This window comes from Epinephelus moara, chromosome 24 (genome assembly GCF_006386435.1).
Source record: "Epinephelus moara isolate mb chromosome 24, YSFRI_EMoa_1.0, whole genome shotgun sequence".
In the NCBI taxonomy this organism is placed as follows: Eukaryota; Metazoa; Chordata; class Actinopteri; order Perciformes; family Serranidae; genus Epinephelus; species Epinephelus moara.
Window position 1 is genome coordinate 16,864,072 of NC_065529.1, and position 72,089 is coordinate 16,936,160.

At 41.5% G+C, this 72,089-nt stretch overlaps 1 protein-coding gene across 3 annotated transcripts; it reads left to right on the top strand.

Annotated features, from left to right (window-relative positions):
- The first annotated feature begins 5,624 nt into the window (after positions 1-5,624).
- On the top strand, positions 5,625-44,272 carry mdfi (MyoD family inhibitor). Of its 3 annotated transcripts, none has more exons than XM_050039112.1 (5): positions 5,625-6,076; positions 8,658-8,859; positions 24,887-25,024; positions 36,679-37,050; positions 38,582-44,272. In XM_050039112.1, the coding sequence occupies exons 2-5, from the start codon at positions 8,709-8,711 to the stop codon at positions 38,833-38,835; spliced, it is 915 nt and encodes a 304-aa protein (XP_049895069.1). In that variant the 5' UTR covers positions 5,625-6,076; positions 8,658-8,708; the 3' UTR covers positions 38,836-44,272. The 3 variants fall into 3 exon arrangements, with proteins under 3 accessions (XP_049895069.1, XP_049895071.1, XP_049895070.1); XM_050039114.1 differs by lacking the exon at positions 5,625-6,076 and adding an exon at positions 6,093-6,243; XM_050039113.1 differs by lacking the exon at positions 5,625-6,076 and adding an exon at positions 6,583-6,808.
- The last annotated feature ends 27,817 nt before the right edge of the window (positions 44,273-72,089 follow it).

A 72,089-nucleotide genomic window follows, 5' to 3' on the forward strand; every position in this document is an offset into this window, starting at 1 on the left:
CATGAGCCTCAAAAGCAGAGTGACCGTCTGCTACTGACCAACCAATGGACTGCATTGTTTGGGAACTCTACGCAGTGGTTCCACTGGTACCATCTTCATCTTTTCGCATTGGGAACGGAATAAAAGCGCACCAAACTGAACTGTGCCGTACCGTACTGCTCGATGGAAACGGGGCTCCATGCTTATTCTGACAGCTTGACATATCATCACAAAGGGGCGGGGCTTAGCAAAGGGTCAATTAGCTAGCCAGTGGAACGCACACACATGTACTCGCATGCACTAACATGCACGCACGGCTGGACCGTCTATCACAACAAACCACAGAGAAGCTCAGATTACAACACACACAGAGGGAGCGTGACTACATTCGCTGCTCAGGACGCCATTACTCTACTATGTCTCTACAAAGCAATTAATGGTTTGCTGCTATATTAATAAATGCTCTGAATTTCACATACAGTGCCTTAAAATAACTATCCTTGAATTGTTGGTGTCTTTCAGGCTTGCCATTTCATCCCAAGAACCCTCCTCAGAGACGTCTGATGGGAAAGCGGATGAAACTCCTCGACTCCATGTGTGGCAGAGAGAAAGAGAGAGAGAGAGAGGAGGGTGAAAATGTGGTTCCAATCACTCACAAAGATGCTTTTGTTCTGTAGCTGGGGCCCTCTCTCTCTCTCTCTCTCTCTCTCTCTCTCTCTCTCTCTCTCTCTCTCGCTCGCTCTCCCAGTCACACCAGACTGTTCAAAACCACCGAAACAATCAACGTCAAAAGTTTAGAATAATACTCGTAGACGGTCTCAGTAGATACTCTCTGTGTGCGTGTGGCTCCAGTTTCACTTTTCTGTGAACACCTACACACACACACACACTGTACGCACACACACTCTCTCTCTGCCTCTGTCTGGACTCTCTCTCTCTCAATCTCCACATTTCCTCCGTCTGCCCCTCCCACCCTGCCTGTCTGCTGATCTGATGCGGGGTATAGGAGTCTACATGTGGCATCTCATGCAGTCTGGTCAGAAGTCCTGGAGCAGCGGAGCAGCTCTCACCTTAGTCCTCCAGCGCTGGCGGGCTCGAGAAGGCAACCTGCTCTTTCTCTGCTGGATCTCAGCGGACTGGAAAGCCTCTAAAGCCTCAGAGGCCTAAGCCAAACAAAGAACAGGTCTACGTGCTGTTAGAAAGGTAGAACTGCTTTCACTATAGTGAAGCATGACATGATTGCCTTTGTAAGGACAAGTTGCCCTTGGTACAGTATGTAGCAGAACTTTCCTTTATGCATCAGTACTTCAGTTTAGCCTTTCAGCTACAGTTGTGAATCAGTTGCTGTAAGAAACCTGAACCAGGCAGGGGAATGAAAGGAAGTGCTTTATTGTGATACAGCATGGTGGTACTTGGTGGTACTTGGTAATGCAATATTTGCAACTGTTTAGTGTGGGTTTTTTAAATATATTACTAGCCCTTTCTTTTTCATATTCACTGTAAACAATGGTTGAACTAGGCTATGGACTAGGCTTAATAGCTTTCTTGCAGAGAGTTACATGAAAAGATCAATACAGCCATTTACTTAGCATGAGACTTGAAACAGGGGAAACAGCTACCCTGGGTATATCAAAAGGTTACAAAATACGACTACCAGCACTGCTGCCAGTAACTCTCTGGAGTTGCAGCCAAGTGGCAAGCTTCAGAGCTAAAATACAAAGCCATCACAGAGGTGCCAAAAACTGCAGTTCCTCGAATGGCCACTTGAGGGTGGCTCCAAAAGTGAGTCAATCCCCATAGACCCCTATGTTAAAATGCCCAACTTTATAGCAGAAATAAACATGTTTACAGCCTGGAACAAAAAACAGTTTTGGTCTCTATAGCTGATTTTTCTGTTCATGACAACTGTACCAGGAGATGAACTTTTGTACTTCTCACATATTATTAATTTTTAGAGTTATGCATAATAAAGGGCGGGGCCACTTGTGTGGCAGGCTGTCTGCAGGGTGTCAACACAGTCTATGAGTCAGATCCACCCTTCACTCCTGCACAGCTCCACCCTCTCGTCCAAATATGGTCACCTCTGGCTCGAAAAATTTAAGATAGCGGCAGCCAAAATGCCAAACAGGAGTCAAAAAAACAATGGGTGACATCACAGTAACTTCATCCTTTATTTCTATGCAGTCTATGGTCACGCAGTTGGTTGCCCAGCAACTGGTACCGGCCAAGAAATAGTCTGGTACATAACCTCACATAAAACATTGAATTCTAATATTTACACTTAATTTTTCTGTATGAATTAAACAAATGAGATGTTATTACAGTTCAGGATCAGGGACAAAATATAACCTGCTGTTGCGGTTATCTCTGTCCCTCTGCACACGATAAAATACTCATGTGAATGTGCCTGTGTGTGCATCAACAGCTGCTCCTGTTTCATTATTGGAAGCTGATTTGATAGCGCTGTGGGAGGTGAGGAATGTGGAAGGACACTGCCATATTCATCTGCTTGATGCACTAGACCCTGGACGGTCCAAAGAGCCCCTGTTCACCTCTACAGGAAGCTGCCAATTACTGTGGAACCAGAACAAAGGCAACCAGCAAATCTGCTCTGACAAATGTGTTTAAAAATGATCATAACCGTTAAATAAGTTTTGATTAAATTAACATTGAGTACCTCTGATTCATTAGCATTTTGATAATTATATAACTACCAAGTAAGCAGTAGAAATTAAAGCTATCGGACTGTACTGCAGAGAGCCTTGTGGGTGCGGTGAACTGGTGAACTGGTGTGTGAGTCACGAACGGAAGTAAGAGGATAGAGAGCATAAGCTTTTCAGGAAGCCAGTGACAAGAAAATTTCTTCACTCTCATTGTTCAGTGTGGGAATAGGTGGGGGGACTGAATCTTGTACAAACACACAAGACTTTAATGTAGTCACAATGTAATGTCAACAGTCTTCAGGGGCTTTTGAAGATTGTATTAGGTTTATTTATGTGGGACGTCTGTTTTTATTACACCATAATTGTACGGCATCATTTTTGGCTGATGTGATGATATCAGATAAAAGAGGAAAATTTCCTCATTAACACATCGTGATCCTGTGAATTAGTCGAAATGAGGATGAATTTTAATTTGATGCAATTTGGGAGTGCTCTTGTCCCAGCCTGTTAATAAAAATCCCCTGCAGTAGATGACAAATTGGTAAGTATGCATGTAAAGCAGCAGGGAAGGCAGCTATTTGAAATGTGCTGATATGAATTAGCTTAAAGAGACTTTGAAATGCTGCTGTTGATTAACATAACATCTATCAGTGGTAGTTTTTGTTAAAATCCTCCAGTGGTGACATTTATACTGGAACAGCCTCTCTAAATGATCTGTCTTTATACATCTATAAGAATCATGTGTGTCTGCTCAGCTCAGCAGTACCCAGCTGTCTGAAGTTACATACAGTACGTCTGAATTTCTTTCACAAGCCAAAAAACAAACGGACAAAAAACAATCCTACATCTCTCTAACAATACCACTGCCCACACAAACTCTGACCCTTGTGCCCAGACAGACACTGAGCCCCCACAGCGCATAAGAATCCTACAAATAGTTCAGTGTCAAAGCCCGACTGTCTCAGATGAATGATTGTACACAAAATTGAACGGGAGGTTAGCCAGTTGTTAGTAAAAATGAAACCTGTCTCAGAAAAAGCCTCCGAAGATTTGCTGCTGTGAATTACCTCACGCCCCTGCCACGCCTCCAACATCAATCACGGAAAACACTCTCATCAGCCACAACCTCCAGGTGTCAACACGGAATGAGCAGACGAGGCCCGTGTGTCATGTGCTGCTTTTCTCTGTGTCATGTGTGACTCAAGAAAAACAGTCAGTTCTTATATTTCAGTCATTTGTTTTATTCCACCTTCCTTATTGTTGTGATATTAACTATCAGGGCACTCGGAGAGCACAGACCTCTGCCAAGGCCAAATGCTCCATTTGGCAATGTTAACAAAAGTGAAAAATAATTTGTATATCCCCCCTATGATTCAGATCTGCTCCAAAATTTAATGGCTTCTTCCTTGGCATGTGCTACACCCTCTTAAAAAGTTTCATGAAAATTGGACTTGTAATCCTGCTGACACACAAACAAGCTGTACTGAAAACATGACCTCCTTTGCTAATAAGCTAATGAGCTAATGTTGCTGTGGTTTTATCTGTCAGAAAGTTATTGCAAAAAGTAAGAAGAAAACAGTTTTGCCTACATTTGTAGACATAATAGGCTCAATAGGATTATTATTATTGGTCATTAACTTACACTAATTTATCTAGCTGCTAAATAAAACACACTACATGACAGAGAGTGTTTTTAATATTTGATATGTCATGTATCCCAATACTTTTATTTATTTAAAAAAATGTTGTTGCTGGGTAACCAGCAGTATTTAAAAGTCTTAAAACACAAATATCAGGTCCTATGATACCCAAACCTACCGGCCTTATTTTTCAAGATAAGCACATCTTTTCAGCAACTGTCATTACTTTGAAAAGAGGTAAAACCAGTTGCTGATATGACTGAGAAAATCATGTAGTATACACTGTATTGATATGTCATACAATGTGGATATCACCAAAGAGTATTCTAAGTATCGTTCTCGTCTTACTTAATGAGACTTTATTTGGACTACAGAGTGCAAAATTGCAACATTTGTTAATTCACTTAATCAAAGTCTCACTCATCTAGGCAACATGGAGATGGTTATGAGTAAGAATTAATTTGTCAGTGAGTGATGCAGGGTGGGTCCACTTGCACTACTTCTCCTTTCGACATGAAAGTCAGGCCCACTATTTTTGAAACTTGCAAAAAATAACTAGCTGATCTCAGTGGCAACTACGGAATAAGGTGGGGATGTGCTTTACAAGGTTTTTTTTCTGTAATTGCATCTGAGCTCACAATTACTATCAAGAGGATGAATCATGAGTCGTGACCTAGTTTAGTCTTGTACTGGGACATCTTAAAAAGTCTTGTGCACATCAGAGTGAATGTTCCCACAGTGAGTCACAGCAGCATGTCAGCTGAAAACAGTGACCCCGCTGCACCTGAAGAACAAAGGTTTGGTTGACTCATGTCAGGGTACAATACGGTGTATGTGGTGTGTTATCAAAAAAGAAAGTACAATGGTTAAAATAATTAAGAATTTTGCTACATAACTATTCACTAAAATTACAAGTGGTGCTTCAACAGTTTGTATTTATGTTTTAAGAGTTCTCCAAACTCTCCAAAGAATATTAAGCAAGCATATGATATATAATGATGCTATAACTGCTTCAAATGTCACTAATCCAGCTAAAATACTGACCACAACTGAGCACCACAGATATGCCATTTAAGTGATTTCAAGTAAGTTTCTTTTCACATAAAAAGTTAAATTCACGAAGTGTTACTATATTATTAATGACAAAACATATGGTTCCTGGGCTCATAATTCCTGATGAAAGCTACCCTGTGTTAGTGCTGTGTCTGGTTCGGGTTAAGGGGGTAATTATATGACAGTATAGTTCAGCCCAACTAGTTTGTAGCCTGGAGGAAGCACAATCACTGCTGACTGTAGTTTCCTGTCCAATAGCTGCAGCACAGAAGTCTGAGGCAAGTATAGTGGGAGTACAGAGAGAGGAGAGACCGAGTGCACAGGACGGATACTGCTCATATTCACAGTTGGGACAAGTTTGGGACGGTGCTGGACTTTTGCGGAAACGCAACAGAAAGTGGAGAAACTTGTGCAGAGCAGACAAAGAGTATTGAGCGAGCTGCCTGCAGAGACACACACAAACTTCCCAACATCTGGTCCACTGGAGGACGGGGCGAGCCGGAGAGAGAGAAATTTTGGAGGCGGAGAGAAAAGTATCTTCGCTGGAGAAAAATGCATTGAATTTGGGAAGTTTGGTGGGCACCTACATGAGCCGAAAAGAGATTCGGTGGTCGTGTAAAGTGACAAGAGTGGAGGGAAAGAGGACGGGAAAGGTCTCTGAGGGCGAGAAGTCCACCTGGAGCGGTCAGAGAATGAATTAGCCCAAGTGTTTGGCTGCAGCGCGTCCCAGCCAGAGAGAAGGTAAGGAGTTGTTTTGCTGGTGGCTGGTGCTGTTGTTGCAGATCAAGGCGAGATATTCTGCAGGAATATGAATGTAGACAGAGAAAGGATCGCCACACTGGAGCTGAGCTCGCTCTGAGCATGCAGGGACTCGTTTGGGGAAAGCAGGGCGCAGACATGCAATAAAGGTAAACAGAATACGCCCGTTATTAGCTACCAGTGAAATTTAGGTCAATTACACTTTCAATTTTAGCCCAAATTTCTCCTTAAAGATATACCTCACTATTTATAAAACCTGTGTACACGTAGGCTACATATCTAAGCAAGAAGATTGGCACTGTTTTTAAGTGTGCGGTGAAATGGCTTTTTCTCTTTTCCAGAAACTTCTTTAAACTTTTTACAGCGTCAAAGTATAAAACTAAGCCCACTGTAGATATATAAAGGTGGAGACATTTGTATGTAATTGGTAAACTTAGTTTCATCAAGCGCTTTGGCAAAAACTTAGCTATTGGTTGTCAAAAGTTTTGGGGGCAGTGAGTGCGGTGCAAAGGCACGGGAGCGCGCAAACAGCTGTCCAGCTGAGCTGCTTTGGCAGGGAGGGCGCGCGCCAAACACACGTTGGCACGTGATACATTTACTCAGTGTGTCCCGTGTTAATGGTGAGTTAAAGAAGGTGCCAAGTGCTCGAGACTCGAGTCGAGATAGGTAAAACACTCCTGTGACCTGGTGACAGGTAGTTACGCAAATGTGAAGGTAAGACTGGACTCATTAAAAGTCGTCTCATTTAGGCTACATGTCGCTTAGCAACCATTTAGGAATACTGTAGTCTTGAGCCAAAAAAATGAAAGTCTTTATGTAGGCTACTTCAGGTGCTTTACTTGTTATCATCGCAGTCTGACTACTTGGGCAGGGTGAAGTCAGGTAATATGGGACAAATGAGGTTTCACATCTTGGGCTCTTTAAATATTAGCAACCACTTACCCAACATGTTATTGCGTTATGTTCTTTACATGATATAATGATTTAGATTGGACTGAGATGACTAGTATGGGCAGAGAGAAGAGTCAAAAAGCACTGATCCCAGAACTGGCAAGGTAAATCAGGTGGCATGTTGATTTTCTTTCTTTGGTAATAAGAGTACTGCAGCTAAAACAATACCAGTATGACAACAAACATAGTTGCATTTTATTAACTATTTGACTTATAATCAAAATATTTTCACAATACACTTTACTTTTTATGGTAAAGGGTTTTGAGTGGGTACTTGGTGCATTCAGGTAAAATGGGACAAAAGTTTAAGCTACAGACAATTTTCTACAGTAAGACCAGCATGTTTTTGGTGCTATATAGGCCTAGTCATTATTTATGTTATTGTGTGCTACCCTGTCATATTACATACACTTTTAGCATTCTTGTCAATCATAAAATATTTAAGATGAGTCCTTGTCAGCCAGAAAAGTCCAGAATTAGTCATCGTTACAAGCACAAAAGCACACACGTATGTCCATTGTAGACAATGTGTCAGCAAGGAAACAGGCAACAAAAGAAGGGGGAAAGCACGGCAGAAAAGTTGGACAATTGTTTTTAATGAATAGCCACATGTTACATTAGTTATTTCATCACTTAATGACTGTATTGATAAATGGATTGAACCATTTCAGAAACAAACATGAATGTCCCATTTTGCCTGAACATATGATTGAACTAAGGTAGGGGTTCTTGGTGTGTTTGAAGGTCCAAAGTTTCTAAACTATTTTACTTAGCAGATATACATAACACAGACTAACAGTAACACTTAGATAGTCTTAAGAATTTTAGATGATTTTAAAAGTAATCTACCCAAAAGTGTCTCAAATTACCTAACTTCACCCATGTTTAATGATACCTGTGAATATATCATGAAATAATTTCAATTACAAAAAAGATTGTTGTTGCACAACCTTCTACTGTTCTTGCTTTGAAAGCTTTAAAAAGGATCAGTTTTACTCTTGAATTGGTTTAATTATTAAAATCCAGCATTTCAGTTTTCGTCAGCATGACACACACTATTTGCATGATTATATCGACTTTGAAATCTTTTCTGGGATTATAAAATTAAGTTCTGTTAATATGAACAATATTAGGCCGGCCATTTTATATGCTCTAGTTTCACTGTTTATTATTTTGTGTGCATTCATTTTTAATTATTACCTTTAGTTTGACTTTTGTTCCCATGCTTTTCTTGTTAGTGTTGTTTCATCTCATGTTTCAGTGTTGAAACAAGTCCTCTGTCATTTAAACTGGTTGTATATAAATAATTCCACCGTTATTATTATTTGCACAACAGAAGTATAAAGAGTTTAAACACTATTTATGAAAGGTAGGCTATGATTAGGCACATCCGTTGTGTTGCCACTGTTTCATGAAAGCAGCACTCCAGCCTCCTCCTTTAGTGATTTTTATAGCTGTAAGGGATTCATGCTGGTTCAAGTTTTGCCTGATTACACCTCTCTAGCTAAAGTACGGCCCGCTGGCTTGTTGCTCTGTTTAAAAAGACAATGAGAAATGTTTCATGTGACCTATGCGATCACCTCTGAAATAATATCACCTCTCTCTGCTTCAGGCTCACTCCTTGGCCCCTCCACCTCCTCCCATAAGAGCCAGGCCTACGCCCATGGATGAGGAGAGGAGTGCCCCTGCCATCTCCCCAGAGCCACCAGATGATGGGGACCCCAGTTTACCAGCTCCACAACCCAGTTCGCACACAACCTCGACTGCAGATACAGCAAACAGCTGCCCGAACCCAAAGCCCTGTCCTAGTCCAGGTAAGGAAGAGGCTGCTGTAGAGAAGCAGACAGACTGACACGAACAGCTCTTATAACGCTGGCGTGAAGCTGTTAGTGTTTCAGTTGCCTACGTGTTGAGAAAGAGGCAGACCCAGCACAGAACAGTTATGTGATAGGTCTGAACAAGCCTAAAACAAGCTAATGTTTTTAACTACTACCACAAAGCTGCATTAAACCTCCTTTGTTGCGTTCTGGTGTGTGTCTATGTAGAAGCGTGGCTGCCTCAAAAAAAGCGAGACAGAAAGTAGTTATAAAGACATTAAGTCTTTATTATGAAAAAGAGGAGCTAGTGGATTTTTGCTGAGAAAGGAAACCTCTCTGTGCTCTTACATGCATGCGAACCTCATTATGGTGGAAGGTTGGCCAGTATGTGAGTGAATATATAGCTGTATGCAACACTTTTCCCTTTCTTTACAAGCTATAGGAGACCTTCTTACCCCGAAAACAAGAATAGACCAATTTATTCACCTTTGTGAAAGTACGTGTAAAGGTTGATGTTAGTTTTCCAGAGTGGAATAGTCTTGAGTCACTGTTATGTTTGTAATACTGTAGACCTGGTAATTAGTAATCGCTAATAGTAGACTCAGAAGCTGAGTTCTAGGGACTCACGCCGAATTCCCCAAAAATCATTGTGTATTTTTGGCGGATGTCATGGTGATTCATTGGGTCAGAGGCCTTCTCACTGACAGATAAAAACAGTTACGTACTGAGGTGATTGGTCTGTGTGGGGGACGTGCTGCCTTGGATGATCTGAGGGGTCAGGACCAATTCAGTGCTGTGGAACGCTTGAGGGCTGCAATGGGACTCCTGGGGATTGGGGAATAAACCCATGACCCTTCCCCTTTGTGCAGTTGGTCATGGTGCGGGTTGACTGACACTGGGGCGGGAACGAGGCAACGTGGACCAACTCAGGGCAGTGTTGTGCCTGAATGACTCATCCAGCATCAGCTGAAGTGATTCAAGTTCCCTCAAGCTTCAGCGAGAAGGCAACAGCACAGGCTGCAGATCAGAGTGCAGATCCTATGGGGTAATTGGGGTAGGTGTGGTAAACAGTTACGGAAGTGTGCAGAGATCTAAGTGGCTTGTTGCCATGGGAACCTGCCACAAAAACCTTCAATGGTTGATGGAGGTTTTTTTTTTTTGCTTTGTTTTTTAAAGACAAGCCCAACCCGATCTATTATGATTACTGCACTGAATGTGCAAAAGCATAGAACCTACACACGCACATCTCTGTTCTCCGCTACATTGTGGTTCACCATGATGAGCGTAAGTACAGCATCAGATTTAATGATAATACCTCTGCGAAGACTTTTAGAGTTATTAAACTCTAGGTTTGTGCCTGAACATGTTCTCGTGGCTGTGCTGGCTTTACCTGTGCATGCTCCTCAGTAAGCCAACACAAAGTATAACTGTGGCTTCTCCCACTAAAGTTAGACTGCTTGTCTGGCTGACTGGTCTAATTTGTGTGTGTCTGTGTGTCTTTGTGTGTGTGTGTGTGTGTGTGTGTGTGTGTGTGTGTGTGTGTCTGTGTGTGTCTGTGTGTGTCTGTGTGTCTGTGTGTAGGCTGAGGGTAGGTAGGTGAGCCAGGGTGGGGAGGAGAAGATCGGTCAGGCTACCACTGAGGACAACAAGGCCCTGCTTTCAGCGCTCTACTTCACCCCCCACCCATCCCTCTGCCTGCAGAGTGCAGGGCTTTGGAACAACACAACAGGCACATACAGTGTGTAGATCTAACTGAGGAATCACATTTGAATCACATTATTGCCCAGGGGTGCATCAGGAGTTTTTTCTTTTGTTTTGCCCTAAACAATCAGTAGCGAGTAGGGTTGGGCGATATATTGATTGTACTCAATATATGATGGCTTGTTCCACATGGGATGTATGAAGTGACTATGTCGCAAAGATCAAATACAAATTGTCATGTCATCTTTTTAAGCCACAGGCATGAGACTCGCTTTGGTGTTTTGGTTCTCACAAACATGATACTTCACACACAGTCCCCCCCCAGACTTTTCTCTCAGGCGATAGTGTGTGAGCAGGCGAGACGTGTGTTTTTGTATCTGCAGGGCTCCAGACTGTGACCACTGTTTTTGCATTTTGCGACCATGGAGCACCAGTGATATTACTAATATATGAGCTGGAGAGCTGTCAGTTTGTTTTCTGCTCACAGTGACGACATTCTCACACTAAACTGAGCCGCTGTAATGCTTTAACTTTCCACTAACTGCTAACAGCTACATGTAACTGTAGACCATAAGCTTCAAGTTCACAGCAAAAACATCAACACTTCCAACCTGAAATGAGCCAGGTGCTTTAAAATAAAAGCACCAGCGGTTCCAATTTGATTTTTCTTAATTGTATCAATACTTCTTATAATAGTAATTTTTTAACTTCGTAGTTACAGTGGTTTATTTAGTAGTTTAGTGTTGTGGTAGTCTCCAATAGTTTAAAAATTTCAAAATTTTGAGATATATATTGTGTATTACAATATAGCTTAAAACTACTGCAATTTTACGTATTGGCTATTTCGCCCAGCCCTAGTAGCGAGTGACGCATCTGTCCAACCAAGGTTTTTCATTGACACAGAAGCAGTAGCAGTTACTGGGACCTAGGGTTGGTTTGTTTCCTGTATGACTGGTACCTATCAGACCGAATCATAATGCAGATTTTGATCAGATTTTGTGAATAGCAAGAGAACATGATCAAGAGCTAGGATGAGAGCAAGCGAGCAGTACAGTGATACTGCAGGGGAGCAGAGAGTATGAAGTTAAACGTAGCAGCGTAATGTATATTGTCCGTGAATAATGCTACAACTCCTCAAAACCTGAGCCAAGTTCTTGTGTCTAGCTTACCATCTGCTGAGTAAAGTGAAGCAGGTTAGCCACAAATCAGCGAGCGAAGTTATTTTCCCATTGGAACCTCACCTGGCTCACTTAAGGTGGACTGTTAAGGTGGACCAGCTATTGTCATCGTAGTGACAATCTCAGCTGCTCCCTAACAGATAATGGAGAAATGTCTGGCTGGAGTTAGCAAGACAATTAGTGATCCCTACTCAAAATTTATTTTGCTGTTATTAGTACTGTAACTATACTCGTAAATTATTGTAGTTGGGTTGGGTTTTATTTATTAGGTAAATTTGTTGATAGTGCTTTGTATTTATCCATATTTATGTATACTTTAAACTGAGTTAGGCCTACTATATTGTTTAATTTCAAGTTTAAATTTGCCTTTGCAATAAGAGTCATCCACACCTGTTGCCATTTTCCTGTATTTTTTATTTGGTTAGCTAGCCTTATAGGAAGATGACATGCCCATTTTTAATCTCGCCTACTATAGTCTTTTTGGTTAACTTTCTCCAATCTGCTGAATCATTCCTGTGTGAGCTAAATCTGGGATGCAGGTGGTGTTAGTTCCCAACAGCTTGCACAAGACCACACTGAAATGACGTCATGCTCAAGAAGCTTTTCAGGGCTTTGAGAAGGTTTTAAAGACATTATGCTGTGCCTGTCACAAAGGGAATGGACAAAATACTGTGAACACCTGCACAGTCATATCCAATTGAATGCCACAAATAATGTCTTTGTGAATATTTCTTTACAGTCAGGGGTGTTGATTCATTTTTGTGGTTAGTTTTTGAAACCGTAGTTTAATTATAACCATGACCCAGCAGTATCAGCATGGGAGTCAGCCAATCACAATTCACCAGATGAGTTCGATAGGAGTTTTAGTCCTCTTGTTGACCCATGTTTGGACAGCAGTCTTTTCTGCTGTGAGTGAATATAGCTCTGCTCAGTCGTTACAAGGCCATTGAACAGTGGTTTGTGTGTGTGTTGACAGATGTGTGCCTCTCGCTGTTGTGAGTGTTGCTCTCACTCAGGCATGAAGATGCAATGAGGCTGTCTGTTTATATAGGAGCCTCGTACTGTACCACCACATGCTGATTCCCTCATTCTCTTTCACCACTGGCATCTCGCTCACTCTATTTTTTCTCTTCCTCTGTCTTTTTTTTGCCCACTTCCCTGCTTTTGTCTCTGTTTATTTTTCTTCCTGTCACTCTCTGTATTAGGGCTGAACGAGACTGTGTTTTTATGTTGCAATTTGAAAGAGAGGAATTTTTGAATCATTGGAGCTATGAGTCTGCGTATGACTTTCATTATTATCAGTGTCATAAACTATAAGAGGTGAAAGTTTTATTTGGAGCTTGTTAATGTTGACAGCTATAAGACAGCTTTTTCCAGCAAATGTAGCCAGCTGTAGATGGGCTGGGCAATACGGCCAAAAATGCCATCACGTTATAAATTTTCATATCAGTTGAGACGATAATTATCACGATAAATGTCAAATTATTACTTCTTTCTGGTTTAAAAATCTGATTGTTGCTCCTGAGTGAAAGTCTAAGAAACCATAGAGTTAATTGTGGTGTAAACTACTATTTATTATTGATTGTCAGAACATGACAACCCTAACACCTTGATGTTAGACCTTGATGACTGGTCGCTTCTAGATGCTAAACCCAGATTCAAAAAACTCCCACGAGATGTCATGTTCCATGTTTAAAGAGATCATTTTAATCCAAACTGTTGTCTCTCCCTAACCCTTGCCAAGTGGTTTTTGTGCCTAACTTAACCAGACCTTAACACAGCATTGTCACACCACAAAACAGCAAGACAAGAATATTTTGAAGAGGCTTGCAAGAGTTTATAAAATACAGAGTAACCATCAAGACTGGACCTTGTTGGCTGGTCTTGTCTTCTACTTCTCTTTGTTTAAGGTGCATTAGTGCCCCCCCTCTTCTGGTGTATGCATGGTTTATTTATATCAAACATTTATTGTATTTCTGTTGAGGAACTGTATCGAGATGATTATTTTCATAGTTTGGTCTGTGTCCATGTTCAGTCTCAGGAAACCGGGACTGTACTTTTTACAGTCACTGAAAGATGCTTTGGTTAAAAAAAAAGACAAAACAGCACTCTGTTTCTTGATGTGGACTCTGTCCTTTTGCTGCTTAAAAAGACCAACATAGTCGTTAGCCTGTCTTTAAATACAGGTCTGCAGTCTAGCATCACAGTTGGCTCATTAGTAACCAAAACGACTGGCAGCTGGCTGTTAGAATCTCTCGGTTAAACTTTAAAGCACATCATACTGTTTTTAACTTTTATGCCAAGATCTCTGAATGGGAACCTCCAGGATTTAGAGCTGTGAAGCACCTTACTCTTTCAGTCTGCAATGTGAGCTCACACAGCTAAATTGCAGACCTGTCAACTGTATGATGGGGTCATTAGTCAGATGGGCCATCCAAAATGCCCTTATTTGTCATTAGCTGTCATCAGTAATGTATAACTACAGGTGTAAATCACCAGTTTTACAGCGATACAATTTTAAATTGATTCTTTGGACAACGATACAATATTTGCTGATATTACAAAGTCTGCCACGATACGATTTTGATTTGATGCGATTTAGGGGCCTTTGATCAATATGAGATGATATTATCTGCTCATTTAACACAATCAGTTACAAAAGAAGCTGCCACAAGCTGCCAAACTTTAAATCGACTCCACTAACACTCATAAAATAGTGCATGGGTTAAGCATGTTTACACTGCATTAATTAGCCTAGCAGCTAGTGGACTCTTTCTCTCTACTCATAGCTAAGCAAATGACATGTAACATTATTATTTTTCTTACTCACCATTGGTTTAAGTCACTGTATCTCCCTACAGAACAGCACAGGTGAATTTCGGCATGCGTGCACATTTTTTCAGTTGAACATTGTTGAAATGTAGTTGCTAATGTTGCTGTAGTGAGAAGTTAGTGGAGTGAGACGCTCGTCTCAGCGGGTAAAGTTACGTCATGTTTTATCTCGTAACAGCATTGTTTACATACACCATGTGCTCTGTCTGTTGTCCTGTATTTTCTCCATAATCCAAAATATTTCACACTGCAGATTTTTTTGAGTAAATACCACTCTCCTCAATGTCTTTTCTTGACTGCTTTCCATCTGCCTGCTGCTGTTTGATGTTGACACACACTTTCAAAATAAAAGCATAACCCAAATATGACACCATGGACTGATATTTTTACTTTGTATAACATGGGATAGTTGATCAGTAAATCAATATATTGATCCAGATCGATGGATTGTTACACCCCTATACATTCATACATATACATATATATATATATATATATATATATATATATATAGGCACTTGTAGAAGTGTCATTATTTTGTCATAAGCTTGTGATAGTAATTAGTACAAATTAATCTTGTCAAATATGCAATGTGAACTTAAAATACAGGCCTGGAGTTTGCTATTTGTAATCACACAAAAAAATAGCAACCTAGATTGGCCAAAAAATATTAGTCTGAAAAAATGCTGTTAGATATTTTCTATTAGATGTTTGCTGGTGTTGCTTTGTTCCTCCTCTTATGTAGTATAATTAATCTGTCTCCATCACAGTCTAAACTACATTTATCTCTCTCACTCTTTGCTCCAGCGTGCAGTTGCAGCTATTTGCCTACTTGTCCCTTTTTAGTCCCTGAGGTTTGTTGAGGCTCGTGTCTAATTTGGTTTCTCACAGAGATTGAAATAAACTAGGAGCAATTTGAGGCATTTTTACAGCATATTTGAACTACAAAAATGAGCATGCGTTTTTTTTTTTTTCCCCTCACCACCTCACAAACATTTAAGAAACTGTTGCTGCTGCTGCTACTCTGGTGGCCTACAGCCGCTCTTTCCCTCTCTCTCTCTCTCTCTCTCTCTCTCTCTCTCTCTCTCTCTCTCCAACTCCAGACCTGGGTAGAGTCTCCAAATCCTCATAACCCATGTCACATACTGTTGACAGCTACTGTCAGCAGGATGTGATGGTACTAACTACCCAGCAAACTGTCTGTCTTGTAGAGACACTTGACAGATTTGTGTTGTTGTTGTCTCCTGTAGTTTCAAGTCTACAGTTGTGGCAGAAGTGTTATGTAGAGCCTCGCAGATACAGTTTTTTAGGCCAATATTGATGAGATTTGTATTGATGAAAAACAAAGAAGACAATCACAATCATTAGTGATATCTGTAATAACTCAGTGTTGGCCTGTGAGAGCCCTGACACACCGACCATATGTTCAGCTGTTGGTCAGTGGGCTGTCTGTGAGCATCTGTCCTCCTAGACAGATTTGTGGTGTGTCCCACATAGTTGGCCCTCATTGTCCTTTTTTCGGCTGATTCAGCATGTTAAAGTGGTTTTGGAGATGGCGAATCCTGTTGGTGAATGAAATCACTCTGTTTGGCAGTTCAGCTCTGTACACGATAAGAGAAAGAGAAAAGAGAAAAGAGAAAAGAGATAAGAGAAATGAGAAAAGCAAACAAATGACGAAGGACCCATTCACACTGCCACTATTTGGTCCACTTAAAACGAACCCTGGTCCACTTCCATGCATAGTTTGGTTCGTTTGGAGTGGTGTGAATGCTCATTCGCATTCTGGTACAGACCAAAGGAGCGATCCCCGGCCTGCTTGGTTCACTTGCAAGTGAACCCTGGTGTGGTTTGCTTACAGTGGGAGATGCAAATGGACTATCTAGCGAACCAAAGAGAGGAAGTGACTTAGAGCGCAATGCACCAAGCCAGCTGAAGGGGATGGATTTCCATTTTCGGTCCTGGCCAATCGATGAGCCGGGTTTTCTTCTTCCTCACGCTTTATCTCTATCTGGCCAGTACTCGTTTCAGGCAATACCACGTGATGTTGTCCAGGCGGTTTGATCCGCTTTAAAAAGTGCAGTGTGAAAGTGAATCGAACCAAATGAAGGTGTGGAATTTTTTGGCATTCCCCGCCCAATTGAGCCAAGTCCCCCAGACTATCCTGGTGTGAATGCACCCCTAGCCATTGAGCTCTTTAGCAGAAACGGCTTGTAATTGTCCGCGTTATTGCTTGTGAGAGCACAGTAAATATCCTTTGTTCTTTCAACATTGGGTTGTGTTGTTCATGTGCTAACTGGCAAACTAGCTCTTTGAATCTCATCTTTCCTTAGGTTACCCTTTTTGAATGACAAATACAGACTACCACCGCTTGCTATTATGGAGAGGTATTTCTTCTCACGTATGCGCAGAACATACTTGCTAGTTGGCCATTGTCTATAATCTTTGTGGTGTGTTCAAGTACAACTTTTTAGCCAAGAAACAGGCAATCTTGGGCGACACAACAGTCTTTGATGTCGGTTTGGTGTGTCTTGGCCTTTATATTGGCTTGCCATCGTGTGCTAAATTCTGTTTGTCCTTTACTGTTTATAACTGTTGGACGGTTTGTCCTTAATTTCCATATGTTGCATTAGGGCTGGGCAAAACATCAAATATCAATATTGATGCCATGAGACTAGACATCATCTTATATTTTTGATATTCCAATATCACAAGTGTTGTCTTTTCCTTGTTTTAAAGGCTGCATTATAAGTGATGTAATTTTATGGACTTACCAGGCTGCTCTATTATTTGCCTTCACCCACTTTGTCATTATATTCATGGTTACTAATGAATATTTATCACAAAGCTCATGTGTTAAAGCACTAATAGTAAATGTTACAATATTGTTGCAATATCGATATCGCAGTTCTAGTCAAAACTATTGTGATATGTGATTTTTACCATATCACCCAGCCCTATGTTGCACAGCACCGTTTGTGTTTTTGTATCTGATGGTTGTGTCCCTGTGTCAGGCTTCTTGTGTTTAATGCAGCAGTGTAGCGCTGGGTTAGCGAAGCAGCTGCATTTTCCCAGGAACCAGAGGAATCTCAGAGACAAAGTAACACAATTAAATTCCCCTTAAGCCTGTTCAACAGCAGACAGTTTTTGTCTTTAATGAGCTTACACTGCTTCATTCTCTCAGCAGCCATAATCTCTGATTTTGGACATATTCCAGTGCTGCGCTCTCACAGCCCCTCTGTGCAGTGTGTGTGTGTTTGTGGGTATGGGTTTCTCTGTGTGTGTGCTTGTGGCTGGATTGCAACTAAACAATTGCCTCTTCTTTCCTTTTCTTTGTGTGTGTGTGTGCTTGTATGGGTGCGTGTGTGTTTGTTGAGGGATTCAGATAAAAAACGTTTCTGTAGTTATGTGTTCTTTTCTTTGTATTTTCCTCCATCCTGGTCAGAACCCCAGCGGTTGTGTGTGGTTTCAATCAGTTCCAGTCATTACTGCTGGCCAGAGAGCTGCTACTGCGTCGTCTCCACTAACTCCGCTCTGCTGAACATTATTCTGCTCGGATGCTCTTCAGCTCATCTCACTATATCTTCTTTCTCATTCTCTCAACTCTTATCTCTATCTTTATGTTTTTTAGTGATGACTCAGCAGGGTCTGCACGTGCACACCCATTTCTGTCTGTGTGTGCCTGAATAGTGCGCTTTCAAATGGGGCTGCAACTGTAACAGTCATTAGAATTATTGATTGATCTGCTGTGATTAATTGATTCATTATTTAGTCCATTACATGTCAGAGAATAGTGAAATATATACAGTAAAAATAGCAAATATATCTAACAATTTTATTTTAAATTGATTTATATTACTTTTATCACTATATAACAATACTACATCACTCATAGATTGCGATTGTGCTTTTGATTTTTAGAAGTATTTGCACTTTAGTACAAAGTCAAGGCAAGCAAGTCCCAAGTCAAGTCTAGAGTCCTTAACTTCAACTTTTGAGTCCTAAACAAGTCATAATGCACTCTCACCCAATGCAATGCCATTTTAACAACAGAGTAATAATATATTAACTTTACAAAAATCATTACTGCTCTTTAAAATTTGTATTTATTCGTTAAAACAACAGTGACTGAACTTAAACATAAAAAAGTAGCACTGACACTGCACTCCCATGGCATATAACACTATTAATCAGCATCAATACAGAATTAACTGTTTCTGTTCTGTCTTATTGTATTTAACTCATCTCATGTTGGCTGATTGGCTTGTAGGAAGGTATCAAGTATTTTTGAGTCAAAGGCTTAGGTCCCAATAGAGTCATGAGTCATTGGAGCTTAAGTCCAAGGCAAATTGCCAAGTCTTTTTTTTTTTGTGGCAAGTCTAAAGTCATCAGATTTGTAACTCGAGCCCTTCTGTGCGGAGTCTGTATGTTCTCCCCGTGTCAGCCTGGGTTTTCTCTGGGTACTCCGGCTTCCTCCCACAGTCCAAAGACATACACGTCAAGTTATTTGGTGACTCTAAATTGCGCGTAGGTCTGAATGTGAGTGTGAACGGATGTTGGTCTCTATGTGTCAGCCCTGCGATAGTCTGGAGACCTGTCCAGGGTGTACCCCGCCTCTCGCCCAGTGTCAGCTGGGATAGGCTCCAGCCTCCCCGCGACCCCTAACAGGATAAGCCATTACTGAAAAATTAATGAATCACACGACTCGAGTCCAAGTCGTGTGACTCTTTTGTGACTATATTGCATATACTGCACATATGTTACACTGAACATTATATATCTGAATATATTATTTTGTACATACTGTATTTATTATTGATACATATACCTTGTATTATCTTTTCCTATGTCAATGTTAGTAAAATGCCCATCACAATTCCCCAGAGCCTTCAAAAGGCACATTTGGCCCAACCAGCAGTTTAGAACCTAAAAAATACTCGATTTTACAAAGATATAAAACAAAACTAAGCAGTTAATGCTCACATTTCAGTGTCTAGAACCAGCAAATGACTCATGACTAATGGATTACCCAATACTTCTCAGTTAAATTTCTGACTAATAGTTTCTGCACCATTTCAAGTTTTGATTAACCACAGCACAGAGATTATGACATCTTGACAGCATTAAAACAGTGTTGCAGCTCCGCATTCACATTACATGATAAAAGTTTCACCATATTAACTCATCTGGTGCACTTTGCTCCTGTTTGTGGGGTGCATATGTACTGTATGTCTTTGCCAAAGGGATGTACACACCTAAGAGACCTCATTTCCTGTCTCTGCCTCTAAAGAAGTACCAGTGAAGCTACAGAAACAGGGTTGAGAGTTAATTTAAAAGGCAGCAGGTAAACTCAGCTCAGCACTCCCCCTCAGAGATCATACCCAGAGGAGCAGCAGGTTGTGCTCCCCTTCAGGTGATCCCGGATATGTCATGTCATTTACCAACCCTTGTAGCCTGGATCTTTGTGTGTGTTGTGTTTACGAGAGCCACTGCCCTATGTGATCCATATGTTTTTGTTTTAATGGCTAACTGTTTGTTTACTAGGGGACTGAAATTCCTCTGGATTGCCCCAGGCCCACTGACACGTGTACATACACCAAATTACAAACACGCACATACATGAACACACACACACACACACACACACACACACACACACAAGCACACTGTGAAGCATGCACAAACAAATACACGTACTCACCCACACGTGTAAACACGCAGCCAGATCTCCTCAGCGGCTCTTGATTGCTCTGGTCTGATTTGAATTAGAGGCTCATCTTTCTCAGATCTCAGAAATGGCTCTGAGGTCGAGCGGTTTGGTGGTTTGATGCTGATGCCAACACACAATTGGTTGAAGGCCTGCTTGGATGGCACTAGGGGTTCGGTGGGGATGTGTTTTTGCTCCAACAATCGTGGTTTTGAACGTTTACAGAGGGAAAGCTTTGACTGAGTCACAAGACCTACACACTTTTAACCCATAGTACTCCACTGGCAGCAGGAGTCTAAACGAGAATACATAACAAACTACTGTACTGAGGTATGAAGTGTTTCAGCTGCCAGATCATTGAACACATACTCAGTAAAAATGTGCAGGTGTTATACTTGGTGCATTTATTGCATATCTTTAACATTCATTCTTCCAACAAGAGCAGCAACACAGATGTTTGTCACACCTCCAAGGAGTCTGCATAAACGCTGTGTCACGGGTTTATATAAATCTGTATTTCTCAGCAGTAATGGATTCTTCTTAAAATGATTTGTTATGGAGTCATAGACCTTTACACTGAAGATGACTGCCCTCTCCTTTCCCGTAGTTTGCTTACGCTGGGCTCTCGTGTGGCTTTGATAATGACATAATTGCCCCCAAAAGCAGCTTCCACAGAACAGGACCAAAACAACATGAGAAAGAAAATGAGAAGAACCGATAAATGCCACCTAAAGCACTTTTTGTTTGAATTATGTTACTGCTCTTGATATTTTCATAAAACCTGCCAAGTGTCGACAGTCATTAAAGTCAATTGTTGCCCGCCAGCAGATGGTGAAATACTACTTTTTTATGATCCATCCTCAATATTTGATAAAATGGATACCAGCTGCACAGAACAATGGACGATTATAGGTAACTGATGGACTTTGATGAGCTAATTGATCACTGATTATAAGAATATTAAACATGATGTTTAAACAGATCATCAAAAATGCATGACTGGGCCTGTGGACTGATGTATGATGGAGTTACATATATTGTCTTTTTGCATAGATCTTCTTTTTAACGCTGAGTGTTAGCCAAGGTGCTTACAAGAAAGTAAAATAAGGAATGACTGGTGGATGGATATAATGATAGATACTGGACATATACACTGCCTGCCAGTGACATATGCAGCCTATAATACACACATATCTCTAAACTAGACATTTGGCAGTGTCGAGGGCAACAGTTCTCACTAGTGGCTTTCATATCTGAAGCCGGCTGATTGAGACTAATGGATACAACATGGGCCTTAGAAATGGCTTCCACATGCAAGAGACAAACATATGTGTGCGTGTGTGTGTGTGGGGAGAGAGAGCTGGTACTAGATATGGGAAGGTAACATTAGGGCACGACTATATGTGTTTTATGTGTATATGAGCATGTGTGTTTGTGTACAGGTATGCGTGTGGGGTTTGTGTACCACCGTCTAATAGACCGGAAGAGCAGGAAGCACTTCCCATCCCTTCAGGTCCTGTTTACGCCTCCTCCAACTTCACACGCACAGAGATCCCATTACACACAAAAATCCCCACAAATACACAGACATACAAACACACACACAAACTCATGAAAGTAAAGGCAAACACAAATCTTCAAATACTTAAAACACTGTTCCTCTTCATCAAGGTTAGACCTAGCTTACATAACCGAGTGATTCATACCAGCAGCTTTGATATACTTTGTTTTCTAAGAAAATAAAGATAGTGTTCCTTCAGACAGGCTAACGGTGCTTGGAACTCTGCAGGTTGGTAATACTGGAGACTCATCCTGTTGCGCTGCACAAAAAAAAAATGGCAGAAAAAGGAGCAGCAGCTCTTGTTTGCCAAAACAGAATTGTTGCCACATTGAAATCTATAATCAATTAATTATTGGAGATTAAATATAATTGGCATGAGTTTCTGTGTCTATGTCTCTTCCCCTCCTTGTGTTATAGACACACTGCACACAAACACGTACTGAATAATGGAATTCACTAAAAACATGTGGTGACGCCATGACTTACTGGTAGTTAGTCATTGTTACAATAAGTGATTGAAAATGTGCTGCTGTCATCAGTTAATAAAATACTTCTTTTCACTGTTGTGATGTTATTTTTGAGAATTCATTTAGTACTTTCAAGTAGGTGTGGACAACATGGGACATATTACAGTGATTACTGCAGATTTGCATCTGTTAGTATGTCATGTTTTCCTCTGTGTTAAGCGTGTTTTACAGGAACAAAATGGAATAACTAGAAAAAACAAACTGGAAGCTTGAAACTTACAATTATTTAATTATTAAATTGTTGATTTGTCTGATGATTATTTAATTATTTATCGTTTGGTCTAAATCAGAAAACAGTGAAAAATGTCCATGTGATTTTTTCAAAGTCCAAGATTACATCTTCAAATGTCTCATGTGGTACAAAATCAGAAAAGGTTCAGTTTACAGTGATATAAAACATTAGACTGACAATGCCAGACTGAGTCGCCAATGCAAGTTAGTCTGAAACGTCATAATTCTTTTTCAATTTTTAAGGGGCATTATCAACAGCTGTAGACCAAAATGCCTCTGGATGCAGTTGGATAGATCTATAACCAATCAGAGAAGTGAAATATGTGATATAGTGCTGAGCGATGGACAAAAGTTAACAGACTACAGTGTGCAGAGATGAGCTGTGATGATGTAGCATCAATATGTCTATCAGGTCTCTTTACAAAGCTAGGTTTATGCTCACCAATGTATCTCCCCGACATGAGGGTGCGCCAGACAAAAATGACATCATCATGTATTTCGCGTAAAGCACAAAGGCTCCTCAAGTTTTCAGTCTTTGTCTCAAACATGCCCCATATTAGATCAACAGTTGTGATTGGCCCGACTCAGGTCAGGTCGGCTGGAAATCTATCTGAATGGGTGGAGGGGACCACACACATCTGCCAGAGCAAATAAAACCTGAGCTTGCATTCATCTGGCTCCCAGGCTAATAAAACTGAAAAGGAGAAAATCTTTTATCAAATTACAGTAACAATTTATTATTGAAATAGTTGTCGATTAATTTTCTGTCATTCCACTGATGGATTAACTGACTATTCATTGCAGCTCTTGAATAATCAAGAAAAAAATGTTTCAGAGATTCATTTGAGCCTTCTCACTTTGTAATTTGATTATAAGAAGAGACAATAACATGTAATATTGAAATACAGCGCAGCCCTAAAATGGGTGATACTTGTCATATCTTAATAAATGGGGAATAAACTGGTACGTCTTCAGTAGTTAAAGTAAGTTTACTTAAAAGTGTAGTTGTGAGTAATGTCAGCTCCATTTAAAAAGACAGCTCTGTTTTGTGCATTGATTTATACTTGCATTTTTTTTACACTGAGTGAGATCAGCTGATGAAGGTCGGTGGCACTAATGACTTCATGCTCCTGCCTGGACCTCCGCAAGTGCTATGTTTGCTTTCCCTCATGCGTTAATAAATAAAGCAACAGCACAGTAGTTATATTTGGACAAACACAAGATCAGAACCAGATAACTGGATTCTATCAACAGCTCATCTCATCCCTAGAAATTACTCTTCTTGTATTCTATTGTTTTTACATCTTTTCTTTCATTTCACTCAAAGCAGTCTGTCTACGTCTGAGGAACCTTTCTGTAGACATTATATATGTATGGCTGTAAAAGTGGGAATTAATCTATGGAGTTACGCCAAGTATGTGAAGGAATTTATTTGGAAGAGTGAAGAGGGAATGTGAACTGGAGACGAAGAGCGCGAGAGGCAGGGGACAGGAAAGAGAGGACAGATAGAGAAGTGAGCGAGAGTGGATAGAGTAAATAAACATAGCCGGGAAGTGTTGAGTCCACGCACAGGACGCGGTTTGGTTTGTGTGTGTGTGTGTGTGTGTGTGTGTGTGTGTGTTTATCAAACCCAGCTGGCTCCCATTTGCCCAGGAATGAGTCTGCACCTCTCAGAGGCCCAAGCCTGGCCTGCTTTGAAGGCCTCTGTGTATGTATGTGTGTGTGTGTGTGTGTGTGTGCATAATAACAGCTTCATTAGAGCGCCGCATGATACCGGTGAACACATAAAAACACCCAGACATATATTTACTGTATGTATATTATGTGTACGTCCTCTTACGTGCTCGTTTTAAACACACGTACATCCACTCTCAAACACAAACAGTCATCCTAGCACACGCATAGACCCACACAGATTTCAGGTTTCACAAGCATGCACATAGACCCCTAAACAGTCCCAAGGGGTTGGATTTAACTGCTTCCAGATGCAAGTTCAGGACAGAGCACAGACATACAGACAAAATCTTCTGCTTTGTTGAAGTCAGCAGAACTACTCTGTTTAAATTAATTAAGTGCTAGTGGATGGGAAATGACATGGGAGTAGACAAGTTTACTACAAGTGGGAAAACAGCTTGCCGCGGGTACCTGATAATATCCACATGGAAAGCAGCTACTCATTCCGGAAAACTGGGAACGTGAACCTTAAAATAGACTTCACATAAGCATAAAACTTTGTGGTCTTACAGAAAGCAGTTTTATAATTGTGTATCATTTGTTTGTTTGTTTTCAGATGTGGCCCACACCTATACTGAGCCCCTCATATTGAGGTTAAATGGCACCCCAGAAAGGTTGCTAAGCAATGATGGAGACAAGTGGAGCAGCGGCCTCTCGCACACGGAGCTTACGACACCCAGCAAGAGTGTCACATGTGAGTAAATAGCACCCCCGTTCACACATACATTCACACACACAGACACACACACACACACACACACACACACACAGAGGGCGGGGAGGGTTTTGTTTCCATTACCGATCACTGGTCTGATGAGTCACATTGTCCTGACCTTTAACAAATACATTTGCACACCCTGAAGAAATAGGTCAGGTAATCATACACACAGACAGAAATATCTACATTGTCAGCTAAGTAGGTTACGTTTCTGATTTCTGAACACAAGCACCCAAATCTCCACGCTTGAAATGAAATACAATAACTCCTCTTTCCCACTTTCTTCTGTTTCTCTGCTGTTTATTCTTATATTGTTATCTGCTTGTTGTTGAGAATGGGATTGTTAGGGTATCTGCATGATAACGGTGAGAGTGTGATTGACACTGTCTCCTTTAATTATCAAGGGTTCATTGGACATCTTCATATTCATCAAATCAAAATAAATATCCCGAAAAAAGTCTCTTAGGGCTTTGCCATTGGCACTTTTGGCCATGCTGAGTCTAACCATGCCGTACTGATTTGCGTTTCGATTAACAGTTTAAGATAGTGAGTTGTGCCAGGTCACACCTGAGATGGACCATCTCCAGGGCAGGGTATCTGTAGTCAGTACCTTTAAGGCATCGACCTAAGTGACCTGGTCCAAGTAGTATTTTACGTTCTACCTGCATTTGATCCTTTTTGCCCTCGGGGTCTGATCCTGTACAGTCCTTACAACCAGCCGCATCAGCAAAATATCTGTTGCTCATGTCTCAAGACTCAGAGATGCGCTCCTTAAGGCGAACAGTCAGTTTAACATTTGCCCAGTAGTTACAAGCTAACAAAACAGCAGTGGCTAACGTCTAACACTGGGCCAATAAAGGGTACCAACAAACTCCCTCCGACACCAAAACAGCTCAGCTTTGTCAGTCCGTGCTGGAGCTCACACTCCTGCAGCAGCAACTACAGCCCATACAGTCTGTGGTGTGATAAGGTCGAGTACGGTGTATTGACAGGGTTGGCAGTTGGCAGTTTACTACACTCCATTTACATTATGGATATCGAATGAAGTACTCTATTGGTATCTGTATAACCTTAAGGATACTGGTATTCATAATGGTATCGTAATTTTCTAAACAAAACCTAGCCCTAACAATCTGCAGAGTTTGGACAAAGCACACAAGACCGCCTCCAAACAGGTAATGGGGACTTGAGATTGGGCTTTGTCATCATGAAGAATGGATTCAGTGACATGTTTAAATAGTGTTTCGTCATCCAGTCTCTGTTTTTCAAGCCTGAAAATCCATGATGATAAATAGCTTGCTAACAACAACTGTTGCACAGTACAAAAATAAACAGCCCTACTGAGCGCCATGCTTTTAACATCATTAGTTAAAGACACACCTTTAAGTGGGTAACCCTGTTGTATAGAGATGCAAATCCCTGTCATGCTGAGATGATGTGCAGAGTCAAACTGAATCAAGCCAAGTGAGCACATATGTATGGAAGAGGCTATCTGATTTGGTTGATAGAGATCTAGGCACATCCAGGCAAGTTGTCTGCACTAGTCTCTGTAAATCAGTGACTCAGATGTGTTTCCAGGGTTTGCTATCAGTATTCTAAGATACAGTCGATGAGTATCGACTACAGCACATGCTATTAGAATTTAAACAATGATTTATTTTTGAGCTTTCATAAAAAATAAAGCCAATGTTTTTTTCCAACACACCCTCTGTTATCCATGATATCCACCCACATTCATGTCACTAATATCACTGTCCCAACATAAGCTGTAATCTCTGCTCTTTATAAAGTGTCTATGCTGGCATCTTGGTCGCCTTGGAGTTCAAGATGGCAGCCAAGTCATCACATTATCTGTTGTTTGAGTCCAGTTGGGGACTGTTGTTAAATGTCATTCATCACTCGCACTCCTCATTTCCCTTCACATCTCCTCTATTTTTAGATAAAATGAGGGGAAAATGAAAAAAGAAAGATAAAGGGAAAAATGCCTGAAAAAAACATCTGTGCTCTTTGTCCCTCCCTGTCCGTTCACACAGCTCACCACTCAATTAGCTTCAGTCTGTCAAGCTTGTCGTGTTCAACAGTCTTGGGCTTATGAGAAACGGTGTTTGGTAATGGTTGCTTAGAACAGAAATATGAAATAAACAACATTATTACATCATTTTGTAAAACCTTGCCATCCCTGTCTACACTATTGACTGTGAAATAAAGATAGATAATGTGACAGCTCCCCTGAAGTGAAGCCAAAACATCTCATGGCCAGCTGCAGTATGGGTCAAACCCTGCAATGGGACATGAACCAAACTAAAAGTTCAAGGTACATGTCAAATAAATCTTTCCCAACAATAGTTTTAGTCATTGTTGGTACTTTTTATCAGGCTGATGCATGTTCAAGTGTCTGTTTTTCTGATTAGTTTTGTTTTAATTAGCTATTTGATGGTATAAAGAGAGGGTGTGCCATCATGATTGACAGCTGTGTTTGCCAATCAGTGTTCTTGCGATCAGTGTAGCTGCTCACGATTGGTCAGACAGCAGGAACTTGATACACCAAAGATCACTACTGCACAGACTCTGGCACCCAATGACGTCATCAGGGCAAGTTGGCAGCAGCCGTATCCTGGATATTTTGGCTTCATTTTTGTACAGTGGGAGGAATTGGAGACGCGTTGTCCATCTTTATATCCAGTCATTGGTCTAGACATATGGATTAAACCACACAGCATAAAGTGGAGCATGGTTTTGTTCCAGGGCTGGATTCTTAGTCATTTGCATTATTACAAATGTCAGTGTGATTTTCAGTGAGGTTCTCTTACTTCTGTAACAGAAACCAGAAGCTGGGCTCTCTACACTGTGATCTGTGAAACTGTTTTTGCCCAATCCACTCCAATAACATTTCTCATTGCTGTAACATAGAATTGCTACTGTAGTTGGCTGTTGTTCTGAAGTAAGAAAATTGCCGGAGGAGAGACCAAAGTGTCTCGTATTCTGTGTGTTTTATTTACACTCAGCTGTCCAAGTCTAAACTACTTCCCAAAATCCCCAGCTGTCCACTCATTACACTCTATCAGCACCTCTCCACCTCAGTTTGCTGGCGAGGGGCGTCGCAACACCTGGAAGCTCTCCTTCCAGAGTCATATCACCAATCGCCAACACCCATTTCCCTCCCTCATATTACAAGTCCCACGGTTATGTTTCAGCCAGAGACTCTCCTTGATGTGCAGTCGCTCCAACTCTCTGTAGCTAAGCCAAAGGTTACGCAAGTGTGCTATGTCATTACCCCGCCACATATATTTTTCTTGCTTTCACTCCAGTTTGAAATAAGTAGAATCTCGACCTAATCCTCAAACTAGTTCTGCTATGTCATTTATTCACTTAGAAGACCGAACTTCACAATAATAAACACCCACAAAACTGTAAGTTGTCTGGATGCTTTGCCTCTAACCTAAAAGCACTGTAAAATTTTTAAATGCCCTACAGCGGTCTAAATCTGTCCTTCCTGTCATTCAAAGACGAGGAGGGATGGTGTAAGTGAATGGGGTGCGATTGAGTAAGCTGAAATCTGAGCATGTGCTAGAAAACTAGCATTTCTTTCTTGGAATCCAGGGCCAGCCGTGGGTGACGTGCAGAAACACACAAACCTGCCCCGTGGTAATAGCTAGTTTGCGGTAACTAAATAACCAGCAGTTCGGTCAGGAAATGGATAAGTAGGTGAATGCAGTGCGTTTTGAGTAGGTGTGTGAATGTCCGCTGTCTCCGTCTATGTTTGTGCCTCTACCTGTCCTGTCTACTGTGTCTATTTCAAGCCCAGGCTGGAAGGCTGAGATGTTTGGATTAGGTTTTCTTTCTGCCTCTTTCTCTCTCTGTACTTTCTTTTACATCCCAATAAAATCTATGAAACCCACCAGCTCCATATGCTGTGCCGGGAAGGTTATGCAACTACAGTAGGCTCGGACAAAATGTACCGCCATGAACACCAGTCCTCACTGGCTTTCCATTTGCCTTCATGTGCCTCCTCCCTTCATCCATAGCTTCCTCCTTCTGCAACTTACACAATCACACGTGTTCACGGGACTTGAACCACAAACTTAACAGTGGGAGTTCAAAACTTTACCCATTATTCAGGTGAATATGCGTGCTTGTCTGCTTAACAGTTGGTTTGTGTATCATCTCTGAACCCCATAAGCCACTATCAGCCTGAGTGCAGTTTAATATATGGTCTGTGTCATCTGCAACCAATCAATCAATCATCTTGTGTTCCTCTGGCTTCAAAATGAGCATGAAGACGTTACAAAATAGCTGTGACTCAGGTCTGTGGTGAGGTCATGGCTGCGTGACATCTGTGAATGTGTGTGCCAGTGTGTTTGCGAGTGAGAGGGTGAGGAAACAGAAGCAAAAAGAGAAAAGCTCCTCATCCCGTATGCCCCGTCTCGCAGTGATGACATCAGAGCTATAGAATGCGTCTGGCCCTGGGCCTATGACAAGCTGTCTGAGAACAATGTGCAGAGAGAGCTGTTAACATATGTGAGTGTGTGTTATGACCCCAGTCGAACACGCACGCACAAGCGCACACATCCCTGTCAGTGATGTCATGAATACACTGCCGTCTTTGACGTCACGGCCGCAGCAGGACACACATGTTCACAGATGTTTAACTGCTCACACTCTTTTGGACTCTCGAGGAAACATTGACACATGTAATTCATCACTGACAGCATCACAGTAGCATTTATGACACGTTCACTTTGTTTATTTTTATCAGTTTGAAATCTTTTCACTGAATGAGGTCATGACATAAACCAGATAGAAGACAGCTCTTTGTTATACATGTGTGAATGAGGGCATGGAGTGTAAGGGAAATGCTGAGTGGGGCTGTTTGTTATTATCTTGTCATCAAAGGGGAGGAGTGTGCAGTGTGTTGTTGGTGGGAAATCTAACAGGACTGTGACATTGCCTTTAATTAGAGACCAGTCACTGTGCTGAAGCTGTTTTCCATCTCTGTTCCTCTGCCTTAATTCTCTCCTTCCTTTTCTTTCAGTCTCTCTTGTCTTCCTCTGAACTTACCATCTCTTTGTTGGTCACATTTAAACCAATATTTTACTGTCAGATAAGGGTGACACAGTGTTGGAAAGTCCAGCTGTGCGGGTAGTGGTGGGTCATGTGTGAACAACGTGGCTGGCTGATGCCTCAGGTCAGGGTTTAGTGTTGCTGTGTGTCATGTTGTTCTTGCAACTCCGCTGCTGTTTCCTCTTTTCTTCAGAAAACAGGCCCTGACTCTCTCCTTGAAATATTTGCGCACTGTTTCCATTCATTTGTCAGGTGAAATTCACACAAATGAGTCAAATGTTGCAAAAAAACAGTGAACCTAAATGCCTTTCCAGCAGCTGGGTTTAAGGGAATAAATAGTGTTTCTGAATGTCAAACAACCACATGAAAAATTGAACAGTTTTTCCAGAACTTTTGGGTATTGGGCAAGTTGTTGTTTTGCGTCAGCTAATGTCATGTTTCATGTTTTCAGTCAAACACAAAAACAAAGAAATGTACTTTGGCAAAGTTCAAAACAAGATACAAAAGACTTATGCCCATGCACAGCTGTGTTTTTCCTGGTATAGAGGCGGCTCTTCCGCAAACATGTGCAGGCACGAACACATCAGTCAACTTAATATCGGCTGACCCTTTGAGTGCTGAGGTAGTTTGATCATATTTAGGTTATTGTATGTCAACACTTTATAGTGAAAGAGAGCATCTCAGTGATTTGTGGTTAATGCAAAATAAATAAGACACAACACATTCAGCTCAGGATAAGACCTTTAAGACTTGGTGCTGGATCCATATTGTAGATAATAAATACAGAAAGAGTAGGACAGCACTCCAATTTGACTTTTTAATATTGCTACACAGACGTTTTGGGCAAGACGCCCTATAGGTGGAATTGCCAGAATACACACTGAAGTAGGGTTTCTTGCCCAAAACGTCCTTGTGGCAATATTAAAAAGTCAAATTAGAGTGCTGTCATAATCGTACCTTTTTTTTTTTGTGGTTAATACGCCTACTGTTTAAAGGCTAATTCCTGTTATTTTCTGTTTCTGGTGATTGTTTGCTATCATAAGGATTGATTGGGTTCAAAAGTTCCTCAAATACTTAACTCTTTTTTGCTGTCCTTTGCTAGAAGTGCAGCTCTCGAGTACACCCTCAGGGGCCGAAACAAGCTCCGACAACTGAACCTAAAAGGCAACTGAAACATGTCGTTTTAACACAGTAACACTCACAATGAAATCAGACCTACCTGTTGTACCTCTGTCTTTAGATTTGTCTGTTGCATAAACCTTCCTTATTGTGACGCTGTATGCACATCATATTGTATGTTCTGTAAGTTAACTGCCCACTAGGAAAAGGTTTAAGCTTTCTATTGGTAGCTACAGATAAGGTGAGGCAGATTTTGCAGGCTTTGGCACAAACATACAGTGCATGTAGGAGCACCACTGATGTCAGTGATCCATCAGTTATTGGTTTCAACCACAGCCAGATACACAAGTTTTACAGAGAAGTGTATGAGTAATGCTATGGTTAAAATAAAAAGATCAAATGGACTTCTATGACTAAAAAGTTGTGGTAAGAATTTTAACAGAGGTGCTCTGTTAAACTCTGCTGTCTTCATTTAAATGGTGGGATACTGTGTGGTAAAAGTGGTGAGACTCTAAACCAGGGATAATCAACTTGCTTTGCCCGGGGGCCACTTTTTCAAAATGACAAGATAAGATGAATAAAAGAGGTAAATTCAGTTGAAGCAGTTTCATACAGGTCAAGTGTACATGGGTGTTTTTATAAGATTTAAGGACATCAGGGGCTTAGGGGGGTGCAAGGGATTCTCCTGGCACTTCTTTATAAAGCTCTATTTTGATGCTTTCTCAGCACTTCGGAATCTTATTTACATCCAAAGTACAAAAAAATTGGACAGTTTTTCATGATGAATTAGAAAATGGACAGCAGGGCACCACACACCCTATCGTGGGCCACATTTGGCCCGCAGACTGTAAATGGAGTGTCACTGCTCTAAACAAATGGCTTTTTTTCTCCCCAATTTAAAGTAACAAGAATGAACCTTTCATTTTAGCCAAAGGTGAGTCACAATTTCGTGACTCACACCTAATTTTAAAGCTTGTGCATCTGACTTAACTCTGTGTTCACAGTGCTTTTTCAACACAGCGAGCGGGTGCAACTAAACAGGCCTCATTAACACTGTAGCGTTGGTTGGAGCGCTGTATAGCAGCCAAAAATGTGGGAAAAGTTCATTGAAAGCTGCAGCAGCAACTTATCATTTTCCCATTCTCACAGTGTTGGTAGTTGACACTTTTGGCTCACAATTAAAAACAGCTTTGTAAGAAAAACCCCAGAGCGGAGTCAGTGGGTAAGATGTCTCTGGGAGACGGGGCGAAATGTTTTACAGGCACTTCAATATGGTTACATGATTTTGAAATGGTGTGCAAATATTTTGAAACTGAACTTCTTTTGCGCCAATCAAGCCAAGCCCACATCATTCTTTATTTTCATCATTAATGCCATATGTCTTCATTGACAAAACAATTACACTGCAAGCAATCGACATTTGCTTTAGTGTTTAGAGAGCAGGAAACATTTGGTCAGCATTTGTGCTCAATATGGACAAAAAAGCATTTATGCTCATTTGTGTATTGTGAGCAAGGAGGCAGATTTTTGGGTGCGCTCACCCTCAATCCATTCATCCTTTTTCCCATGTGTTGTTTACTAATCAAGTTGCATGTGGGAGTGCACATTTGCTCAGGGGAAAAAATATATTTTTCTGCACTTCTGTGACTTACCATCTCACGTCTGTAGTTTAGGCATTTCAACACTTTCAACACTTTAACCTACATAGACAGACAAACTGCACCAGAGGAGACGGCAGGATAAAGCAGCTGGAATAGAGACAGACAGAGTTCATAGTCACTCTGGTGACTCATTCCAGCAGAGGATAAGTAGAGAGAGAGAGAGATGAACAGCAGATCTCTGGTCTGGGAGGGAGGTGTGTAAGTACAGGGTAGCTGAGAGACGCCAGGAGAGAAGGAAGAGGTGGAGGGTGTGTGAATGGGGTGTGTGTGTGTGTGTGTGCTGCTGCATTCAACTGATGGTGACTCACTCGTGCTCGCTCAGCGGCCCAACACATCTGCACAGACGTACATGTACATACACACACATCAAGGAGGTCTTAAGACCCCCAGTGGTTGATGCCGCTGTGTTAGCGCCGCACCCGCACACTCTGCGGTTTCCCAGTCTCATCATGTTAGTCATTTGGCTCTTTATTTGCTGTTATTTTTAACTAGCTCCCACTGCTGAATCATTGTGTTTATGAGTCACACCCATGCATCTTCCTGGTCCAAATATGCACAAGCAGCAACCCATTTCTTTGACTTTGTTTTCTCTCTTTCTCACTCCATCTTTCTCCCCTACTTTCTTGATCTCAGACAAAGGGACCTTGTGTTTTTTCTCTGTCCGCACGTGTTCTTGCATGCATATATTTGTGTGTGTGTGAGTGGGTCTAACCTCAAGCTCTGTTTGGAGACAGTCCTGACTCCTCGTCTCTCTCCGTCTGTCTGTTTCTCTGCCAGATCCGCCTATGTACTGTTCTCATACACTCACACACACACACACATACACATACACACATACACATACACACCACAAACTCACAAGAAGTATGAATTTCTCAACAACTCATAATCCCCTGGACAATACAGACCGAGAGGGAATACTGAAAAACTGCACACAGCTTCCCTCCCCTCTCTCTAATCCGCTTCTTCTCTTACCGACCTACATCCTGGCCAGCTCGGAGTGTTAAAATACGGCATTGTGCAAAAAGAGAGAGCGATGAGAAAGAAAGACAGGCAGAGAGGAGATGGAGTGAGGGAGGAAAAGACGAAGAGAGAGAGAGACATAACACAGCAGAGCAGCAGGTATTGACTTTTGACATACTTTCGAGGAGAAAGTATGGCTCTTTCTCACTGGCCCTGCATATGCATGCACGCCTACACACTAATGCACACAGACACACACTGGCCCTGCAGCCTGCCAAACATCTGGAGCAAAGTTAGAAAACGCTGAATGAAAGAATCTTTAATAACACTGGATTGGTTGTGTGACCACGGCCGTCAGCCAATCAAAACAGGGCTGGATGGGTTATCTGTCTCCGAGCGGTTATCGAACAGACGCTTTTATTGCCCGTCGTGTTTCATAGCTACAGCTCAGGACCACACTCTGTTTGCCTCCCAGCGCAACTGTGTGTGCGTGCATCTGAGGTACAGCTTTGATTTTCTGTGGCTCTGTTGTGCTCTACCCTGCCCCGTTAATTCTCACCACACCTCCCGACACCAGATGCTTTCAGGTCAAGAAAATATTTAGGGCCTCAATAGGATGGTATTAAATACTACCATAATATATAAAAACCAGGCCTCCGTTTTATTCTTCTTTTCAGGGTGTGTGTTTGGTTTGGCAGAGGAGGTGCATTTTTCTGCCTCCATCTCTCTCGCTGAGTAGTTAGTACTCGATAGCACTTGGAGGTAAAATATACTAAGTGATATACTGAACCAAGATGAACAAATGCGCACAGTCTCTGTGTACTTTTTCATTAAAAACAGTTCGGTATTAGGACTTCACAATGTTCAGTGCTTGTAGGTCAAATGTATCTCTGGTTAAGAGGATGAAATGTATAACTTAGCAGAATCTCCAATAGGCAGCAGTGCTAGCAGATAGCCAAGTCGGGCATTTGTGTGGTCCAAATCAGAGGACATGTGGTTGTGCATTCATCCCCGTTAATGCAGCATCAGCTTAAACTTTGATTGAGACAGAGAAGCAATGTCTTTGCCTCATTTTTTCTGCTGCTGACAAAAACAGCATATCGTCTTCATAAATATTGCCTCCACACCCTGTACTGTTACAAATCAGGCTGCTGAAGTCTGCTGTGGGACTACAACACTTTGCCTAATGTTAGGGCCGAATTTGATGGTAAACCTACTGTCATAACGAAGCCTGAATGCAAACAGTGCTATAAAACTGTGTCGAGCAAGTGAGGTAATACTTCACACCTTGCCAAGCACACTAGTGAGACACCAAGACCTCTCCAAAGAGTACAAAACACTACAAGTTAGCGAATAAGCTAACTAGCTAGCCAGCTGGTAGGATGGTGATGAGCTGCTAAATTATGACATACGTAATGTTGGTGCATCATTAACATCGCATGTCAATGTCAGGCCTACCCTGTACTCTAAATGGCATGAGAAGCATATAAGAAAACGTTAGTTCTAAAATAAGAAATGTATGAATCTATAGTTACTTTGGGGGCCTCATTTTTGGTGCTTTTTAAAACAGTTAAGCTAAATAGCATAGGGCTACCAGCTAAGATGTCTTTTCTACACTACAGTGGCTCTATAAAGTCTTTATGAGTGTCACAATGACGTAATTTCAAAAACGACTTACCACCACAGGGCTGTAGGCTAAACAGGCGTCTTAGAATGGCGTCTTGTTGTTTACTAACAGTAAAAGGGTCTATCTGGTCTCACAAAACGGCCAGTAAAAAAAGCACACTCCCACCTTCAATTTCACAGACCTAACATTGCCCGTATTGAAAACAATGTCCCTTGCTAAAAAAAAAAAAATATGTCATAATATGTAATTTTGGAACTATTTACAAATAATACATGTGTATTGTGCAGGGCAAGTCTATAATAGGCTGCATAATATATTAACATTTGACTCAGTAAATGACTCAGATTTATGGCAATTTGCCCTGATGTCTCTGAAAGTTAAAGATTTCATTGTAAATGTATTTAGTAGACTCTGGGGGTGTGTGTAACAAAATGTGACACTAAAATTGGTATTGGTGTAGAAGTCAAAATTTTGGTATCATGACAACACTAGTTTAGAGACATTTTTTATGTTGTATCAAAAGTGCATTCTTCCAAAAACTCAGGTGGTTAGGATAGTTTTTTTCAGAGACAAACACTCCTCTCTTCCTTTCTAACACTCTTTCATTTATGCTGTCTTTTCCCCCCGTCATCTCTGTACAGTTGTGTAAGAGTCTAGACAAGTGGTATCAGGGGTCAGATAGAGCTCTTCCCATGAGCTGTTGCTTTTGGGGTGGGCTTTGTAATTGGACTTAGTTTCCCAGAGCCTCCCTCTCCATGACGCGGCAGCACAAGTGTGCACGCACACTGAAAGGAGCCTCGAGCCCTGCCTCAGAGCTGTACAGTGATAAGCTGCATTATCCACACGTTGGCAAGCCTGCTCACACACTATTTCAGTCCTATTCATATGTTTTATAAATGTTTTAATGAACACCTTTTTTAAGTCTGTCTCAAAGCAATGCTCACATGCCTGTATAGACATTGAAAGCACTGTTGGTCACTGTGGGATATATATGATCAAAACGGGAACAGCTGTAGGGCAGTTAAACACAATGATACGACCTTAGTGGTGGTGGAGGTTATTTTGTAAATTATATGACATGAACACACTGACAGCAGCATCACTGATCTGAACTTAACTGATCTGAATTCATTATTAATTTTAAATATGCCTACTGTCCACAGCCTATTGTAAATTAATGTTCTTTTGTCCCTCCCCAGCTCAACCATCAGCCAGATCCACGCCCATCCACCACACCCAGCCGTGTCGGACACAGCCCAGCAGCCAACTACGCAACGGAGCCAAGCACCACGCGCACACACACTCCCCTCACACGCACTGTCCGCATCACACACACACACCTCACACGCACGCCCTCCAGTCCAATGGGGTCAGGAACGGGGGCCCTCATGAGCATCCTAAGCTGGGCTCCCTCCCCAGAGGCGGCTCATCCACCTCCTCGTCCTCTTCGGCGGGACCCAAGCACACCAAGAAATTGCAGTCCAACCCCTCCATCACCTCCCAGAGCAGCAAGAGGAGCAAGAGCAGCTCCAAGAGCAACAGCTCCCAGATTCCCACAGAAGCACAGGACGGTGAGATACAGAAACTGACGGAGGGGCTGGGGGCAGCAGGAGAGGGAGGGATAGTTAGCAAGGTTCAAAGTTTTATTCCACACTTCTGGTCATAGAGGAGGATCAGAATTCTTTGCACATCTTCTCTGACCCAAAAAGCAGTAATAGAAATCACTGCTTTTTTGTAATTTCTAAGGTTTTGCCATTAATTAGCACTAGTAGTTTAACATAAACATAAAAAGCTGAAGAGTGTATTGTTGTACCCGCTCAAAATTTGCATTGTAATTGCATTTATAAAACTTTACCAACTGCACATTTCCACTGAAAAATGATTTTTCAAAAACAAAAGGAGAAATGCTTCAGGCTAGAAAATATTTAAATACGTTAATGTTGTCATTCCTTTTGTATCCATCCTCTTGTCATGGCTTCAGTGGTTGTGTCAACTTAAGTGTCTTTAAAAGTAAACAATCTGGATCCGTGGCAAACTGCAAATAGTACTGTATTTATCAGGGCTGCAGAATATGAAGAAAATATGTGATATGCCATAACATTGTTGAATATGGTATTAACAACATTAGCTGTGAAAAATATAAAGGTATGAAAGCGTACTCAGTTCCCGACTCAGACTTGCACAATACCTGTGCTTGTGCCACATCGTCTCTCTTGTATCCAAAATACTGCCAGACGGCTGAAGAGCTATTTTTTTAGGCACCAGTTCCTCTCTAGCATTGGCACTTTTGTCTGCACTCATCTTGTCAGTTTTTTCAGAATAGTACAGCAGCACTTGTCTAATAAACCTCACTAGCATATGTGCAGTCAGCTGATGCCTGACAGCGAGGGCTCTGTCTGATTGGCCAACAAATAGTGCCTAAAGACAGGAAGTAATTAATACATTGTTAGTATTTTAAAAGTGGAATATCCCAGTGTTCCGCGATGTTTTCATCACGCAAGTTGACATCGCAATAAAGATAAAAAGCAATATATTGTGCAGCCCTAATGTTAGTCATTTTCAGTTTAACGTAACTGTTCCTTTTAACAAACACAAGTACAGACTGTACTGTCTTCTGCATGACTAACACCGACACTGAGAGCTTTACAAAGAGGAGTGGTTCTGTGGTTGAGCAGAGAGGTAAAGATAACAGGCTTATTACTAAAGGAGATTTGGTAACACCAGAAATTAGGTTTTTTTTTTTTACTCTCTATTCAAGAGCAAGTCTTTGTGCTAATGCCACCAGGACATTGGCAGTCCTTAGTCTCTGAAGAAAAATGTTTTTATATGAGCTAATTACTCCATCATGTCTCATGATTTCTGACCTATCACAGTGACTGCACTGCCAAACTATTTATGACTCAGTTTCATTTTTTAAATTTCAGTTTGCTTTATTGGCGTGACATATAAATACGTTTGTGATGCCAAAGCACACAGAGAAGGAAAATACTGGATAAAGGAGAAAAAGAAAAGCCTATTAGAAGACAAACTGGTTACATAAGAAAATAATTATGACTGGTGAACATTAAGAAACTCACTCTGTCTGCTTCTCTTTCTCCCCAGACTGCTGTGTCCACTGTATTCTGGCCTGCCTCTTTTGTGAGTTCCTAACTCTGTGTAACATCGTGCTGGACTGCGCCACCTGCGGCTCCTGTGCGGGTGACGACTCATGTTTCTGCTGCTGCTGTGCTTCGGAGGAGTGTGGCGACTGTGACCTGCCCTGCGACATGGACTGTGGCATCATCGACGCCTGCTGTGAGTCTGCAGACTGCCTGGAGATCTGCATGGAGTGCTGCAGCCTTTGCTTCTCCTCCTGAGGACCCCCGCCACCACCACAGGGGGCAAAGTAGACGTCTGCTACACACTCCCACAAGCCCAGGAACAACTTCGACCAGTGCCTTATCAGAGCTGAGAAGTGCTCCACCCAGTCTTTGTTGCCTGGGCTCTGTGGTTTACACTATATGGCTGGCCTAGTTGGCTTCACAATATGTCCAATGTTTCTTACAAGGTTTGCCAAGAAAAAGCTGCTGAAAGCAGTCACTGGTGAATTCTTCCCTCCTTTATTGATCAAATGATGGGACAGTAGCTTCCCTGCCTTGTCTTTGCTGTCGGTCCATTGCTACACAGCTGGATGTATGGTGCGGAGTGAGTTCCAGCTGTGGTCCACGAGGCTGTGCAGACCGGGCCTCTGGACCCTCACAGAACAAGCTATTATTACAATGGAGCCCCTTGTGCCGTCTGAATGACTGGAGTTCTCCAAGCATGAAAAATGACCTCCAAAGGCAAATGAGAAAATGGCTCCATTTAACCGGATTTTAGTGTTTCTGAAGATAAGAGCAGCAGCATAATGGGAAAATGGACGCTCAGATCTCAGTAGAAATGTAGTCTGTCCTCCTGTCCTTGGCAAGGTTAAAGTCTTCCAGTTAGATTGCTTACAGTGGCCTTTGTGACACACACACACACACACACACACACACACACACACACACCCTTAGCGGAGGATGTTAAATCCACTGCTGTCTTTGTCCTTGTTGCAATGCACAAAATAGAAAAAACATTAATGGTGGCTTGTGGCAATATTACAAACTTCTTTTGTCAATATGCATCTCACTTAACGGACTTATTCAGAGAAGAAACATGATCGCGTCATGCATCAGCCTGAAGATGGGTCCCATTAAATGAGTACTGTAAGTGATGGACATCAGAGCGAATGGTTGATAGCATCGGTCATGGACACGTTCTCTCCTCTAACATGTGAAGGGAGAGAGTTCTTAATCAAAAGGCTCTCCTCGTTTAATGTTTCACATCATGGTGACTCGTACATTGTTTGTTTGGAGGGTCTTCAGCTGTATTCAGTGATTTCCTCCTCATCTGAATGGTCAGAACTGGCAAAGGACTGGTAGAGGATTGGAAGGCATCATCTCTTTTTTTAAATACATTTCATTTTTCTTTGTCGTTCTTGCTATGTGAACAAATGGCCTTGGCTTAGCTTAAGGCCTGAATTTTCAAGTAGATTCCTCGCCTTTACCAAATCTCTATTAATCCTTGTTTTGTAGATTTTAGTTAAGATATTTGCATTTCTCCTCTAATGTGAAAATCACATTTCTGTGTTATCGGGTTTCGCCGGGCTCTCTGTTCAGCAGACATTGCTCAACATCTAATTTAATTCCTTGAGTGAAAATCTCACGACATTATGCTAAGTTAGATCCATACGCTCGTAGTATGAATGGTACTCTTTTGATAACAGGCCCGCACTCTCGTACGCTCAGATGCATACCTTCACCAACCCAATACCTCTTGAGATGTCACCTAGATCTGTTGTGCATTTTAAAATAACTTGATACAAATCTCTCTCCTCTCTGATCAAATACTGTTTGTGCAATCCTTTTTTTCCCTTGGAAATACCAAAGAGTTTTCCTCTTACTGGACCTTGGTTTCTAGACCTACACTTGCTTGTACTTTGAAGGGTCTTTGCTATGCTAATGTGGCTGTGGTTGGTTAAACCCTATTTTTAAGGGCTGAAATATAACACTGTTGATTAAGACTATACACTAAGGCTGTAAATCCACCTGATAGCACCAAAGCAGAAAATGCAAGTTTTTTGGAAATCAGCTTGCGAAGATAATATGACTCTTCATGTCTGTTTATATCAGATTGAACGTGTTTCAAATTTTGACACATGTTCCAACTCAACTGAGACAAAATCCTGGAGAGCCCTGGAAAACAATGCAATTTCTTTACAGTACAGAGAGATTTATGAAGGGAGAACTGGATTATGTAATGTTGTGTATAGATGTGATAACAATGTCATTTGTTTGAATTTAAAACATATTCCAAATGCCGATTCTGACGATGTTGCTTCTTCTGGGGATGTGTTCTCTGTCACCAGACCTACCAAGTCACAAAACAATAGGCTGAATCACAATGTTTATCTACAATAACTTCCAGGTAGAAAACATAAAACACACATAAAATCAAATGGCACTAAACTAATGCCGCCTCAAGTAATTTATTTTTAGACACCTAAAAGAAGTCCACCAAAAAAATAAATATCAGTTTAAGTGTATGCTATATTTTGAATATTTTCACCGCTTTACTTTGCTGTCAGACAGCGATTTGAGATAGAGGTCATTGAAGCCATCATATTGAAGCCACCAGACTCCACTGACACAAACAGTAATTTTACTTAGCAGAACACTGGAGTTAATAGTCCGTCGCCGCTTTGATCAGTTAGCATTAGGCGTGGGAATAACCAAAGGATCCATGACACGATATTATCACGATACTCAAGTTACAATACAATATTATTGTGATATGCTGAGTATTGCGATAAAACGTGGCGATATATTACCTTTTTTCAACTGTAAATTATTTCACCCTTTTTTTTTTTTTTTTTGACTTTTTTTTTTGCAGTAGCAAGATGTATCTAGTGGACTGAAAAGCAATTGCTTTTATTATTCTAGTAGGCTACTAAAAGTTTAATTTCTATTTGTAATATTAGTAATTTATATGATAAAAAAAATGCTCCATGACACGTGATGAAAATATCGTGATACTTTGCTATATCAGTTTTTTCCCCCACCCTTAGTTAGCATCAAAGATAAAGCGGGGCAAATATACTAAATATAGTGTACACTCACACTGATAGATTTTATTATGAGACTACATTAAATTTTGCTGCAGTTACATCCACAGCAGTACATACCTGAGCTTCTGTGCTGATAGATTTAGTTTATCAAAGATGATAGCAAAGCAACACAGTACATAACACTGGCACAGCAGAAATGTCAGATAGGTTGGACCAAAGTGTTTAACTATATGTCTTTCAACATTATAGTTATGGCTGAAAATTACAACAGAAACCAACAAATATGCCAATTGCACATATCTCTACAATTGTGTCTACCTGGAAGTGAATGTTGTTGTTAGCATGACGTCACAGTGATGTGGTCTACAGGAGTGATTAAAAAACAAAAAACAATCTGGTTTGTCAACAACAGAGATTAACCATGACAAATAATAAAAATGAGTCTACAAATGTTAGTTAGCTAATAAGCTAATTTTAGCATAGCTGGCCTCCACTGGTGACAACAGTGCAGCTACTCTGCCTGTTAGCTGGCAGGGTTACGATGAACACTTCATCTTGCTTTCATCAAACTGCTTTGTTAAAGAGATAGTTCACCTCCAAATTCAAAATGTGCATATCTTCCTCTTAATTGTAGCATATTTATCAGTCAAGATTGTTTTGGTGTGAGTTGCTGAGTGTTAGAGATACCAACTGTAGAGTTGTTGACCTTCTCTTCAAGATAATGGCAATAGATGGCACTCGGCATATGGTGCTCATAGGACCAGAAACTCAACAGAAAAACTCAGCAGCAATGTCTCTTTCCAGAAATCATGACCCACTTACTCAAGATAATCCACAGACCTTGTTGTGAACAGTTTCATGCAGGAACTTTTTACTTTCTACCAAACTACATCCGCCAACTACTATATCACCACACAAAAGGAAGCTAGCTAACCTAACACCACTGAACAATCTAATGTCACAGCTCAGCCAAGGGGACCGCTATTATACATCTTGTGCTGTCATAAGCATGAGTCGAGCACAAGTCTCTCGTTTATGAGTAGATGCACACTTCCTTCTGCGTGGTGATACAGTTGGCAGATGTAGTTTGGTAGAAGGAAAATAGTTCCTACATGAAACTGCTTACAACAAGGTCTGTGGATTATCCGGAGTAACTATGACTATGATTTTTGAAAAAAAAAGGACATTGCTGTTGAGTTTATTAAATACATTTTTTGGCACTTTGAGCACTACAAGCCGAGTGCCATCTAGTTCCATTATATTGGAGGGAAGGCAGACATCTCTTCAGCTGATATCTCAAACATTCAACAACTCATACCAAAACAATCTAGATTAAAAGATCAAACTACAAGTAACAGGAAAAATATGTCTTTGATTTTGAGATGCACTGTCCCTTTAAGGCAAGCAGGACTATGACTGCATATTAACATATGTTTCCAACCTGCTCATTTTACAGTGAAAACAATAGTTTCACTGTTTATTGACCCAACCCAATCGACGTGTTGTTTCCTATCATTTATGACTGTGCATAACCACAACCTCACTCACATTTCAAGATTCTTACCACTGCTGCAGCATCTCACTGGACTCAAACACAGTCAAAAGGGGCTATCTTTAAGGCCTTCAAAATCAAAATAAACACAGTTTTCATAAATGGGAAGCTCCCAGACAGGCTTATCTGTGCTCGCAAACGTTGCTTTCCATTATGTTGGACTGATTTTTACTTTGCTCAAATTCCTGTCTCCAGCTCAGATGTAACTGGAGGAATAAAGTCAACAAAAAAACTACCTGTGACAGACAGCATGGCTTTGCAACTCTCTTTTTGGCAGTAGATCATATAAACATGTCTGACTCTCCTGTGAGGTTCCTGGTTTCCAAAAAGTAGCTTCACCTGAGTTTTTGAGCAGGTCCTGTTGGACTGTAAAGTGCAGTGAGGAGGTGCAGCAGAGTGCTAAGTCTGTCAGTACAACATAAATCATGTGAAACAACATTTTTAATAAGGTTTGGGTTGAAAAACAGTGAACACATCATTTAAGTTTTATTTAATGATGTTGGAATAATATTTTATGACTTGATCATTAAATACGACTTTATGTCTATGCTAAGAAGTGCTTTGCAATTTGCAGAGGATGGAGGCAGTCTGGAGGGAGGGAAAACACTACTTGCTTGGTCTGGAGATGGAGAACGCTGTCTGGACATAGAAAGTCCCCAGATGAACGCTGTTCTTACATTGGGGTCATTCTCTGGATTGTTGAGATGGTTTGGAGATACGGAATTGATGTTGTGTCAGACTGGATCTCCAAATATTTGTTCTCAATCAAGCTATTATAGTAATACTGGAAGAAAACCCATGTTTACTTTCAACGTTGTCCATACTCAGTATTATCAGTATTTTGTCTTAGAATTACCTTGACTACAGAAATTTGTAACTGTTGACTTTCATGGATTTATTATCTTTTTATGAGATGTAATTTGGATATTGGTTTAAAGGGCTGGCCACCTCTGCTAGTACTTGTAAAATGATTCTAGCCCAGCTGAATTGTTACTAGACTGTAGTCCACTATAATGTCATTTTGTTTACACTACCCCCATTTTATGTCAATTTGAATTGCTGTCCTGGAAGTCACATTAAAATCTCTTAGTTTAATACTGAATAAACAATGTGAACTCCAGGCTACATGTATCATTCTTTCTTCGTTTTCACATAGGCTCCATGCTTATTAAATTAAGGCCTTATTGCATTATGGTTACATAAATAGTCCTGTTGCACTGTAGTCTACCCTATTAGAAAATGTCCATGAAGCAATGCCATGAAATGAATCTAATAACAAAGAAGTGCTTATTCATCACCTGTGCAGTTTTGAGTTACTGAAATTCAAGATGCTGCTTAAACTATATTCAAACATTTGACCTTCTTACCTGCACTGCTTGGCACACTTACGTAACTAATAAGAAGGCAAGACATGTATCCACGACCAATAAGGAAAGAACACACTGTATCCCAGCGGCAACCTCTGGGGGTGAAAAAATAGGCCATTGCAATGGTGCCACAAACAGCATTACTTCTAAAAAAAAAATCCAAGATGGCAACGGCCAAAAAGCCAAACTTGAGGCTTCACAATAGTCCACAAATACATGGGTGTTGCCATGGTGGCTACACCAGTTATTTTTATGCAGACTATAATTGTATCTGATAATCACTTTCTACTCAAGTCAGCTGCTTTCTATGTTTTCTGTATGCACAAATTCAAATGTATTTGCCATGGCTGCTTATTGCTTGTCCTTTCTTAACCCCAAGCGGTAACCTCCAGGGCTGAAAGATGAGGCCAACACAAAGTACCAAAAACTGCAGTTCTTTGAATGACCACTTGAGGCTGGCTCCAGAAGCGAGTAAATCCCCATAGACCCCCATGTTCAAATGGCCAACTTTACAGCAGAAATAAACATGTTTACAGCCTGGTACAAAAATTGGAGTACTGTATGGGGGTGAATTTTTTGAAAAGTCACCTGTTTCCATTTTATTTAGGCTTAAAGTTACGCATAATTAAGATGGGGCCTCTCTGAGTGATAGACTGTTTGCCAATGGCGTCCCCACCTCTCGCTCCTCCACAGTGCCATCCTCTCACCCAAATATGGTCATCTCTGGCTCCAATAAACCGATGGCAACCGATGTAATGTCAAACTCAAGGCTTTAAACAAAAGTCCACAAACCAATGGGTCACTTTCAGCTTGGATAAAATTTCTTTAACTGTACAAGTGTCTCACTCCTCTCCGATGTTAATACATAGCTTCATTCTTCAATTCACAATGAAGCAAGCAAACTCTATGCAGCACTTGTCTATATTGAAATTTCAGCAACATGGTCTAACAGTCAAAAGGCTTACTGCACAGTGCATACAGTGGGGAAAGAAGTATTTAAATCATTTACTTAAGTAAAAATAGTTACGAAATAGAAGAAAGAGAAGTATCAAGAAATACTTAAAGTAAGTACCTATAAGTAAAAGTCCTGCAATCAAGATTTCACTAAAGTTAAAGTACTTAGGTATTATCAGGCAATGTACTCATCAATGCATTAACATGTAAAAAGTATTTAAAGCTATAGTTGGTAATGTTGGAGAGCTAGCAAGATTTGAAAGCAGCTCCTCCTCTAAGCTCCACCCCCTCCCCCTCCCATCAGTGCTCCATCCAAAGCCACGGCCCCACAAGCTTGAACGCGCATCCTGCAGTAGGAGTCAGACTCAGCAGGGCAGAGGAGAGCCGAGTAAAATAACAAATCCCCCTGAAGCAAACAAATAATTACCTGTCTAACAGAAAGACAGCAACCTCTGCATCACTTTTCAGGCCCTTCAGCTCCCTCAGTTGTCTCCACTATTCAAAAGCTGCACGGATGTTGATGTCTGGTTTGTCCTCTCACTTTATCCAAAGCCTTTTTCGTCGCAGCCTTTTCTGCCTCAGCCTCCTTTCTCAGCCTGTTTAGCGGGGTGAGCCATTACAAGTAACGCTGGAAGTGGTACTTTTGGCTGCATTTTCTCTGCCATTGTTCAGCAAACTCCTGCTAACTCGGTATTTCTGCTGAGGAGTGTGCTGAATATTTCCGGCAACGGTAACACGTGATGAGTGCACGCAGGGAGGAGGGAGGGAGGGACGGAGGGGGGCTCGGGCAGGACGAGACATGAAGGCATCTGATTGGTTCTTTCCATTCGCACTGAATGGCAGGGATTGGTCAGAGTTTTTACAGACCTGCAGCTGCCACAGAGGTCAGATTTTTTTCATTCCTTTTTCTGAACACAATATGTATTGACTACTCTCAGGATGGAAGGACCATTTCACCCAGTATAACAAGAAGTGTTTCTGAACAGGATTACCAACTATAGCTTTAAATGTTATAGCTGGTTGAGGTGGAGCTAATTTTAAATGCTTTACACATCCTGGGGTGGTTCAATCTAAAACACAGCATCATTATTTTATATACTGATGACATGTTTTGTCTGTAAAATCTCGATATGAAAAGTCACTAAAGCTATCAGATAAAAAGTGCAATATGTGCTTCTGAGATGTAGTAGAGTAGAAGTATGAAGCATCATAAAATAAAAATACTCAAGTAATGTACAAGTACCTTAAAACTGTGTGTGAATACAGTAATAAACCATAAACCATAGTCCACCACTGGCTACAATTGTAATGATACCTCCATCTGAATCAATATAATGATTCAATGGTCAACAATCCAATAAATGTGAACATCAGTACATATTGTCATCTTCAAGATACACCTTTGTACTGAAATTCCCATGGCACGTCTGTGTCACCATTTACTTCCAAGCAAGCCTCCCTCCTAAATATTTCAAACAGTGCTAGCAGCCTAGCGCCAGGCAGACAATGGTAAGCAGCCAAAAAAAGACAATGGGGATATTTACTGATACCACCTCACATCAACCACAGCCCCCTGAACTGAATCGAATCACAATCAAATCAAATATAATTTTATTGTCCGAAGAATCAATATGGTGTCATGATGAAACTTGTGATTTACATTCCTACCACTGGTTAGTTGTAACATGTTGCGATTGAGGGTGCCTGATAATGAGTCAGCAAGCAAAGCAGAAAAGTTGAAGTTGGCCTAGTTTGCAAAAAGTAATGGACAGCCAGTTCAAACATCTGCCATTCCAAGTGTTAACTTGCTAATATGAATGCAAACTGACTCCCCAAAAAATTACAGTTCAATTGTACTTTTATATTTATTTATTTAAAACTTATTTAAAAAGGAAAAGCCTCCTTGAGATTACAAATGACCTTTGTAAGTGCAGCAGACACACATCATATAGTAGTTACAGGCAAAGTTTTAGAATAACAATATGAATATGTACCAATAAAATCACGTTATCATGTCCTAGATCACATCGAGGCATATAGCTCAGTGAAAGCATCTATAAAATGATACACCTTCCTCCCTTTTTTTCCATATCAACATATAAACTGGGGGTAGAGAGATGGCAGCTTCCAGCATTTTTCAGAAGAAAGCAGGTCAAGAATTCCTTTATAAAAAAGGACGTGCCAATATATTAAGCCTAATAGTGATAAATAACATCTATAATCCTCTGGAATGAATGTATTTGGAATTGAATGATGGTGTCGATGAAGTATTAAAGCTCATCTCATGTGGCTGTGGGGGGACGTCAGACAAATTAGGTGGGAAACCACTGATATAAGACAAACTAAACAACATAAAGTAGGATAAAATATTGCTAAAGCAGCCATCAGAGTGTATATCCAACACATGCAGCGTTTAATGAAGTAACCATATGGTGGAAGCTGTGGATGTATATTAGGGTAATTTTCTCCCGATTTTAACAGCCTTGTTGCTCATCTTTTCCCTGCTGTCTTTTATTATTTCTCCATTAATACATTGTCACAATCATCTTTTAGCATCTGCGGATTTTCCCATAACCCATGCAGATTAGCTGTCTCTGAGCTGGGCTGAGCGGAGCGGAGAGAAAACAGGGGGAAAAAGGGAGAAAACAGAGCAACAACTGGGCTCATGCAGAACAGAGCCCTTTAATGTGTTTTTTTAAAGGCTTGCCAAAGTTGTTCAGTAGGAATGTGTGTTCAGGCCAATACATCAATGTGTGGAGAAATGCAGGGGACTTTTACTGTTGGAGATTTTCTCCTTCTTCTTCTTCTTCTTCTTCTTCTTCTTCTTCTTCTTCTTCTCCTGCCTTCATCTTTCCTCCCTCTTCATTCCCTTTCTATCTTGAAAGTGGCCAGCAGCTAATAGGTCTCATGAAAACAATTCCTGTCTACTGTTTTTGTGTGTGTGCGTACTTGTGTGTACACATGTGTCCTGTCTGCTGGGTGTGAATTGTTTTCTGGCCTCTGTTTCTTGTAGACTGTGTGTAGAGTTCACTGATAGCAGGATCACAATTTGGCTCCGAGGCGTGAGGCCTGCAAAGGAAGTCAGCTACTGTATGTTTGTGTGTGTGCCTACATTCATGTAGATGTGTGTGTGTGTGTGTGTGTGTGTGTGTGACCGAGAAAGAGCATGTGAGAGAGAGAGAGAGAGAGAGAGAGAGAGAGAGAGAGAGAGAGAGAGAGAGAGAGAGAGAGAGAAGTGTGTGCATGAAGGAGGCGATTCAAATGACTCAGGTTAGACAGAGAGGCAATTCAAGCCCCTCAGTGGGAATAGAGACACAGAGGACATCTCTGGACATCTGCAACTGTTTTGCAGGAAGCCACGCTGTAGTCGACCCTCATTTCCTTTTCCATGTACGCACGCACACATGCGCAAACACACAAACTTAACAAATCAAAAATGATACACACCCCCACCAGAAATTTCACATGCACAAAGCAGGCGCAGGGGACAAGTGGCTATTGAATATTAACCATGAAATTACAAAGGCTGCATTCTAATGGAGGTGAGGAGGTCAGAAGCTGGGATGGAAATCATAAATTAATACTCCTGACATGACAAGCCACTCGCCCTTGGCTCTCACCAAACACAGCTCTACCCTCCTCCACTGAAGGCACAAAGACACCTAGAGAAGGAAATACTCGATTTATTATTAATTTTGGGTCAAAGGAATGGCACAACAGACACAGAACTCATACAATACGCCTGATACTTTTCTGATGTGACTCTTGTATGAGGCGACAACCATGTAACCTTCATGTGTGGCGACATCTATAGAGGTTATTGTTAAAGTGTACTCAAGGGACCTCTATCACAATTTCAGCTATTTTGCATCCTCTGTAATCTATTCAAACCCGTACCTTTCATGTCAAAGCTTTGGCAATGCAATTTAGGATAATTCTCAATGACAATGATGGTACAAATGCACTGTTCAGTAGCTGATGGTGTGTGAGAGTCTGACATTGCCAAAAAACAGAAAAGATTCTGTTTCTGGCAATGTCAGACTCTCTCAGATGACATTCTGCTGCAAACCCTGAATATGGCTCTTTCACCCGGCAGCTCTCAAACAATGGCCTTCAGATAAACTCATTAGGGCTCAAGCACACAAGAAACTCATGAAAATACATTTATTTGTCTTAAAGTTTACACATTAATCATTTAACTATTTTAATGTCAGGCAGTGCGCAAAGTGCCACACGCCGAAATGCTGAGGTGAAACATCACGCCACATAAAATGATTCAATATCACGCAGAGGACGACACTGTGAACCAAACACTTTGTCTCCTCTTCAGCTCTACAGATGAATCTGTCACAGAAAGTTCTCTTTCTCAAACACAGTTTAAGTCTTTTGTAATCATCCAACCGGAAGAAATCTGCAGAGGGAGGACATTTTTCTGAAGTGTACAGTTCATAACTCTTCATGAGGAGCAATGAAGCATAAAATGGGCTTTGTTTTCAATCTAACCCAAATCACATAGCAAAATCTTTTCTTTCAGGGAGACCTTTATCTGTTTCTGTGGCGTATGTGCCTGCACACAGTGATGCAGAGTGTTCTTTGAATGTTGGTTAGATTTTGATTAATATCTAAGGTTATAAATTCAACCCAATCCCCAGAATAAATGCTGGTATTGTACATTGCAGGAAACCATGGATATGGAACATTTGTATGTTATTGTGTGGCAGATATGATGAAACTTCACGTTTCGTATTATTTCAACAACACTGTGGTTGATCTGTGGTTATGTTTAGGCACAAAAACACTTGGTTATGGTTAGGAAATAATAATGCTTTACAATAGATTAAAATGCCTGTTTTTTGTGGCACAATCATGCTGGAAGTGCTGCCAGTGTCTCGCTGGAAATGTCTTGCTAACAAACAGACAGTTTTGGTAACACAATCACAGCTGGAAATACTGCTGTCTGATGTCTGAAAAAAAAAGAAAATTAAAAAGAACATCTGCTCTTGGTGGCTCAGTCGCTGCTGGAAATGCTGCTGATTTCTTGCTAAAAAACACCTGCTTTTGGTGACACAATTGCGGCTGGAAATGCCACCCATGTCTCGCTGAAAATGCCACGATGTCTCACTAAAAAACTTCTCCTTTTTGTGGCACAATCGAGGCTGGAAAAGCTGCCGTTGTCTCACTAAGCACAAGGAAACAATCTGCTTCTGATGGCACAATTGACCTATGGCTAAGTCCCGCCCTCAAACGCGATGAGCCAATCACAATGCATATAGCCATTCCCCTACACTTGGACATTCTCTGCCAGGCCGTTCATTGAAATGCATTACAGAAAGTCAGTTTTGTTCGGTTTTATGAGCTTTTTCGGAGATTTGAAGTTTAAAAATGGTCAAATGGTGTGCATGGGGTACATGCAACTCCGACACAAGGTATCCTGAGAGACTGGGCGACAAGGTGTATTTTTTACACTTTAAACCACATCTCAACCGAGAAAAGTGTCTCCTTTGGATAAAGTTGTGTGGTAACGTTAACATCAACTCAACGTGAATAAGATTAACAATGATGTCTACATCTGTTTTAAGGTAAGTCAACATTATGTTTGAGGCAACATATTGTCACTTTGCTGGAAAGAAATATGAAGTTATCTTTAACATCTCTAGCTAATGTTAGCTAAAGTTAGCCTAACGTTAGCTCCTAGCTGCGTTGGTTATCATGTCACCTTGTTTGCTTGGAGTTCATTAGCCTATTTGGTTCTAGTTTTTGTACTTTGGTGATTGTACATCATTGTTAGCTGTTGTCCAAAGGGCTCTAGTTAAGCTAACGTTAACTTCTGGAGCTTAGCTTCATTAACTTATCTGTAATTGCAGAGATAACAAAGGTTGGCAAACGTTATGCTGAATGATTCAATGTAAATACTGTAGCACCAAACTAACGGAGAGACACTCTTGGTAAAGATGGTAAAAAGGCCGTTATCCTTTTCTCATATTCTGAGCCAAAAACCTTAACTTCAGTAGCACTTTAACTTGTTGTCTTTGATGGCGACGGCAAAGAGATGCGGTTCACAAGCGCACACTGTGACCTGTAAATTTTGGCTTGTAATTTATGCTTTTCATCGACCTTCTCAACAATAAAATGATTATTATATCCCTCCAATGTGTAGTTTAGGCCCTTTTGGTTACTTCTCAATGACATCTGATCGTTATGTCTCCAAAAATCATAAATTGCCTCCTGCGAAATGCCGTGTACTGTGACACCTGCCATAGCGCCCGGTCACTGAATGTTGATAGTTTGTCTGAGTGAGTGGAGGGGGCGTGGCTTAGCCATAGGTGAATTGCCACTGGAAACGCTGCCAATTTCTTGCTAAAATCAAGCTTTTCCTGGCACAATCACAGCTGGTAATGCCGCCCATGTCTTGCTGTGTCTCACCAAAAAACATCTGCTTTTTGAAGCACAATCGCAGCTGGAAATGCAGCCAATGTCTTACTAAAAATCAGCTGTTTTGTTGTTTGTTGTCTTAAACAGTGGTCTGTAGCTTGGCAGCCATCTCTCCCACCTAGGCACCATGCCATCTACCATCCCCTCCATCTCCTGATAACAAAGCTCATAATTATGTTATCAAAACTATGTCATTTTAAGAACATTGATATGATACGTATGAAATGTACAAATGTAACATATCTGTTGTTTGCAGAAAAGTACAACGCCAACATTTTCTTCTGGCGACTGGGCTACAAAATCTTTAGTTGTTTTTTGCAGATCTGCACTGTACATCAACAGATCATCTTTAAACACTGCAGAATGAAGCACTGAACACAACCTGGATTCACATCCAGAGTCACTTGTTTCACATATAGAGACACAATGTATTCCAGCTATTATCCTGGAGTAACACCTTCACACTCACCATCAACATTTAGGCTCACGTGCTTTTGCTCAGAGACTTTACCACAGTTATTTTGATAATAATGATATTTTGATATTTTGAGTTTGGTTAGAAATTGGGCCATAATTTAATTGGCCATTAAAAAACACAGAGGCACTCCGGGACTCCTATCCACACAAAAAAAATACTTCTTTTTTTTTTTTTTTTTAAATTCAAGTCAAACAACATTGCAGTGAAATCAGCTTAATTCTTAAAAGGTGGCTATTCTTTCTTTTGAACCACCATCTGTTTATTTAAGTTATCACTTTCACTCGCTAAATTACATAAATCACAGCCTGTCACATTGTGTTTTTCTAGAGTTAAAACAGTACAAACATCTCTGCACAAATTGCAGAAACACAGACAGATGGATTGAAAGTGCCAGTAAATAACTCTGGAAAACAACTAGAAACCTATAATACCACTACTGGCTGTAAATCAGAGGGAGGAGAGCTCTATTGGGGCAGCTGTGTGAGTCAGTGGAACTAGTGCCAGTGAGTCCTTACAAAGAAACATCTTTTCTTCCTACATGAGAGGCGATGGAGAGGGTGGGGGGCAGAGACACAGAAAGAAAGAAAGAAAGAAAGAAAGAAAGAAAGAAAGACGTTATTACAAAAGTTACTTTGGCAGCACCATGTCCTATACTGTAACTTCGGGAAATGGGAGTTGGATAGATAAGCTGTTGTTCAGATAATATTTTCAGCTCTACTTTCCTGAAACTGTCAGAAAAAAAATCCTGCATTAATAAATGATTTAGAGCCATTGAACTGCCAAATCAAAACCCAAGGCAACAAATCAACTTCATTAAAGGGCACATAACCATCGTTCATAACATGGCACACTGTGTTCATTAGATGCTGATTGCATGTTCTCCTCTTTAACAGTGCACAGCAGTGTTTTACAACAAGTTGAACTGAACCAAAATCATGGCAAGCAGACAAGCTTGGATCAGCAACAAAAATGTGTGTGTACTGTATCGAGTTACTGCCGCTGCAGGACTACTGAGGGAACCACAGCCCAGTGGGCTTCCATTGAATACACACTCGCACACATTCACACTCATACGAACACACAGACACACAAGAGTTGGCAGGAGTGAGACATTTGTTTCTGCTCCAGTCTCACGGAAGCAGCAGGAGCAGCAGAGCAGTAGGCCCGAGCAGCGAGAGTGGGCGGAACACAGCCTGGGTGGAGGATGGATGACCATTTGCATGTGTGAGCCTTAAAACGTATTCCAGACCATCTGATATGCGTTTTGACGTCAGTTAGTGTGAGAGAGACGAGACAAGGGAAGGCTTTCTACAGCAGCTGGAGCTCTGCTTCAGCAGAGCTGCTTTGAAAAGAGAGGATTTGTGCTAAATGTCTCCATAGAGGACAGATACACGGTAGCCCCTGCCTCCCAATATGATCTAGGAGCGATGTTCTCATTACAAATGTCTATGTCCAGTGCTGATACAAACCCGCTCCCTTACTTCATCCCGGCTCTGTTGAACAATGACCATATATCTTCCTTATACGACGATGACAGATAGATTAATCTAGTGAGCTGGATCCCTCTGCTGTGAGAGCATCCGTTAGATAATGAATCACTAATGAATCACCTGAAAGATCTCACTCGAAGACAGAGTAAAGTCATCTGATTTAATGGATGTGCATACATTTAGTGCAGCAGGTATTACCTGGTCAGTCTGAGGTACTGATCTGGGGTCAGCTTGGGTCAGTTCCCTGCAGACAGTATTATTATTTTTTTTTAACCAAATATCTTATCAATATTGCTGTGATATTATAGGGTTGACTGTAGGTGCTGTCTCTAAATATTTAGGCTACAATTGAAAGACCTCCATTTTTAATTATGTTATCAATGTTAGCTCTGGTGGCACTGTTAGCAGTGTTGGCACAGCTAGTGGTGCTAACAAAGTTAACAATGCTAGAGGGATTTTGTGGCTCAAAATGAAGCTGCTTACTAACCAGGGCTATCTGGGGGGAGACTAAAAGGTGGTACCATGTTTCCGCAGCAACGAGTGGCCACTAGCTAGCTCCCATTTGATCTGGCTGGATGGTGCGCAGTGCAGAGTAGCCAAAGCTAACGTTAGCTAACCAGTGGAGAACAGAGGGTTGGCAGCTGGCACGGCGTCAGAAAAGCTAACAGAAAATGAAATAAAGGGCAAGACTTTTCCATCACAAAACATTAAAATGTCACCACCTCTTAATGGGTAGCACTTTGAAATCTGGCACTAAAGCACACACCAAATTAATGGAGTTTCTTTTTTTTCCTCCTTAAAAATGAATCTGTTAGTTACCAGTTAATGGGCATGAAAACAAATTTAATCAAAACTGATATTCCTAATTACGATATCCAAAATTTAAGACAAAATTATGTCTCATATCATGATATATATTGTCCAGCCATCACTGCCGAGGTGTTTCAGATGACCAGACCATGACACATGGAATGAAAGAGACTCCAGGGTGCAGGGCAGGGACAATGTGTAACTGAACTGGAGGATTCGGGGTAATCACCCATTCCCACTCCACCGGCCACAACCACTCGTGCAAATTTCAACCACACTTAAGGGCAAGTTTAAAGCAAATGCAGAAATCAGTTAGGGATCATTAAAATGCTTTATCCATCCCAGCTGCTTGTGAATTCAACATAAGGGGAAAGAAAGGCAAACAATAAAAAAGGGAGAAATTGAAAAATGGGGAGATATAACTCTTAACTGAATACATGCCATGTTAGCAAACATACGCACACACCAATCAGCTCCATCACAATGTTGGCTCTCCTCTTGCGCTCTCTCTCTTAGCGCAGAGCTCCTGTGTCAGACAGGGGAGGTGCATACAGAGCAGACACTGCCACTTAAGAGTTGGCTTTCATCTGTGTGGGTGGGACATGCCAGATACCCAGAGCTGGCACTACGACAATAAAGCACTGCCTAAATGTTGGCCCTCTGCTAGATTATTCCTCTGGTTTGGCTGCTGCTTTATGTCTTGTATTTTTGGCCTGATGACTCAGCCAAGGCCTTGAACAAACAGCAAAACTCATGAAACTGACATTATAATTTATTTTAATAATGGATAATTAATCAGTGCTAATTTGCTCAGCTTGTTTTCACATTCAAGCAAAAATTGTTATAGTGCACTGCTTAACGGCAGAGTGACAGGGTGAAGCAAGGGGAAGTCACTGAGAACTATCATATGCTTACTGTCCTGAAGGGAGTCAAATGTAGCAAAAACTGATGGTATAATAACCTGAGAAGAACCTAAAGAAGACTGAATACTAGAATATTTTACCCAAGTTAGTACTGTCAACTATGAAAAAACAGGAAAGCCACTGGACTTACTTTAGGCACACTAGCATTGAGCAAAGGATATATAGACCCTGATAAAATGTCTTTATTAGTTTAGAGCATCGATGTTAAAAATCACAGGAGGTGCTGTTGCTTTAAAGACATATTACTCAGGTTTCAAATAAAAGTACTTAAATTGTGGTAAACTGTACTTAGATAGGCCCAAACATAAAAAGTAGGTCAGGTCAGTTCTACTCTGAGTTAACATAACTGGGAGGACACCTTTTGGCTACAAAACAAATTGAATTAAATGTTAACACAAGTGGAACAGTATCATCCAAAGACTCCATATGTCCAAACCAACAATAAGTACCATTACATGTGGCACTTTGAAGCCTGTGCATGCATACCACTGATTATCAATGATAAATGTGCAGTCCTTTGTATAGCCTTACTGGAATTAAACAGAAAAGAAGGAAAAACTCAGATGATTAAACAAAAATGAACAACAATAAAAAAAAAAAAAGACACCGTGGCAGGTGCAACTAGTATTATGAAGTTAACTTGTAAATTCTTATAGAATCAATAGCAGGAAAAAACATCATCAAAGCAGAAAACACAGAGATGAATAAACCATAGACTGCAGTGGCTGCATTACGGCCAGGAGCCAGTTGCACAAAACACTTAAAATTTTCTTCTTAAGTATGACACTTAAGACTTATTTTTTCTTAAGTTAAAGGCCTTACATAAGGGTGTTGCACAGACTCTATTTGAAGGTTTCTTTAGTTAAGTAAAAATATTAAAGCACTTACTGCATTGAAAGATTTTACAGTGGTAAAATACTACTGTTTCCATGATAACCGTTGTGCAATGTGTGTGGTTTAACTAACTTAAACCGACTCCTTAAGTATAAGACCAAGATAAGGAGAAAACCTCAAATACTTAAGAGAACATTTTAAGGACACCTGAAGGAGAAGATGTGTTTTGTTTTGTACAACTGATGTTCTAATTTTTTTTTTTCTTAGCAAGCCTTAACATGGACTTTTCACATGCGTACACAGTCTGCAATGATTAGTTGATTAGCTGTCTTTTTTTTTTAAATGCTTAATTTGCTTAAATTGATTAATTTGATAATTAATTCATTACTTTGAGTATTTTTTTCAAGAATGTGAGTTTCTTAAATGTGAGTATTTTCAGTTGTTTTTTTTTTATTTCTTTACTCCTCTTTGACAGTAAACTGAGTATCTTTGGGTTGTGGATAAAACAAGACAGGGGCGGCACCGTGGTGTGGTGGTTAGCACTGTCGCCTCACAGCAAGAGGGTTGCCGGTTCGATCCCAGGTGTGGGAGCCCTTCTGTGTGGAGTTTGCATGTTCTCCCCGTGTCAGCGTGGGTTCTCTCTGGGCACTCCGGCTTCCTCCCACAGTCCAAAGACATGCAGATTGGGGCCTAGGTTAATTGATAACTCTAAATTGTCCGTAGGTGTGAATGATTGTTTGTCTCTATGTGTCAGCCCTGCGATAGTCTGGCGACCTGTCCAGGGTGTACCCTGCCTCTCACCCGATGTCAGCTGGGATAGGCTCCAGCCCCCCCGCGACCCTCAAGAGGATGAAGCGGTTAGAAGATGAATGAATGAATAAAACAAGACATTTGAGGAAGTCATCTCGGGCTTTTGGAAACACTGATCAACATTTCCTGATATTGTATACGCTAGATCAAACAACTAATCAATTAATGAAGAAAATAATCAACAGATTAATCAACAATGAAAATAATTGCTAGTTGCAGTCGTAGCACACACACATACAATGCTATGTTTCTAAGCAAAGTTATACAGTAGTTACAGTAGTCAGTGAGTTTCTTATTGTACTCACCTGTCTTAACATCATTTGGTGAGTCTTGAGCCCTCTACAGTCTGCTCCAGGTTAAACTCCTGCTCATTCATTCTCAGAGCACATCATAACCAGTCCACTCGGTGCTCCTCAGAGTTTTCAAACATTTGCAGCTGAGGAGGCTCTGACAGCAGGATTAACAGTCACAATCAGCAGGAAGGCCTCACACACCTCACTGAAGGTAAGAGCTCCTAAGTGAATGTAAAATTCACCTGAGGGATCCACGAGCAGCTAGACCCATAATGCACTTGACCTTCTGGGTGTGTTTGATTTGGGTCACCTGGCATACTGGCCGGGTGGTGCACTGATTACAGTGATTAAGGCTGTCACTTTTTAGTACTGTTTCCACCATGTCAGTGAGACCTGGGGTATAATTTGTGAACCTAGTGATTTGAAAGTCAAGTGAAAGTTTGTCTCTGGTTTCTTGTTCAAATTAGTTAAATAATTATGTGCTGTTTGATTATAAAAATGAACTATATCTTGTAAAGATGTTGGTCTCCTAGGCTCCAAATAGACATGGTAATTAAAACCATTAAAACACTGAATAAAGCAGCTTCATGCTACAAATCACTGTTTCTCAGAGGCTGTTTCAGTGAGTAGCCCAGCACCTGCTAATGTGTGATCACCGTTTTCTCAGGTAACTTAATGTGTGTTCATCTTTTTTCTGGTCCAGGTGATGTTCAGGATGTTTTTACCGTGAGCTGAATTATCCACAGAGGTCTCTCTCTCCAAAACAAAACAAACACACCCGGTTAAAACCTGTAAATACTGAATAAAGCAGTTTCACATGAAAAAAAAATCAGTGTTCTGCTCGTCACAGAAGGGCAGCCAACTACAAAAACATGACAATGTCAGTGGCCCTAACTAGAGCCAATGTTTGGTTTGTCCATTCTGGGTTACTGTACAAACATAGTGGTGCAACATGGTGATCTCCATGGACAAGGACCCATTTCCTTTGTAAATGGAAATGGCTCATTTGAAGGTCTTGAAAACACAACAATTCTTATTTTCAGGTGATTATACACCTGAAAAATAGCATACTTATTAAATTGTGTTTATATACATAAATAAATAAATAAATAAATAAATAAATATATATGTATATATATATATATATATATATATATATATGTGTGTCTTGATGTCTGCCACTTCTTCAGTCTGTCAGTGGTACATGCCATGCAGGGGCTTGTCCTTTCATGATGGTTCATCCTCTTCTGAATTCCCAGGTTTCTGCTGCCTGAGGTATTCACTGAGCAGCTCATCTTTGGGAGCCATCTTCCTGATGTGTTCCTGGATCTCGGTTGTTTCGTCCTGGACATTGGCTCCTGATGCTCACTAGTTCTCAGCCTAGTGACCATGTGCAGTCTCAGGGTGCTGGACTTGGGATGAAACCGTCCATTGTCAGAAGCTCCTTTGTTTTGATATCAGTGGCCTCTAGCTCCTCCTTTGGCCAGCTTTGGCACCTCCCTTGATACACCCTGGACAGGTCTCCAGACTATCACAGGGCTGACATAGAGACAGACAACCTACATGCTCACATCCACACCTATGGTCAGAGTCACCAATTAATCTAGCCTGCCTGTCTTTGGACTGTGGGAGGATGCCAGAATACCCAGAGAAAACACATGCTGACAAGTGAAGAACATGGAAACTCCGCACAGAAGGGCTCCCCCACCCTGGGTTTTAATTTGTGTGGTTGGGGCACCAGATAGCTCACCTGGTAGAGCAGGCATCCCATGCACAAGGTCTATGTCCTTTGCCGCCCTTTGCTGCACATCTTCCCCTCTATCCCCCTTTCACTCAAAAGCTGTCCTTATCCAACAAGGGTTGACTTTTTAATCAGCTAACCCTCAGAATAATAACTGTTGGATGCTCCATCTGACATAAGAATGGATGGGATTATCATAGACAAAGTGAAAAGATAAAAGTGCTAGTGGTGCTAGAAATTTACCAACAGAAAAGATGAAAAGGTGAGGTGATAAAAACTAAAGAGGAGAAAGAGACAGAGAGGGGAGGAGAGGCATGGCACCCCGCTGGTTTAAGTGCACGCTTACGCAACTTCTGGCCTTCAGCCAAATCCCTCTGGCTGCTCACAACCGCAGCAACGTGGCTCAGAGGGGCACTGGGGAGGAGGAGACAGGGAGACTCACCCCCCAACACATCCATAATCCTCCCATCCCTGAACCCAGACCCCCACATCAGCCCAAACTCTCACCCATCCTGCCTGAGACACCAGATGTGCCTTCAGCCCAAGTTTCACCATCACAACTGTTTCCCATTCCCAGCATCCAGCCACCTATATTTACATCCCACACTTCTGGTTAGTCTCATTCTGACCATACTCTTTACCTTGGTGCTTGAAAACGCTGGTTCCATATGAAAAGTGTGAATCTAAACAGAATGTATTTACTTGTTATTACTTGTGGTGGAAACATGAGCTCAGAAAATGAGCATTGAGTCGATGGAGAGCGAAGGGGCAGTTTTCTTCTGCAGAGTGATGTTGACTTGCGGCTAAGCGAGTGTGTCTGTGTGTGTTAAAAATCCGAGTGTGTGTGTGTGTGTGTGTGTGTGTGAGAGAGAGAGAGAGAGAGAGAGAGAGAGAGAGAGAGAGAGAGAGTGTGTTTGTGTGTGTGAATGTGTGAGAGAGAAAGCTAGCTAAATGTCAGACAGGCAGTTGGCAGGCCACACGAAAACAGGCTCCTGTTTTTGAGTCGAGCTGACTCATGCCACCTTAAGCAAACAGGGAGCACAGACCAGAGCCTTGTCCTTATGCACACACACACACACACACACAGAATGCAATGGTAACAAGTCAACATCTCACAGGTCTAAACAGCCTCTCCGGTTTCGGCTGCGTCTCTGTTTGGCTTTGATACACACAGTTCTGTCTACTTCACCAGTGACCTACTGCAGAACTGGAGGCATGTGCTGCCAGTTGAAAAGCCTAATGTGAACACATTTATTGGGTCATCTGGAGAGAAAAATTAATGTGAAAGTGCCAATAAAGGTAAAATCCACCAACAAAACTCCATTGTTTTCGGCAGCCAGTAAAAGCAGAGAGGAGGAAGGAGGGAGTGACACAGTGAGGATTAGAAATGAGAAAGAATGAGAAAAATCAAGTGTGTGAGAAGCATGAAGTGAAGAGAAAGAGAGCTTTCACAGAGAATTATATCCAGAGGTAGTGTTTTTGAGGGAAGGTGAAATCCAGAAGCGCACATTGAGCCTGGATTAGGGGGGTGGCGGCCCTCCGGGAGCGCACAGGAAGGGGCGCCTCGTCCACATAAACACTTATTTCCTGTCCTGTGTCAGGCAGAGTGCCCTTGGACCATTGTCTATGTGTGTCTGCGTGTGTGTGACTTGAAAGAAAAAAGGACACACTAACAAGCGTGGTGGGTGGGTGCGATGGCAGAAATTCAGAAAAGATCTGGTCCAGTTGACCTCAATGCAAGCACCCACACCTCGGCGAGTGTGAAGGGAGGTGGAGGGGGGTCAGGAGACGGGCAGCAGCGTGGGTTGGGGTAATAGCCCAGAGTGTTTGGTTCACAACGCTCTCATTACCATGACAACCTCAAAGTCCATTTCCTTTTAGTGCCTGTTGCTCTTGTGTAGTTGCCCACCTGCTGTCACATGTCCACCTCGGAGAAAAGACGGCTTTCAAACACAGTCAGACTGCAGGACATCACAGCGCTCCATCAAAAGCACCACATTCACAATCACTGTTTTCCAGGGCGAGATCACAAAGCTGTCATATGTGTTTTATTCATATGTGAAAAATAAACTTGAAATCTAACTCTTGCTGTATTTTAACTGCTGCAGTTTCCTACATCAGTTTATATAATGGCATCCGTAAATTACAGTTCAGTGCTGTTTAGGGACTGGCCCTTAAAAGGTCAGTTCACAAAAAAAATAAATAAAAAGAGTTTTTAATGGTGTCTAGTGAAGCTGGCTGGTATGGCTCTAGGAATGGTCGGTCTGTAAGTCCACCACTTTGATCCAAACTGAGATAAATATCCCAACAACCACTGGATGGATTGCTATGAAATTTGGTACAGACATCCATGGTACCTGTAGGATGAATCCTGACGACTTTGGTGATACACTGACATTTCCTTTAGGGCACCCAGCAGGTCAAAGTTCCCAACATCTGCTAAAGATTGGCACAACATTTGCACAGACATTCATGGTTCCTAGACAATGCATGATTTGAATAATAGGAGGGTGGGGGGTCTGATCACCTAATTAAGACTTGGACCCCCCCCCCAAAGAGGTAAAACACAACAGGTTTTTGGTGGTTGTGGGGATGAGGGGGAGCCAGTGGAGACGCTGTAGGTTAATGTAAGTAGCTAAGTATGGAGCTAGTTAAATAAACTTTACCTTCTTACTTTCAGAGTTTTACTTTGAAGTTTCTTTGAACACTAAAACATTACCCTATCTACTACGTAAAAATACAGAGCACCAAAAATCAAACTTTGTCAGCTGTTTTCTTACAACAATTGAAAAATAAACTTTAATAGAAAAAAAACTTGCTGGCAGTTTGCTGTTGAATACTTCATTGGTGACCCCTGACTACAAAAGTGGTTTGTACGTGCCCCATGAGCTGGTGTAATGATTTGACTTAACATCTACAGACTGCAGATATTTATAGGCAAAAAAGGTTAAGGATTGTAAGAGGCACATGCCCGTACTGTACTTGGTTCCCTCTATGTTCTAAAGAAAAAACTGACCTCTCTGACTGTCATTGTGTAATTTGCACTTTGAGACGATGTATCCTAATGACATTGGAGATCCCCTACCTTGATCCTCCAGCTCCACCATGAGGTTTGCATGTTTGGTTTTGAGTGAATTGTCTCAACAATTATCGGATAGCTTGGCTTAAAATTTGGTTCACACATTCACGTTCCCCTTAGGATGAACCCTTAACTTTTAATCTAACACCACCATCAATTCAAAATTTAAATGTGTTGTATATTACACAAAACTAATGACATTTACTTCAGCCTCAGCTACAAGTCAGTTTAGTGCTATTTGCAAATGGTAGCCTGCACGCATATGCATAGGCATTGTATTTGTAAGGCTGAAGCTATCTGCATGGCTAGACATTACAAGGAGTAAGGGGGGAGAGAGTCACCTTAAATTTACACACCATCAAAATGCATCTGTTATCTAGATATGATTTAACCTGATTACATTTACACATGGTACATTTATGTGTCTCCAGTTCATGTTAAGACCCGACTGAGCTCTCTTCAGCTCAAACAACTGAACGGCACTCCTCTCACTGTTCACTATTTGCCTAGCAATTGCTTCATAAATGTCTTAGTAGTGATATGAATTGCCAAGTTTTGCTTGTATACTTTCGTTGGACCAAACTGAAGGCAGACACTTGGTGTTGTCTTGACTGTATCCACAAACGTCTTAAGTATCCAAAAGCTTTCTTGCTGCTTCACTAACTGGCTATTGGTTGCTACCTTGGTGGTTTTTAACAGACGTGCACGATTATGCATTTCTGCCCATGTGCTTCTAGTATGTTGATTGAAAATGTAATTGTATTTACACTTGTGTTTAATTTGGTCACAATGGGTCCTTAACCACCTCCGGAGGTGGCTTGACTGATCGGATCACACTGTGACCTCCATGCGATTTGAGTGCATTTACACCTGTACTTATACATGGTCAAGCACAATCTGATTGCAGTTCAGTTACCCAAAACTATAATGCAAGGTGGAAATGGTTCAATAGGTTCTTGGAAATTTGGCTGAAATGGCCATCCTCATAAATGCGTTTTAGCTATCAGTGGCTTCAGACTGGTCTGATCCGCTCTACTAACACCACAGTGGCTCTGCTTCAAAACTGCTGTGGTTATATATATATCGGTAAGTCTTGCAACTGAGATGAGGACTGAGAGTCTGAACTTCTGACTTGATGAGTCATAGGCCTCACTCCATTATCACCCTAACAGAGTCTACAGAGCCACCAGCAGGCTGCAGCTATCTTCGTGTCCTATCTGTTTCTGTGGCAGGTGGGAATGAGGCTGTTCTCAGTTGCTGGCCCTGCTCTGGTTCTCCTCGGACGGGGCTGTTAGATAGGATGGTGTCTGCAGAGATAGGAGCAGGAGGCAGCCCGGCAGACAGCTGGTAATGATGTCCTCTCACACACTGCACCCTGTGGATAATGGCTGTGGCGAGGGCCCGGCGTGTAGAGAAAGACAGAGCAGAATAGTCGGCGTAACCGAGTTCAGGGTGCAATCGTGCGAACGGCCTTGTCTAGTCATCTTGCTCTGATTCTAGGCTACCAGGGGTAAGTCAGCGTAGCGTGCAGCTCATTTCACACTGTGATTCTCTCTCTCCTATCTAGATCTGCTAGCTGCCAAATTGAGTTTGGAGGAACACAATTAAGTATTTTTTCCAGATGTGATGAGAAGTTATAAGATTGGAGTTTCAGTGGCAGGAGTTCAGCTTGGCCTCAGATCCAGCTCTAAAACAATACTGTTCGTGGCGCCAGAATACATGCATCTCTTTTATCATTCTGACAGCGCCTAATGTCTAAAGTAGCGTTTCAAAATTGCATACCTTGATTTTCAACTCCAAAAAAAACATTTTCATTTTGTGAAACTCTCTTTAAGGAGCAAGCAGGGCTGTGTAGGTTTCACCGCTGATAAAAAACCAGACTGTGCTGTGGCTGATAATGGCTCCACACCTGTCAGTGTTCTCTTTATGAATTTCCTGTGTGCCCTGTCTGTGTGACAGTGAGGGGCAGAGCTGCGGTGTCAGCTGCTTCATGGATGAGGACATTATGGAGGCCCAAGCGCCAGATAGCTCAATTACACAGCACTGCTACTCCTGTACTACTAACGACAGATTGACTGGTCGGATGGAGATATTTAAAGGTGCACAGACACAGACGCACACACACACACTCCTTGCCCAGTGCATCAAGTCCTCAGTTCAGCCTGACTGCTTCGCTGTCATTCTGTGTGTGCATATGTGTGTGTGCGTGTGTGTGTGATGCCTCTGTCGGGCCCAGCAGTGGACGGTGCTGACCTGCTAGGGAAAAGAGAGGAGGAGAAGGGGAGTGGAGAAGCCAATTAAAGGAAAGATCACTTGTGTGTCTGCTGGAGTGTCTCTGAGAGCCTCTCACGGTTAACCTTTCCAGCTGGAGAGTGAGGAAACGAGAGAGGAACGAGGGAGAGGATGGAGAGTTAAAACCGGCCAGGGAGATCAGGCGTTTCGACTTTAATGGTCCCTCAGTGTTAGAGTGAAGCTGGTTAATTTGCCTTTCCTTCTCTGGGTGCTGCAGGGTTTAGCTTCTGTCAGGCCGGCGCTCTGCGAGGAACTTATGCAGGAATAATAGAGGCCACATGGATGTAAGATATTGTGCGTGTGTGTGTGTGTTGCTAGGAGAAGTGTGTGCTAGCAAGGTAGATATTTGGAGATTTTCTATAGTAGTTGATTTGATTTTACACTTCACCTTGGAGATGACACAGCGCCGACATCAAAAGTAAATGACATCTCAACTCTGCATGAGAAGCCTTTATGACAGTGTGTTTGGTGTGTGAGTTGTTGCTGAATCCAAGAGAGTGTGTGCCATGCATCACAGCAGCTGAAGACAACACAAATTGGGGCTAAATTAATGGGTATGTGCAAGTGCGTACGAGAATGTGTGTGTGTGTGTGTGTGTGTGTGTGTGTGTGATTGGGGGGCAGGGTTGCGACTGACAGTGTGTGGCAGCATAAATTGGGGTTAGATTAATGCAATGCAGATCTGCCTCTGTGCTCTGACCCTCATCAGGGCAGAGATGAGCTGTGTGTCTCAATTAACCTCGGCAGCACACTGGAAGCATGTATACAAACACACACACACACACACACACACACACAAATCAAGATGCTGCTGCTGACACGGCGCTGATAACACAACGTACAGATGTAATCAAGTTGGAGCTCGGTCCCCTCAAAGAAAGAGCTGACAGATACTGTACATCAGGAAACAGCTATAAACATTGTTTAGAAGTACATCTTCAACTCTGTGTGTGTGCGTGTGGGGAAGTAGGACCAGTAGCATGCTGTCTCCTCTGCTCTCCTCTCCTCTGCTCTCCTCTGCTCTCCTCTCCTCTCCTCTCCTCTCCTCTCCTCTCCTCTCCTCTCCTCTCCTCTCCTCTCCTCCTCTAATTGTATGCATGGCATGTAGATCCCTGCAGTGCTGCCAGAATGATTGCAATTAAAGGGAATCCCTCCTTCCACCCTCCTCCACTTCTCCATGCACCCACATACACACACACTCTCTCTCTCTCTCTCTCTCTCTCTCTCTCTCTCTCTCTCTCTCTCTCTCTCTCTCTCTCACACACACACACACACACACACACACACACACACACCTCCAGTCTTCCCTCTTCCATTGAAGGCCACTGCCACTGGTGTGAAGTAGCACCACCCAGACTGGAGTGGTCTTAATCAGGCTAGAGAGTCACAAATATCTTTTACCATCCTTCATCCCTCCTTCACTTCACTCACCGTGCCTTCCTCTCCTAACACACAGAAGATTGAAAAAAAGAAAGAGCAAGATGGGAACACAAGTGTGTGACCTTAAGATTTGCTTTAGACGTGAATTCCAGTGATGGGAATCCATATAGGATGCAATCAAGGACTTGTCTATATATATCATAATAAGCTGTAGTTTGAATTTTATTGTTGTCCAATCACAAAAGGTGATGAGACTGAGCTGTAGTCGTCTCAAAGTACAGCAGTCAGTGCACACACCACCTGCATGCATTATCAGTGATCATATTGTGGACAGCTGTGTGGCAACTCTGTTAAGACCTGAAATCAAGGACTGTGTCTCACGAGGTCATAAGAAAAGACATTGCTCCTCCCAATGGCTAGAGGCAGCATTGCATGAGCTTGAGGCAAGTAAAGGTGAGGGTAAAATGACACAGGGAGGAAGAAATGAACTGAACCCTTTTATTTTGGGAGGTAAGCATGTTTTATGGCAAGCAGAATGAAATCAAAGGGAAATTTGCAACATGAAATTTGTATTTCTTTTATTTGCCCGCCATTTTGGTGGTTATTTGTCTACTCTGACAGAGGAGAAGCAGATAAAAAGATGAAGTGGAAGAGTCAGAGTGTGTGTTGCCGTTCCTCTCTGTGTTTCTGTGTGGCTGCCTGGCCCGCCGACTGGCCCAGATGTTGGCTAATTAACACCAGTGTTAAAGACGCTCTTCATCTGGGTGATTAAATAATCAAATAATTAATTCATTAAGCAGGGGCTTGCACTGCCTCTTATGATCTCTGGCACACAGCCTGCCAGGGTGGGGAGCAGACTGCTGAGAGACAAGGAAGGGGCCAGAATGACAACAGGGAAACTCAGCATGTCTGCCAAGAAAGGTGTATTCTAAGGTGTATTTTGGCATCTGTCATAGATACACAGGCATTTAGCAGTTTTAGTCCAAACAGCGTGTGGTGGCAGGGAGGACTCCTATTTCCCATTGTGCTGAAGCTGAAAGCCTTCATCAAACAGATTAGACCGCAGTGACAGTGCCAGGGAGCTCTCGCACCATAAAATGGTCATAACTTCAAAACCCCAAACGCACACGTGGGCCCCTGTATTTATATGTTTCATTATCTTCCAAGGCAAATGAAATTAAACAAAAGCCAAATGCAGTGGAAGAAAAACTTCTTCATCTGTGTGTGTGTACGTGTGGGAGTGTGTTAGAGACAGAGAGAGAGAGAAAGATCATCTCTCATTACTCGGAGAGAACATTGCCCCTGCGTTAACAGAGTCAGAGCAGACAGATAGATGGAGCAGAGATATGAGCTGATGGGGGCCAGCAGGGAGGAGAGACACAGAGGGATGAGGAGAGTGACAAAGATGTTTTATCATGCTTATTTCCACTGGTGTAAGGTGGTAGCATCAGCTGGGCAGGACAGGGGGGGGTTGGAGGGGTGGGGTGCTGGTGGTAGCGTGGAGGGGGGGTGGCATGCACCACCTTCAAACAAAGCGCCCTCATGCACACACCCACACACACTCACACACACACACACACGTCCAGGCTTTCCGCAGCCCTCATTTTAAACACTCCTTTAGCCATAATCATTTTCATATAATTCACTTTCATACAATTCCTTCTCCTAATCATTATCAGGCCCACTAACGTCTTAATGACTTCATAAATTTAAGCTATAAAAAGTAATGGAGAAAGACAAATGAGATAATTAGGAATAAATCTTAGTGGAAAGCCATTTATCAAAACATGGAGAGGCCCTGAATATTCCCCACCATTAGGCTCTGCTGTAATTAACACGGGCTCTCAGTTATGAAGGAAACCTGGTAGCAGAGATATTAAGATCCAAAAGCCTCACTGTTATTAAATTGACCGATGAATCTGCGACGTATAATATGATGTGGATTATTAGGATCCTTTTTAATTAAAAAGAGCGTTAAGATTTTTTTTTTTTTATATTTAAATTTTTAACGCTTTAATGGTGGCTTGAACTCATCTCTCTGTGGTTATGGGGCAATGAGACGGAGAGAGAGAGTAAAAGAGAAAAAGAGAATGAAACAGAGGGAGAAAGAAAGTGAGTGAATAAGAGAGAGTGTGTGTGTGTGTGTGTGTGTGTGTGTGTGTGTGGGAGAGAGAGAGAGAGAGCAGCAGCGCAGAGAGAAGCAATCTCTCACACTCGTACTTTCATACTCTCCTTTGGTGGAGACTGTGTAAGTACATGAGAGAAAATGGTGTTCTAATTTAACAAACTCCTAACTAATGCACATATGGACTAATGCATATACAGACAAGACACTATTAATTCTTATTATCTTTAAAAGTGTAAAATGTAATGTAATGGTTTGCTCTGATTAGTGAGGGTAAGAATCACATTCAGCGTTTTTTAAATTAAAAACTATATTTCTACACTCGTTTTTTCCTCCCTCTGTGTCTCTCTCAGACACACATTCACACACACTCATACACCCACACTCGACTATCTTCTCCTTTGTCCTCTAAGAATATTCAGCCTCCACATTTTCAAAAAGATGTCATCGAAAAAGTCGGGGATTTTCCTTTTTTTCCCCCCTCCTTGACCTTCAGTCTGGTTGTGGTTCTTAAACAATGGGGCCCCGTTTAAGATTCATCACATCTCCATTGATTTTTATTTCCGTCCATTCAAAATGTACTTATTCTTCCTGCGACTTATTCTAAAATGATAATGTGAATATATTGTATTTGACAGGATAGTCATGCATATTCAAAATATTGCAGATGTTTTCATTCTGATGAAAATACTTTCAACAATGAATTATTATATTGGATTGCTGGTACGAGGCCTTGAAGCATTACATTCAGATAAAAACGACTGAATTTATTACACCGATGACATCAAGGGTAGATAAAGGAAAGGAATGCACATGCTTATACAATGCTCAGCGCAGACGGTCTCACTGGGAGGATGAGGAAAAGAAAGAAAGAAAGAAGACGCCCTTATAAGTAAGTGTGGGTTTCAACATATAGAATCTGTAATATGCTTTTGAGGGGAAGGTACTTTGCCTTATGCAAATTATCTTCATATAAATGACATGCCAACCTCCAATCACTGACCAATTAATGACCTTCGGGGGCATCTTGTGACACATCAACGGCACTAATTTATACTTGACAGGTCCCCTGGTGCGTGCCGGCAAAGTTCGCGTGTGTGTGTGTGTGTGTGAGGTGCCCTTCTGCACCAGTTGAGCTCATTACCATGGAAACCCAGTTTGCAGATGTGTGGGTTTGTGTCACCAAAGAGAGTAATCCTCATCACAACACACTGCTTGTGTGTTTATAATTCCATTTGTATATCCTCCCACGTGTGTGTTTGATAATGTGTGTGTCCACCTCAGTCCAGTTTTTGGTCGAGCTGATCTCTGCTACTGTCCACACTGTATCAAGTCCATCAGCTTCTGTTATGTCCCATCAATCATTGTAGTTAGTACATCTCTCTGTCTCGTCTATGTATGAGTGTGTACGTGTGTGTGTGTGTGTGTGTGTATGTCTCATTCACTCCCTAACTGCCTTATCAGACTTCTGCACCAGCAGCTCTCATTAGAACATTAATTGAAAAAGTGTAATTAATCCTGAGAGGTGGTTAGACTGGACCATGGCCAGAGAAAGAAAGAAAGGAAGAGAGGGAGAGAGTGAGGTGGACAGAGAGCTGGGAGTTTAATATGACCCAACACTGCCCCCTGTTGTTTCCTCACAGCTTCTTCTCGCAGCCTGGGCGATGCTGCTGCTGCTACTTCCCTCTTCATCTACCAGCCACAATTTGACTGAAATGTCAGATTTAAATCAAGTAGTTAAATCAAGCTAAAAGAAATATATAATTGCAAGGATTACAAAATCAAAAAAAAAATCCTTTTTGTTTTACTTTTAAACAATTTTTTTACACACACCATAAGGATAAGGATGGTGTGTGTATATATTTCTTAACTCTATGGGTATATATTTTTAGTGTGTATGTTATTCTATGTGAGCTCGGTGAAACACGTCAACTGTGCATTGCCTTGTGATGGACAATAAAGTTATTTCAGATTTCTGATGATAGCAGTGGAGAAAAAAAACATCAAATCTGCATATCCAGAACTCATCCATGTTGTGTAATGGGCAATAATCTTTGAATGATATATTAAATTGAAATTAATCTACCATTTAAAAGACGTTAAGACAAAAATAAATGGCTTGCTAAAAATAATAATCACATTTTTAATTTTAAAAAAGAAACCATATTAAATTAGCTTTACTTTTTAAAAAACAAACACTCAGGAGATGTTTTATAACTTCTATAACAACAAATTCAGTAATGTTCTGATGCTGATAATAACACACACACACACACACACACACACACACACACACACACACACACACACACAGGTGCTCACTCATTATATGGTAAAGTGTGGGTGAGACAGCAGAATAGAACTGAAATTAAAGAGGAGGCGTCTGGATCTGTCTCCTCTGTGCCCCCTGCGGAGAGGAGAGAAGGGTGGCGAGCCCAGTGAGAAGGAGAAGAAGGAGGAGCAGAAGGCCTGCTCTATTATTCTAATCCGTGGTTGTGTCTGAGTGACCTTTGGAGGGATGATTGTTTCTCATTTAGGAGTGTGAGGTGTGATCTTCCCACCCGTTTGATCCCGCTCACCTGACCTTTGTAAATTGGCTGTTAAGCATATCGCAACTCGACCCTCATGCCTCACACATGGCCTGTCAATACAGCTGCACCCTCATAAGTATTTAGGCACTTAGACACACACACTCGCACACATATGCAGTGCAGACATACATATTTTTAGATAGGTGCCTATGGGTCCTGCTTTGTTCATCGCTGCATTTAATTCTCATAAAAATCATTGCTATGCTAATCCAGACCATTTTTTTTCTTTGGGTGTGAAAAACGTCATGTGATTTTGTACATATGTGATATTTTTCTTGTCACACATACTGCGTGCACACATTTTTGGTTACAGAGTGATTCATATGCATATGCATGCCATCAAAGGAAGAAAAAAAAAAGACATGGAAAAAAAAATATAATAAAATTGTCCATTGTGCCGATCACCTTTTCTTGGCTTGGTTAATGAGTGGCAGCGCTGAATGGCAGTGAGGTGATTTTTCCATCAGACTGATGAGAGGAGAATTAAAGCCCACAGCTTGGGGTCTGCAGCACCATTACAGAAGGAAGAAGGTCTGAATTCATTTGGCCTGGCCACGATTCTAATTAACAACTCAATCCTGCACAGCCACAGAGAGAGAGAGAGAGAGAGAGAGACAGACAGACAGACAGACAGACAGAGGAGAGTAGGGGAGGGAGAGGGGGCTCATGTATTGTGTGGAAGCATCTCTCTGTTCTGGAGAAATGTCAAAAAGATTGGTTCATCTTTAATCACACGCCGTAGCTACACTGTAATTTTGCAACCTCTAGCCCTTTCAGACACCCCATATCTGTTTGTCTCAGATTTTTTAAATTATCCAAACATCTTCTACTTGTACAGAGCTCTGTGTCTCTCCCCTCAATCCCCTGCCTCTGCCCGAACTTATCCTGCACTGTGTTGTCCGCTGCACAGTGTGCCATGCGTCCCGTGGTTCTCTAAAGCTGCAGGCTTATGTGGGACATTTCCCTGGATTAAAAGGATGATTTCATTAGCCTCCACGGGTGTCAGGTTTCAATCTAGGGATTAAATCCTGCAGATTAGAGGCCAGGGCTATTCTCCAGCATCTCATTAATATCTAATAGCACGGGAAATGTAATTTGGAAGCCTGTCTTTCTGATTACTAAGCAAATGTATGCTTTGCTCTTTAAGACCATAAATTGGGCTTTGAACACTGTCTCTGTCCAGGGTTTAGCCCTCCTCCCCAGGCTGGGTCACACAGGCAGGCTCCCTCACAGCCAGCCACGTGAAGCACAACTCAGAGAAGGTCAAACTATGTGCAGCAACTTTTCTCTCGCTGCGAGCAATGTTGATCACTTTCCTCTAAATTATCAACTG

Excerpts from the sequence above, each read along its gene's own strand:
- mdfi (XM_050039112.1), top strand. The coding sequence starts at position 8,709 with ATGGATGAGGAGAGGAGTGCCCCTGCCATCTCCCCAGAGCCACCAGAT. Across the intron at positions 8,860-24,886 it reads AAAGCCCTGTCCTAGTCCAG|ATGTGGCCCACACCTATACT; the intron begins GTAAGGAAGAGG and ends GTTTGTTTTCAG. Across the intron at positions 37,051-38,581 it reads TCCCACAGAAGCACAGGACG|ACTGCTGTGTCCACTGTATT; the intron begins GTGAGATACAGA and ends CTTTCTCCCCAG.